Source organism: Salvelinus fontinalis, chromosome 4 (assembly GCF_029448725.1).
Source record: "Salvelinus fontinalis isolate EN_2023a chromosome 4, ASM2944872v1, whole genome shotgun sequence".
Taxonomy (NCBI): domain Eukaryota; kingdom Metazoa; phylum Chordata; class Actinopteri; order Salmoniformes; family Salmonidae; genus Salvelinus; species Salvelinus fontinalis.
In genome coordinates this window covers 20,355,442-20,426,799 of record NC_074668.1, presented here as the reverse complement: position 1 = coordinate 20,426,799, position 71,358 = coordinate 20,355,442, and the positions used below count along the sequence as shown (strand labels likewise).

The window sequence follows — 71,358 nt, the reverse complement described above, 5'->3', positions numbered from 1 at the left end:
ACATGAAGGATTCAAGTTCTATCATCGGGTGGAATAGGGAACATGCTGTGCAGAAGATAAAATACACAAAGTTTAACTAATTATTTCACTAACACACACACACACACACACATGCACACACACAAACACTTTTATTTATTGCTAAATACAGCACAATTTAAACACGTTGCTCTCCAAATATAAATATTGTACTGTAAATTGTTGAGCTCCTTCCTGTAGTTATACTTATGCAAAATGTGTATTCTATTTAATTACATTATTTTTATTTTGTATTATTTCTTATTGTTGTTGCATTGTCAGGAAGGAACCTGCAAGTAAACATTTTATTGAACTGTGTACACCCTGTGCATATGACAAATGAACTTAAACACACGCACGCACGCACACAAACACACACTAATTCCCCCTGATAGAAGCACCTTACACTCATTCAACAATAGTAAATCCATTAGGTTACCCAGTAAAGGCCAAGTACCCTTTATAACCTGTATTTAACAGCAATATTCATAAGTATGTAATGATCATGCTACAGGTTGAGGGTCCCCAATTTAGTCCCTATGTGTTTAATGGCTGCAAAAATCAATCTGATGGCAATAACCATTTAAAGTGTTTAACTCTGTGGATAGTATTGATCTAGCACTATGATTAATTCCATAAGACCTTTTCACTGTGATATTCTGAAGTTGTTGTTGGCAGCACTCAAGCTGCTGTTGTGGCAAGGAAGAGCATAATGAACTCTGAGGAAGATATAGTCCTGACCGTTTCCTTTGTTAGGGACCCTAGTCAGTTATCTGTTAATACTAAGCATGAATCAATTCCCGCCTTTCCATTTTCATGCTCTCTTCAAGTAGGTTGACGGTCTGTTTTCCCTGATCTTTGATTTTGATCAAATGAGAGAAAAATACAGCTTAATGTACCTTGCATAAAAACCGTATAACACTTCAACATGTTTTACTACCTGTCATTCTTTGCCTTGTAAAACTAAAGTGAAACACTGATTATACATAAGTCATTGAATGAACAAACTTATTCATACTCATATTGCGTACAGTGTTTCCAGCTCACATAATCGAAATTCTCGTTATAACAGTACATTTAATTAAACAGGTATTGTCATAAGCAGTGAAAGTGAGAGAGGAACAATACTCCGGCAGACCTCATACACGCACGCATGCCACATACTGTGGAACAAATAGAAACCACAATCATTCCTAGCTTGTGACATTCGTTGGTGCTTTAACCATGCTAAAATATCTGGCATCCCAGTCAGAACCTCTCTCTGTCAGAGGGAATTCACTTGAAATCAAAGAATCTTGCTGTTGGCATTCAATAGAGGGAAATGTGTTTTGAATTTGATGCATGACAGCACCAGCAAAGTATGTTTGACAAAGAACAGGATTTACTGTAAGCTATCTGTCTGTTTTTTGAGAATTCGAAGGATTCCATTTTTTTAAAGTGTGTTGGTAAAGGCCAAATAGCACCACTTGAAATGAAGATACCTCCAGTCTCAAGAGCCCTCTATTATCACCATTCCCCGCAGGCACAGATCTGGGATCAGCGTAACCTTAATCGATCCTCAACCATTAGGGAGGGGAGAATGCAAATCTGACCTTAGAGCAGTGTTTAGGGGCAATGTCAACATGTACTCTCATCCATACTCAGAGGGACCACTGTTCACCACAAGGGGGCATACAACCAATAACCACATCATCCCAAGCCATAGACCAATGGTGCTCTCGGGAGTAGTAGTTGAGTTGCTCCTTGACACTGATTTAAGGTCAGTTTTTAATTTTCCCACCTAATGGTTAAGATGATGATTGAGAGGGTAAGCTGATCCAAGATATGTGCTTATGGGCAACTTCTACCCAGAACATGTTCTTGCTGCGTTAGGAGACAGATAGCCTCCACCAGGCTTTCACCTGAGTGAGGCCTGAAAGCCTTGGCTAGGAGACAGAGAATGTTAGATATATGACTACATGTTCACTGACCCAGTGACACAGAAACCAGAGCTACAGTAAAAAGAGGGGTATGTACTATAGATAGAAGCAGCAACAGTGGCTTCCCTTGTGCTGTGATTTGACCATTGAAGATTGATTTGGAGATGGGTATGCATTGACTGAGCCAGATGTGGATCAGGCAAAGATGTGAAAGCCACCCAACATGAGTTGAGCAACGGAGAGGACATTACCATGCCTGACACATGGAAACAAGGACAAGGAGGAGAAAACGGAATCTCAAGATGTGGCCAATTACAGAGAGATGGAAAAGAACAGTCAGGAACAACAGTTGAACAGCTTGGAATTTAACATGACGTTTACATTCCTTCTAATTACTCTAATTACATTTGTAATTACAATGTAATAACTTCTATTTTTTAAACAAGTCATTATGAATGGTCTATACAGCATATTCAAAGTCACTTTTTTTATTATTCATTTACAATCAAACCAATTGTGAAATTGAAAACAATTCTGAATTCCTTGAGGTGACTGGTTTTGCAAGACACTTTACCAATAACCAGTGCTATCAGCTATATGATCTGATTTGTCTTTCTTGTGCCATTCTAGATGTAATCTGTGGAAGGACCTTTTTTGTGTGTTGTACAAAGAACTACCTGATGATTATCAATCAGGCATATTCTGGGCTACAGTCCAACTAAATGAGATATAAATGCAAATTCGATTTTTTTGGGTCAAATCAAATCAGCACAGCACCCAATACCCCTTGAAAGCATGAAGCAGACAGAACAGAGGATTTAGAACCATGTTTCTCCAGGCACAAGCATCTTTGGTAGTTAGAACTGTCTCATTTTGTCGTAATGTCATGCGTCTGCCCTGTGATTGGCAGGCTCAAGTGCTTACAGATGAAATGGGGCCCCATGCTAATGAATAGGACTCTGATTGCAGGATTCCTCTTCCTGGATTACAGCGTAGCTCCACTGATGAGCAATTACATCTACAGTAGCTCTTGTATCTGCTGCATATTCACATCATCACATCACTGTTCCTGCTACTCACCATCATACTGATCAGCAGCACTTAACAACTCTCGCTGCAGACAACAAAAGTCTGTGCCGGTTGGTGTTAGTTCCTCTACCTCCTCTTTTTTCTCTTTCTCTTCCTAAAGTAAAGTTCATTTCTGAAGTTTCGTTTTCTTCCTGCTTTTTTTGTATGCGCACCTTTTTTTTCTGTTCAGAGGAACCCTCATCCATACAATGTATCGCAATGATGTACAGAGAATAGCCTATGACAAAAACAGTCATAATGGTCACAAGGACTTACACAATCTAACATAGATAGTGATGATGACATACTGTAAACTAGAAAAAAAGACAAGCTGTAAAAGCATAGTGTTCTAGGAATGCCTCAGCTTGTTGACAACTTTAAAAGGTCTCTTCCTGTCATCTTTTTCAGAGCATTCACATCGGATATCAAGAGTAACAGTCATGCAAGTCCACCACAAAATATGGGTTGAGTGGAGCTTTTTTAAGCATCAGAGAATATTTTGTTGTTGGAACACTATAGTTGTACTTAAACCTCATATTTAAAGTATTTCTGGCATGCAGGGTTATTCATCAGCTGTTGGTGACACAAGACAGAAGAAATATCTACATGAAGGACGTTCAACCCCACTCTCTATTCTGGACCCGAACTAGCTGGATGGGGCCAGTGGTTGAAAACCATCTACAGGGGCATAGTAGTTGACACACTACTGTACATAGCAGAGCATTGCTGAGAGAAACACCTCACTTTGAGGCCAAGAGCATGCTGTTTATGAGCATTATGTTGAGTTAGTTTACAACAACAAAAATAGTACATGTGTATTTTTCTTAAATATGGGAAGGAGAAATGTGAAAATCATGGAGACTGTACACAAAGTAGTTTCTGAATGCGTGAACATGAAAACCGTAGTATAATAAGCTCAGATTCTTACTATAGCACACAGTACAACTACGCCTACACTAAGAACCATACACATATGCATTCCACATGAGGAGTAGCCTACCACTGAGGAAAACTGAGGAAATAGCTAACACAAATGATAAACTTTGACAACGCTCAAAGCCAACTGCCCACTTTGCAAAAATAAATATGAAACGTCAGCGTGAGTCAAAAATGTGTTTATTTATCAGGGTGACAACAACTGTTAAAACTGTACAGCAGTACTTCCGTTTGATTAATGATTGGCTACACTCACTACCCTATAATTCACTGTAACATATTGGAAGCATCACCCTGACTGTGGCTACTCTATTGTATTGTACTGGCAGGAGGGGGGGGGGTGTATAGACTGTGGACCAAGCATCTGGAAGATTCGTGTACAGACTGTTTCCAAACAGCCTTTCAGCTTACCGAATACACCCCTGCCCTCTCAGACATAGAATGAGAAATCAGTGTCTATATTCTTAACCCAGTTAATTGCATATGTTTAGGCCTACAAATGATTTGATTTCTATTTTGCAGAAAATTACTGAATTCAAATGCATCTACACTGAGTTTACAAAACATTAAGAACACCTTCTCTTTCCATGACAGGCTGACCCCTTAATGATGTCACTTGTTAAATCCACGCTTGTAAGCAGGAATCAGGATAGAATTATGGTCGGATTTGCCAAATGGAGGGCGGGGGAGAGCTTTGTATGCACCACACACAGAGATGCATACAAAGCTCTCCCCCACCCTCCATTTGGCAAATCGGACCATAATTCTATCCTCCTGATTCCTGCTTACAAGCTAAATCTAAAGCAGGAAGTACCAGTGACTCGCTCAACACAGAAGTGGTCAGATGGCGCGGATGCTACGCTACAGGACTGTTTTGCTATCACAGACTGGAATATGTTCCGGGATTCATCCAATGGCATTGAGGAGTATAGCACCTCAGTCATCGGCTTCATCAAAAAGTGCATTGACGACGTCGTCCCCACAGTGACCATGCGCACATATCTCAACCAGAAGCCATGGATTACAGACAACATCCGCACCGTGCTAAAGGCTAGAGCTACCGCTTTCAAGGAGCGGGACAGTAATCCGGAGGCCTATAAGAAATCCCGCTATGCCCTCAGACGAACCATCAAACAAGCAAAGCGTCAATACAGGATTAAGATTGAATCCTACTACACTGGCTCTGAAGCTCGTCGAATGTGGCAGGGCTTGAAAACTATTATGGACTACAAAGGGAAACCTAGACGCGAGCTGCCCAGTGATGCGAGTGATGCGTAAAATGCCTTTTATGCTCGCTTCGAGGCAAGCAACACTGAAGCATGCATGAGAGCACTAGCTGTTCTGGATGACTGTGTGATAACGCTCTCAGTATCCGATATGAGCAAGTCCTTTAAACAGGTCAACATTCACAAAGCTGCGGGGCCAGATGGATTACCAGGACATTTACTCAAAGCATGCACGGACCAACTGGCAAGTGTCTTCATTGACATTTTCAACCTCTCCCTGACCGAGTCTGTAATACCTACATGTTTCAAGCAGACCACCATAGAACCTGTGCCCAAGGAAGTGAAGGTAACCTGCCTAAATGATTACAGCCCTGTAGCACTAACGTCAGTAGCCATGGAGTGTTTTGAAAGGCTGGTCATGGCTCACATCAACAGCATCCTCCCGGATACCCTAGACCCACTCCAATTCGATTACCGCCCAAACAGATCCACAGATTACGCAATCTCAATCGCACTCCACACTGCCCTTTCCCACCTGGACAAAAGGAACACCTAAGTGAGAATGCTGTTCATTGACTACAGCTCAGTGTTCAACACTATAGTGCCCATGAAGCTGATCACTAAGCTAAGGACCCTGGGACTAAACACCTCCCACGGCAACTGGATCCTGGACTTCCTGACGGGCCACCTCCAGGTGGTAAGGGTAGGAAACAACATGTCTGCCACGCTGATCCTCAACACAGGGGCCCCTCAGGGGTGTGTACTTAGTCCCTCCTGTTTTCCCTGTTTACCCACGACTCCAACACCATCATTAAGTTTGCTGACGACACAACAGTGGTAGGACTGATCAACGATGAGAGAGCCTATGGTGCCAGGACAACAATCTCTCCCTCAATGTGAGCAAGACAAAGGAGCTGATCATGGACTACAGGAAAAGGCGGGCCGAACAGGCCCCCAATAACATCAATGGGGCTGTAGTGGAGCGGGTCGAGAGTTTCAAGTTCCTTGGTGTCCACATCACCAACGATCTATCATGGTCCAAACATACCAAGACAGTCGTGAAGAGGGCACGACAAAACCTTTTCCCCCTCAGGAGACTGAAAAGATTTGGCATGGGTCCCCAGATCCTCAAAAAGTAATATAGCTGCACCATCGAGAGCATCCTGACATCCTGACTGGCATCATCGCCTGATATGGCAACTGCTCGGCATCTGACCGTAAGGCGCTAAAGAGGGTAGTGCGTACGTCCCAGTACATCACTGGGGCCAAGCTTCCTGCAATCCAGGACCTATAAAATAGGCAATGTCAGAGGAAAGAAAATAAAATTGTCAGATACTCCAGTCACCCAAGTCATAGACTGTTTTCTCTGCTACCACACGGCAGCGGTACCGGAGCGCCAAGTCTATGACCAAAAGGCTCCTTAACAGCTTCTACCACCAAGCCATAAGACTGCTGAACAATAAATCAAATGGCCACCGGACTATTACATTGACTTACCCCTTCATTTGTTTTGTGCACTGCTGCAACTCGCTGTTTATTATCTATACATAGTAATTTCACCCCTACCTACATGTACAAATTGTCTCTAACCTGTAACCCCGCACACTGACTCGGTACCGGTACCCCCTATATATAGCCTCGTTATTGTTATGTTATTGTGTTACTTTTTCTAATTTTTTCTTTCCTTTATTTGGTAAATATTTTCTTAACTCTTCTTGAACTGCACTGTTGGTTAAGGACTTGTAAGTAAGCATTTCACAGTAAGGTGAGCAAGTATTCGGAGCATGTGACAAATACATTTTGGTTTGATTTGATTTGAAGGGGATGAGACAGGTTAAAGAAGGATTTTTAAGCCTTGAGACACTTGGAACATGGATTGTGTATGTATGCCATACAGAGGGTGAATGGACAAGGCAACAGATGTGTGCCTTTGAACGGGGTATGGTAATTGTAGGTGCCAGGGGCACCAGTTTGTGTCAAGAACTGCAACACTTCTGGATTTTTAACGCGCAACAGTTTCCCGTGTGTATCAAGAATTGTCCACCACCTAAAGGACATCCAGCCAACTTCGCACAACTTTGGGAAGCATTGGAGTCAGCATCCCTGTGGAATGGTTTTGACACCTTGTAGAGTCCATTCCCCGACAAATTGAGGCTATTCTGAGGGCAAAAGGGGGCTGGCGTTTGGAGGCAGGGGGGGTAACTCAATGTTAGGAAAGTGTTGCTAGTGTCTGGTATATCAATTTAAGTCTGCTTTGCTATTTCAGAAAAGGAATGTAGTTGCCTATGAATGCAATAGCTCCTTCTTACCACTGAATGGGGTGAAAGCACTGCCAAAGGCAGCTCCTATCAACATTTCATGTTGGGGATGTCAACAGGTATCTCTCCACTCTTCACACAGTGATTAGGGATTCACCATTCATGCTCCTCCAGACTACAGCTGTAAGAATTATACCATAACCTTACAATCTTAATTATCCCAACAATTTGTTTATATATTGTTAACAACTTTGGATTTCCTCATGCGGTCAGGGTCCAGGTATGTCAATATGAATGAGGTCAGTTTGAGTATCTGATGTGTTGGAGGTGGTGATGTTTCCCAGTTTGACTCAAAAAGCACCTCTCTTTCATTTTTTAATGCAGATGTTGTTCAATCTGACAGTGTTTAGACATCAAAAATAAGGACTGCACGAAGGCACAGATAGACATTACATAAACCTAGACTTGCAATGCAAAGGTATGTCTGTGTTTTTAAGCCGGAGCTCAGCCCCAACCCAACCTCCAACTCCCATCTCGGTACCATTTCTCAGGGGTTTTTCCTTTCTTTCCTTTCTCCTCACTCTCTCTCTCCATTGTCCCAGCTTCCTCCCTTCCTCCCTGCTCTCCCCAGCCCCTCGGCCCTCAGCCCATCCTCACATGGAACAGTTGTATCCGGTTACTCTGTATTGTGCTGCGGCTCAATAGGAGCCCTGTTCAGTGTGATAGTGAGTGTGTGTGGGTTCACCCCTAGCTAAACTTTCCATTGTAGCTAATCAGGTCAGACAGGACAGGGCCTTTAAAGAGGATGCTGTTGCTGTACTGAGATTGGAAGCATAACAGGCAGTAGAGACTATCTGTGTGACTTCTCAGTTTGCCCTAGCATTATTGGTCCGTCATTGATGTGCTGGCATTGATTTTTAGTATAACGTTAATCTAATTAATATACGTCTATTGTATTATATATTTGTGCCATACTTGTTCAGTTGGTGGTGTATCATTACGATGATGGGATTTTTTGTAAGCCTCCATTTTTGTCAATTGGTGAAGGAGCTGAGAAATAAGACATATGGGATTACAATATATGACGGGATTATAATGATGATATATTTTATCTATCATGGCAAGACTTCAAATTTTGTACCCCTCTAAGGTGTCACATTGCTCTCTACTAGTGGATCCTTTTGATTGGATACATCCATGATGGCTCCGCCCAATACACATATATTCTGAGCCAGTCCCTCGTCCCCTTTGGTGACACAGCCCAGCTCACCTGAGGATTCTCATATAGCCATAACAGTCACCTGTACCATCAGGGTCAGAACCCATCACACCACAAACAACTTTCACAGGACCTGCTTCAGCACACATACATATGTAAGTACCTTTTTTTTTAAGTTCTTCTTTATTTTCCAAAAGTTTGTAAATAGATTATGATTATGTATGTGGAATTTATTTCTGTTATGTGACCTGAAATTAACAGTTAACAGGCTTTTTAGTGTTTGGTAAACAAGTTTTTCTTTGTATTTTTTCAGTTCACACTGGGGAGGGGAGAGTTAAAACACAATGTACAGTAGATCTGAAGCAGTGACATCTAGATGCTAAATTAATTTGTCTTGTGCAAAGAGATGGAGACTTCAGCTTCATAGATATTAGATGATTGGATGATTTTGGATGATTTCAAACATATTCTATTGTTCGCTAAAGCAATATTGACTGAGAGTCTATTGTGCACAATTGACATGAGCAAAGGGTATTGTTAATTTACACCACCAGATCAGAATGAGTTTAGGTCTGAGCTCTGTGTGCTGTATGTTTCTATAATGGCACAACAGTGGGTGTACAGTCCAGCTGCTATATGATTACAAATGACAGAACAGTTCAAACAGTGTGTTTTAGTCCTCCTCTACTCTGGTTAGTAGTGTGGTTAAGGTTATGGTTAGTTTTTCATTCAGATTTTTAGGAGAGAAATTTAATAACTTTTGCCTTTGCAGCTTGGCCAGTTAGTGACAACTGACAACACTCTACTCTCTCCACCACTCTGCCCCAGCGCAGCAGAAACGCACCATGTCCTCCACCTTCTCCATGCGCAGCTACTCAGCCCGCCAGCCATCCTTCTCCAGCATGTCTCTGAGAGACAGCAGTAGTAGTGGTGGCAGGAGCCGCTCCAAAGCCCCTGTCTCCTCCCTGTCCTCTGCCAACACCCTGTCCCTCTCCCGCTCCCTCTCCATGGGCAACGGGCTCAATGTTCTGGGCGCCCTCTCCTCCCTGAACAGCATGGGCGTGGGCGCCAGCGACAAGGAGACCATGCAGGGCCTGAACGACCGGCTGTCCAACTACCTAGACAAGGTGCGCTCCCTGGAGCGATCCAACGCTGAGCTGGAGCTCAAGATCAAACAACTGATGCTGGAGCGGGCCCCCAAAGGTCACGATATCGAGGGTATGATGGCCCAGGCTCACGCCATTGGACAGGAGGTCAGTGCCCACCTGGCCGTAATGATGAATATGATATGTAATCAGCTAGTCAGTAATTGTGTATAGATCACAATACCTGGGTACCCTTGTTGTTTATATTTGTGTAGTCCTATTCCACAAACGTCTCCTGTATGTGCCCTGCCGTGCTCCTCAACTTTCTTCTTTCACTAGTACATCAGATACGACTGCTGTCCTGCGATGGGACACTTTCAGATGTGTATCTATGTGCTTTAGTGTATAACTTTAAAGTAAATGTGTTCCTTCCTTCCTGCTACTTCTCAGGTGAGAAAGAAGACCCTGGAGAATGCTCGCATCATGCTGGAGATTGATAATGCCAAGCTGGCCGCCGATGACTTCAGGGTCAAGTGAGTGCCAAACATAGAATTAGGAATTAGAATACTAGAATGGACATGAACCTTCTTATGATGGGATAAAGGTCAGCTATTTTGGTCAGGGAGCTGGTCAACCATGGTTTGCCAGTGCTTTCACCCCATTCCGGAACTTTTAGGGTTCATGACATAGCCCCTCTTGAAATTTAATAAGATCTCTATGGTGCCAACACAGAGCGGCTTTTCTTTTACCTGCCTGTCTGTGAGATTCACATGGGAGTGCTAGACTACGTTGCACTTTGGATAAATGACCTCTCTGTCAGGCCGAGAAATTAGAGCCTGCTCCCACGGTACTCACAGACTGAAAGGAGGCCATCAGTTAGCACTGGCCATGATAGATAGATAGGGTCAAGGAAACATCATCCATTTCAGAGGTATCTGTGGTTGGCAAGGTGAAGCACAAATCAAGAGGCGCCAGAGTTGTCTGTGTCAAGGTCCCTATGTATTCACAATGTACTGATGGTATTCAGTCAAATGTTGGAATGCAGCAGTGCTCACAGTATGTGTAGATGTATCTGCTGACCGAGGTATGGTTACGTGTGTGTGTGTCTACCTGCGTGCATGTGTCTGCATACCGGCGTGTGTACCTGTGTGTGTCCATGTCTGTGTGCTATGCCTCTGTTACCATCCATTGGTGTAGATGGGAGGCTGAGGCCACACTGTGCCAGTCTGTAGAGAGGGACTGTCTGGCTCTCAGGAGGGCCAAGTCAGACCACGACCAGATCATAGCCACCCTGAGAGGAGATCTGGACAGCCTGAAGGAGGAGCTCTACTTCCTCAAGAAGAATCACGATGAGGTGAGAGCTCCGCTGCACGGGTCAAAACCGGCCCAGCTATTACTGATGAGTAATTACACATCAACCTAATCACTTCACACATTGTCAAACTGTTTTTGGTTCAGTGGAGGGTTGTTCCAGGAAACAGAGTTGTATTCCAGATTGTCCCAGTGCACATAATCTATGAATTACATCCTCAAAACAACATGAGGGTTCATATGGTATCCTTAAGGCATCTTGTTTTACTTCCTAAAATGTTTATTATTTTAGGTAAATGGTGCTTTTTGGCACATGGGTAATTGTGTTAAAATAAAACATATATTTTCATTTGGTACGTGAATACAGTTTCATTTCCCCATGCATGTTGAATGTCACTGAAATATAATCATGTTTAGAATGACCACACCCTGTACTCCATGTAGTCTTTGAGTCTGGTGATACCATGATCATACAGACTACTGTATACACACACACACACACACACACACACACACACACACACACACACACACACACACACACACACACACACACACACACACACACACACACACACACACACACACACACACACACACACACACACACACACACACACACACACACAGATATGTCACTGAATGTGACACGTGAGCTCCACTAGCCACAGGGAGTGTGTGTGTTTAGACAGCCAGGTGTGGTGTCCAGGATGTGGCCAACTACTCAGGCTCCCTAGTAGAAATTCTCTCACACACACACACACAATATTACCTCTGAATAATTCATAATAATAAAAAAAGATTTATTGGGTTCTTATATTTGTCCTATTTCACATATGTACAAGTGTCAATGTTTCCGTCAGATACCTTTTTAAGAGCTCACCTGGCTGCCTCCCCATAGAACCAGCAACAACACACTGACCTCAACTGTCGTCTGACATCTGGATGTTAGTGTGTAGACATTGATTAGGACCTATCAGTATCAGCCATTACAGTTTTCCATTTCCAGACCCGCTGAAAGTGTTTGTCTCTCTCCATCAGGATTGGGGTCAATTCCATTCCAATTCTAACTCCAGTTTAATTCCTGAGGTGACTGAATTGAAATGGAGTTGATCCCAACTATGGTCTCCATCCCTGTAGGAGATGGGCTCCATGAAGGCCCGTATGGCCAACGAGCAGGTGAATGTGGAGGTGGATGCAGCCCAGGGCCCAGACCTTGGGGCCATAATGGCTGAGCTGAGGAGCCAGTATGAGGGCATTGCGCGTAAGAACAAGGAGGACTCAGAGACCTGGTACCTTAAGAAGGTCAGTGAGACATCTGACATGGTAATGATGAAGAACTCAGCTGAGCTCAGTAGGATGTCACTGAGTAGAAGTATTCTACAGTATATCATCTGTGTTTGTGAACGTAGTACTGTATGTGGGTACATTTACATTTACATTTAAGTCATTTAGCAGACGCTCTTATCCAGAGCGACTTACAAGTACATACATTCATACTTTTTTTGGGGGTAGATGTACTCATGACTGCTGTGTGTATGCAACACTGCTGGTGCAATGGAATGTGTGTGTGTGTGTGTGTGTGTGTGTGTGTGTGTGTGTGTGTGTGTGTGTGTGTGTGTGTGTGTGCGTGCGTGCGTGCGTGCGTGCGTGCGTGCGTGCGTGCGTGCATTTGTGCCTGCGCGTGTGTGTACGTGTGTGTGTTTTGCAGCTGGAGTCAGTGCAGTCAGAGGTAAAGGAGAGCGGTGAGGCGCTACGCTGTGCTCAGAGTGAGCTCAGCGAGAGACGCCGCTTCCTACAGGCCCTGGAGGGGGAACTGGACAGTCTGCGCAAACAGGTACTGCAGCTGTCCTTCAGCTGTCCAAACGCCCCCTTCTGTCAACACACGCCCCTTTCAGTCCAGACACACACGCTTCAGCTGTCCAGACATACCCCTTTCAACAGTCCAGACACACCCTTATCTGTCCTCTACCATTTCCTCGGCCTCTACCAATGCTTTCTCCCTGATGAGAAGCAGGGTTGGGGTCAATTCATTTTGGATTTTGAGGATACTGAATCCCTGGGCATCATTTTAAAATGAACTCTGTGGGAGGCACATGGAAAAACACTGCTCAAATAGATTGAGTCATCCTCTCTTAGTGTGTTGCTTCACATCTGCATCTGCTTTGCCATTATAAAGCAACAGTGCTGCAGTGCACACAATGAATATCCTCTGCTCTCCTGAGTGAATGGAAGTGAATGGAGATCAATTCATCAATGTGTCAGGACCCAGACAGAGCCAGACAAGTCAAGGTCATGTATGTGGCACTGTCAGTAACATGTGAGGGCAGATATATACATCCTGCAGTAGCTCCAGATCTACATAGAGAAGGCGCTGGTTTGGAAAACAGATCATGTGTGTTTGTTCAACCTGATAAAGAACCTACTGTCTCTATAAGCTGAATAATGATGAGTGAGGATGACACTCCCTGGTCTTGCTGGTCAATTGGTGAGGTTTGACAGATGGTAAATTGATGAGCCAGGTGTGGAATTCGAGAGCCATATACAGACTGTGTAGTTCTACTCAGGAGTAGCTGTGTAGCCATGAGTAGCTACTCATGGCTGCTGTGTCTGTGTATAATATTAGTGCGCCAGCTTGAAAAGTGATGAGCTAGTGGCAAACTACAACAATTTGGCAGCCATGTTTGTGCATAACATAAGCATTACAGTGATGAGTGGTGTAGTGGTAAGACACTATCACATTTCTAGCATGTCTGAGTATAAAATTACCGCCTTAGCTTAGCGACGATCCCAACATCTAGCGAAACACATTAGGTTAACTTGGCGGCCCTGGCCTGTCCTGTCTGTCCCCAATGCAGGTGGGTGTGTTGGAAGGGAACCTGAGAGAGACAGGCCATAAGTATGCTCTGGAGATGGACAGTTTGCAAGCCACGCTGTCTCAGCTGGAGGAGGAGCTGTCCCAGCTGCGTCTGGACATGCAGCGCAACAAGACAGACTATGAACAGCTGCTCCGTATCAAGCAGAACCTGGAGCTGGAGATCGCCACCTACAGGAGACTGCTGGAGGGAGAGGAAGTGTGAGTCCCTCTATTGATTTATTTAAATATTTGTATTCATTTTTTCAGCTCAGATTTACACAGACATAATTAGTATGAAGATTGACATTCCCTCACCTTCTCTCACTGACATTCCCTCAGATTTGAACATAAATACAGTGAGATACTGGGGGAGGATTATTCTTCTTGGTATGAGTTATTTGGAAACAAGCCTGAGCCTTGGTGAACGGTCGTCTAATTCAGACGGTAAATGAAACAAGAGCCTGGTGACAATGCTACCACTGTATGTGTGACTTGGCTTACTTCCTTCATATGTACACTGAACATAAACCTAAACGCAACATATAAAGTGTTGGTTCCATGTTTCATGAGCTGAAGTAAAAGATCCCAGGAATGTCCCATATGCACTAAAAGCTTATTTGTCTACAAATTTGTGCACAAATTTGTTTACAATCCTGTTAGTGAGCATTTTATCTTTGCCATGATATTCCATCCACCTGACAGGTGTTGTAAAGGTAGTCAATGTTGTTCTCCCCCTTAGACGAGAAGGAGCATGGATAGGACCAAGATGCGGATTGAGGGAAATAAGCCATCTTTTAATGACAACAGCAAAACAAGACACTACAAAACTACAAAACAACAAATGTGACTAACCTTCAACCGTCCTGTGAGGGACACAGGAACAAACACCCACAAAACCCCAGTGAAACCCTGGCTGCCTTAGTATGGCTCTCAATTAGAGACAAACGATACACACCTGTCTCTAATTGAGAATCATACCAGGCCGAACACAAAAACCAACCTAGAAATACAAAACATAGACTGCCCACCCAAAACACACGCCCTGACCAAAAACACATACAAAAACAACATAAAACAGGTCAGGACCGTTACAGAACCCCCCCCTCAAGGTGCGAACGCCGGGCGCACCAGCACAAAGTCCAGGGGAGGGTCTGGGTGGGCAGTTGACCACGGTGGTGGCTCAGGCTGAGGGCGAGGTCCCCACCCCACCATAATCAATCCCCGCTTCTTTATCCCCCTCCCAATGACCACCCTCCCACTAACACCACCTAAATGAAGGGGCAGCACCGGGATAAGGGGCGGCACCGGGATAAGGGGCGGCACCGGGATAAGGGGCGGCAGGTCCTGGCTGAGGGACTCCGGCAGGTCCTGGCTGAGGGACTCCGGCAGCTCCTGGCTGAGGGACTCCGGCAGCTCCTGGCTGAGGGACTCCGGCAGCTCCTGGCTGAGGGACTCCGGCAGCTCCTGGCTGAGGGACTCCGGCAGCTCCTGGCTGAGGGACTCCGGCAGCTCCTGGCTGAGGGACTCCGGCAGCTCCTGGCTGAGGGACTCCGGCAGCTCCTGGCTGAGGGACTCCGGCAGCTCCTGGCTGAGGGACTCCGGCAGGTCCTGGCTGAGGGACTCCGGCAGGTCCTGGCTGAGGGACTCAGGCAGGTCCTGGCTGAGGGACTCAGGCAAGTCCTGGCTGAGGGACTCAGGCAGGTCCTGGCTGAGGGACTCAGGCAGGTCCTGGCTGAGGGACTCAGGCAGGTCCTGGCTGAGGGACTCAGGCAGGTCCGGGCTGAGGGACTCCGGCAGGTCCGGGCTGAGGGACTCCGGCAGGTCCGGGCTGAGGGACTCCGGCAGGTCCGGGCTGAGGGACTCCGGCAGGTCCGGGCTGAGGGACTCCGACCGGTCCGGGCGTAGGGACTCCGACCGGTCCGGGCGTAGGGACTCCGGCAGGTCCTGGCTGGACGGCTTTGGCAGGTCATGGCAGGACGGCTCTGGCAGGTCATGGCAGGACGGCTCTGGCAGGTCATGGCAGGACGGCTCTGGCAGGTCATGGCAGGACGGCTCTGGCAGGTCATGGCAGGACGGCTCTGGCAGGTCATGGCAGGACGGCTCTGGCTGGTCATGGCAGGACGGCTCTGGCTGGTCATGGCAGGACGGCTCTGGCTGGTCATGGCAGGACGGCTCTGGCTGGTCATGGCAGGACGGCTCTGGCTGGTCATGGCAGGACGGCTCTGGCTGGTCATGGCAGGACGGCTCTGGCGCTAGGCAGACGGCAGACTCTGGCCGGCTGAGACGCACTATAGGCCTGGTGCGTGGTACCGGAACTGGAGGTACCGGGCTGAGGGCACGCACCTCAGGGCGAGTGAGGGGAACAGGAACTGGGCACACTGGACTCTCGTGGCGCACTCTAGGCCTGGTGCGTGGTACCGGAACTGGAGGTACCGGGCTGGAGACACGCACCATAGGGAGAGTGCGTGGAAGAGGAACAGGGCTCTGGAGATGCACTGGAAGCCTGGTGCGTGGTGTAGGCACTGGTGGTACTGAGCTGGGGTGGGAAGGTGGCGCCGGATATACCGGACCGTGAAGGAGGACACGTGCTCTTGAGCACCGAGCCTCCCCAACCTTACCAGGTTGAATGGTCCCCGTAGCCCTGCCAGTGCGGCGAGGTGGAATAGCCCGCACTGGGCTATGCAGGCGAACCGGGGACACCACCTGTAAGGCTGGTGCCATGTACGCCGGCCCGAGGAGACGTACTGGAGACCAGATACGTTGGGCCGGCTTCATGGCACTCGGCTCGATGCCCAACCTAGCCCTCCCAGTGCGGCAAGGTGGAATAGCCCACACTGGGCTAAGCACGCGTACTGGGGACACCGTGCGCTTTACCGCATAACACGGTGTCTGACCAGTACGACGCCCTCTTACTCCACGGCAAGCCCGGGGAGTTGGCTCAGGTATCCAACCCGGCTTCGCCACACTCCCCTTTAGCCCCCCCCCCAAGAAATTTTTAGGGTGAGCCTCTCGGGCTTCCGGCCTCTCCTATGTGCTGCCTCCTCATACCAGCGCTCCTGGGCTGTGGCTGCCTTCCTCTCCTCCCGAGAGCGGCGATTCTCTCCAACCCTTCCCCAGGGTCCCTTTCCGTCCATGATCTCCCAAGACCATTCCTCCTGTGTCCAGTGCCTTAGTTCCTTTTCTCTCTCCTCAATCCGCTTGGTCCTGTTATGGTGGGTGTTTCTGTAAAGGTAGTCAATGTTGTTCTCCCCCTTAGACGAGAAGGAGCATGGATAGGACCAAGATGCGGATTGAGGGAAATAAGCCATCTTTTAATGACAACAGCAAAACAAGACACTACAAAACTACAAAACAACAAATGTGACTAACCTTCAACCGTCCTGTGAGGGACACAGGAACAAACACCCACAAAACCCCAGTGAAACCCTGGCTGCCTTAGTATGGCTCTCAATTAGAGACAAACGATACACACCTGTCTCTAATTGAGAATCATACCAGGCCGAACACAAAAACCAACCTAGAAATACAAAACATAGACTGCCCACCCAAAACACACGCCCTGACCAAAAACACATACAAAAACAACATAAAACAGGTCAGGACCGTTACAGGTGTGGCATATTAAGAAGCTGAATCAACAGCATTACCATTACACAGGTACCCCTTGTGCTGGGGACAATAAAAGGCCACTTTAAATGTACAGTTTTGTCACACAACACAATGTCACAGATGTATCAAGTTTTGAGGGAGGGTGCAATTGGAATGCTGACTGAAGGAATGTCCAAAAGAGCTGTTGCCAGATAATTTAATGTTAAGTTCTCTACCATAAGCCAGAGATTGGTGGTCGAACATCATGTTCTCAAACATTGTTTTCGAAAATTTTGCAAAATGTCCAACCGGCTTCACAACCGCAGACCACGTGTAAGGTGCCATGTGGGGAAGCAGTTTGCTGATGTCAATGTTGTGAACAGAGTGCCCCATGTTGGCGGTGGGGTTATGGTATGGGCAGGCATAATCTATGGACAACAAACACAACTGCATTTTAGCGATGGCAATTTGAATGCACAGAGATACCATTACGAGATCCTGAGGCCCATTGTCGTGCCGTTCATCCGCCGCCATCATCTCATGTTTCAGCATGATAATGCACGGCCCCATGCCACAAGGATCTGTACACAATTCCTGGAAGCTGAAAATTCTTCCATGGCCTACAGTCATAGCCAAAAGTTATGAGAATGACACAAATATTAATTTTCACAAAGTCTGCTGCCTCAGTTTGTATGATGGCAATTTGCATATACTCCAGAATGTTATAGGGAGTGATCAGATGAATTGCAATTAATTGCAAAGTCCCTCTTTGCCATGCAAATGAACTGACTCCCCAAAAAACATTTCCACTGCATTTCAGCCCTGCCACAAAAGGACCAGCTGACATCATGTCAGTGATTCTCTCGTTAACACAGGAGTGAGTGTTGACGAGGACAAGGCTGGAGATCACTCTGTCATGCTGATTGAGTTCGAATAACAGACTGGAAGCTTCAAAAGGAGGGTGGTGCTTAGAATCATTGTTCTTCCTCTGTCAACCATGGTTACCTGCAAGGAAACACGTGCTGTCATCATTGCTTTGCACAAAAAGGGCTTCACAGGCAAGGATATTGCTGCCAGTAAGATTGCACCTAAAACAACCATTTATCTGCTCATCAAGAACTTCAAGGAGAGCGGTTCAATTGTTGTGAAGAAGGCTTCAGGGTGCCCAAGAATGTCCAGCAAGTGCCAGGACCGTCTCGTAAAGTTGATTCAGCTGCAGGATCGGGGCACCACCAGTACAGAGCTTGCTCAGGAATGGCAGCAGGCAGGTGTGAGTGCATCTGCACGCACAGTGAGGCAAAGACTTTTGGAGGATGGCCTGGTGTCAAGAAGGGCAGCAAAGAAGCCACTTCTCTCCAGGAAAAACATCAGGGACAGACTGATATTCTGCAAAAGGTACAGGGATTGGACTGCTGAGGACTGGGGTAAAGTCATTTTCTTTGATGAATCCCCTTTCCGATTGTTTGGGGCATCCGAAAAAAAGCTTGTCCGGAGAAGACAAGGTGAGCGCTACCATCAGTCCTGTGTCATGCCAACAGTAAAGCATCCTGAGTTCCTTCATGTGTGGGGTTGCTTCTCAGCCAAGGAAGTGGGCTCACTCACAATTTTGCCTAAGAACACAGCCATGAATAAAGAATGGTAACACATCCGAGAGCAACTTCTCCCAACCATCCAGGAACAGTTTGGTGACGAACAATGCCTTTTCCAGCATGATGGAGCACCTTGCCAAAAGGCAAAAGTGATAACTAAGTGTCTCGGGGAACAAAACATCGATCTTTTGGGTCCATGGCCAGGAAACTCCCCAGACCTTAATCCCATTGAGAACTTGTGGTCAATCCTAAAGAGGCGGATGGACAAACAAAAACCCACAAACTCCAAGAATTGATATGCAAGAATGGGCTGCCATCAGTCAGGATGTGGCCCAGAAGTTAATTGACAGCATGCCAGGGCGGATTGACTCTTTGCATCAACTTCATGTAATTGTCAACAAAAGCCTTTGTGTCACGTTCCTGACCTGTTTTCTTTTGTCTTGTATTTATTTAGTTGGTCAGGGCGTGAGTTGGGTGGGTTTGTCTATGTGTGATTTTCTATGTTGGGATGTTTGTGTTCGGCCGGGTATGATCCTCAATCAGAGGCAGCTGTCAATCGTTGTCCCTGATTGAGAATCATACTTAGGCAGCCTGGGTTTCACTTGTGTTTTGTGGGTGTTTGTTCTTGTGTCAGTGTTCCGCCACACAGGACTGTCACGGTAGTTATTTTGTATCGCATATTGTTGTTGTTAATTATTAAATCACTATGGAAACTAGCCACTCTGCGTATTGGTCCGATCCGTCTCGCCTCTCCTCGTCCGAGGAGGAGGATTACGACTGCCGTTACACTTTGACACTTATGAAATGCTTGTAATTATACTTCAGTCTTCCATAGTAACATCTGACAAAAATATCTAAAGACACTGAAGCAGCAAACTTTGCAGAAATTAATATTTGTGTCATTCTCAAAACTTTTGGCCATGACTGTACATATTTAACAGACATGTCACCCGTTGAGCATGTTTGAGACGCTCTGGATTGACGTGTGCGACAGCTTGTTCCAGTTCCCGCCAATATCCAGCAACTTCGCACTGCCATTGAAGAGGAGTGGGACAACATTCCACAAGCCAATGGCAGTCACGCCCCAACCTTTTATTTAAAATGTATCTGTGACCAACAGATGCATATCTGTATTCCCAGTCATGTGAAATCCATAGATTAGAGCCTAATGAATTTATTTCAATTGACTGATTTCCTTACATGAACTGTAACTCAGTAAAATCTTTGAAATTGACGCATGTTGCATTTATATTTTTGTTCAATGTAAGTAAACTGTGTTTTACTGATTTGACTTTCAGGATCAAGGAAATGCCTGTTCCTAAAAGTAAGTACATTGTCAGATAATTTCTTCTCTAACCTCTATCCCAGCCTTTAAAATCCTGGCAGCCATTTTGTGCCACACACCAGCTATTACAGTGTACTATTGCTGATAAGTGGAAACTGAAACTATGGATCTGTTCTGTGTTACAGAGGAGCCTGAGGTGAGGACCAGGAAGATCGTCAAGGTGGTCACCCAGACCATGATCAACGGCAGGGTAGTGGAAGAATCCAGTGAGGTGGAGCAGATCAAAGACAGCAAGAAATAAGCTGATCAGCTCCATTCTTTTATATCTTCCTCATCATCACATACACAGAGCCTTGGCCCTCCACATTCTAGTTGGAATCACAAATTTGTGAAAGAATGCTTTTTATCTACAAACAAGGACAGTCTGAGTCAACTAAGGAGATGTTCGACCACCAATCTCTGGACATGCAGTAACTGTAGACTAAAACGTGGAAAATGTGTGGGGTCAATGTATAATCAATATTGGGAATATATCATTTTGAGGTTTATTTGGGAAATAGTAAACAGTAGTAGGTTAATTGTGGATTAGAAGTGTGTCTATTTTTATATGAGCGGGAGAGCATGAGAGATCCCTTCAACAGTCTACTTTATATTAAGTTCTTTATGGCATATAGTAACTTTGTAGCTATGCTGTACATTCACCAAAATGTAATTATGCCTATATTGTAGCGCAGATAAAGTTTCTAAAATAATGATTGTATTGTAATGAAAGGAAACTCTCTGTTAGCAGTAGTTACAAAGTGGAATCCCCCCAAATAACAGAATCCTGTGTTACCAAATGGATTTTTTTTTGTCCATTAAAATAACATCAAATTGATCAGAAATACAGTGTAGACATTGTTAATGTTGTAAAGGACTATTGTAGCTGGAAATGGCAGATTTTTTATGGAATATCTAAATCGGTGTACAGAGGCCCATTATCAGCAACCATCACTCCTGTGTTCCAATGGCACATTGTGTATGCTAATTCAAGTTTATAATTTTAAAAGGCTAATTGAAAACCATTTTGCAATTATGTTAGGACAGCTGAAAACTGTTGTCCTGATTAAAGAAGCAATACAACTGGCCTTCTTTAGACTAGTTGAGTATCTGGAGCATCAGCATTTGTGGATTCAATTACAGGCTCAAAATGGCCAGGAACAAAGAACTTTCTTCTGAAACTCGTCAGTCTATTCTTGTTCTGAGAAATTAAGGCTATTCCATGCGAGAACTTGCCAAGAAACTGAAGCTCTCGTACAACGCAGTGTACTACTCCCTTCACAGAACAAACTGGCTCTAACCAGAATAGAAAGAGGAGTGGGAGGCCCTGGTGCACAACTGAGCAAGATGACAAGTACATTGGGGTGTCTAGTTTGAGAAACAGACGCCTCACAAGTCCTCAACTGGCAGCTTCATTAAATAGTATCCGCAAAACACCAGTCTCAACGTCAACAGTGAAGAGGCGACTCCGGGATGCTGGCCTTCTAGGCAGATTTCCTCTGTCCAGTGTCTGTGTTCTTTTGCCCATCTTAATCTTTTCTTTTTATTGGCCAGTCTGAGATATGGATTTCTCTTTGCAATTCCCATCACTCTCCTTGGTCAAATAGCCCTTATGAAGCCTGGAGGTGTGTTTTGGGTCATTGTCCTGTTGAAAAACTAATGATAGTCCCACTAAACACAAACCAGATGAGATGGCATATCGCTGCAGAATGCTGTTGTAGCCGTGGTGGTTAAGTGTGCCTTGAATTGTAAATAAATCACTGACAGTGTCACTAGCAAAGCACCCCCACACCACCACATATCCTCCTCCATGCTTCACAGTGGGAACCACACATGCGGAGATCATCCATTCACCTACTCTGCGTCTCACAAAGACACAGCGGTTGGAACCAAAAATCTCAAATTTGGACTCATCAGACCAGACAGATATCCACTGATCTAATGTCCATTGCTCGTGTTTCTTGGCCCAAGCAAGTCTCTTATTATTATTGGTGTCCTTTAGTAGGGGTTTCTTTGCAGCAATTCGACCATGAAGGCCTCCTCTGAACAGTCTCCTCTGAGTTACCTGAAGTCTGTGAAGCATTTATTTGGACTGCAATCTGAGGTGCAGTTAACTCTAATGAACTTATCCTCTGCAGCAGAGGTAACTCTGGGTCTTCTTTTCCTGTGGCGGTCCTCATGAGAGCCAGTTTGGTCATAGCGCTTGATGGTTTTGCGACTGCACTTGAAGAAACTTTCAAAGTTCTTGGAATGTTCTTGATTGACTGACCCTCATGTCTTAAAGTAATGATGGACTGTCATTTCTCTTTGCTTATTTGAGCTTTTCTTGCTATAATATGGACTTGGTATTTTACCAAATAGGGCTATCTTTTGTATACCACCCCTACCTTGTCACAACACAACTGATTGGCTCAAACGCATTAAGAAGGAAAGAAATGCCACAAATTAACTTTTAACAAGGCACACCTGTTAAATGAAATGCATTCCAGGTGACTACCTCATGAAGCTGGTTGAGAGAAAACCAAGAGTGTGCAAAGCTGTCATCAATGCAAAGGGTGGCTACTTTGAAGAATCTCAAATGTAAAATAGATTTGGATTTGTTTAATACTTTTCTGGTTACTACATGAGTCCATATGTGTTATTTCATAGTTTTGATGTCTTCACTATTATTTTACAATGTAGAAAAAGTTAAACTAAAGAAAAACCCTTGAATGAGTGGGTGTGTACAAACTTTTCACTGGTACTTTATATGCTGTCATAGTTGTGACATAAGGCTAAATGGAAAATCTATGGAAGAATAATCAGGGACTGAAAATAATAGGGAGGCAGAAACTGAGGAGAGGCCCAAATACAGTAGTCTCAGATGTCAAGTGTGTGTGTGTGTGTGTGTGTGTGTGTGTGTGTGTGTGTGTGTGTGTGTGTGTGTGTGTGTGTGTGTGTGTGTGTGTGTGTGTGTGTGTGTGTGTGTGTGTGTGTGTGTGTGTGTGTGTGAGAGAGAGAGAGAGCGAGAGAGAGAGCGAGAGCGAGAGCGAGAGAGAGAGAGCGTGTGAGATGTCTAAATAACGTTTCTCAAACTGAAACACACATTAGTTTGCGATGACAACAGTGATGCCCTTGACAACCTAGGCAGGCAGTACAATTGATGTCATGAAAAGCATTGTATTGTCCTGTTTTTCTGGATTATTGTGGTACCCATAGAGTTAAGATCAGGTGTCATGTCAGTTATAATACCATCTATGGCTTCTGGTCTGATCTTTCCATCGTCTATCTAAGTTCTTTATTACTCTTGTTAACCTGGATGATCAGTTGTAGATAAGGGACAAACTTTTATCTTCTACCACTTTATAATGAGCCTGTGTAACTCAATATCTATTAAGTGCACAATGCTCATTTTTCAAAGCACCCTTTTTTTCTACCCTTTTCACTGCCCTGACCATGAGTTCAGTCTCTAATCACTGAGGCCCTCACTAGTGTGTGAAGTTCACCAGTGACATCTGAGTGTGTGTGTGTGTGTGTGTGTGTGTGTGCACCCAACCAGCTGCAGGTATCAGACCCTGTAATGCCATAGAAACCATGGTAAGTATAATAGCATATCTAAAGAATTAATGTTGTTTTTATATGAAAAAATCTGTAATAGTGATTGGCTACTGTATGTATTTGCTAAGCAGCTGAGGTACTGAGGTCACTGAAGCACTGTATATAACATGATTCCTCCTCCGCTCACTTCACACATACGACATGTATCAATCTACCCTAAGTATGAAAAACTCTACTGATAATCCGCCACATCATATTTACAGTATGGAGGCTGATTTCATGATAGTCATTTGACGACTGTGTAGAGCACAGGTGTCAAACTCATTCCACGGAGGGCCGAGTGTCTGCGGGTTTTCGCTCCTCCCTTGTACTTGATTGATGAATTAACATCACTAATTAGTTAGGAACTCCCCACACCTGGTTGTCTAGGGCTTTATTGAAAGGAAAAACCAAAAACCTGCAGACACTAGGCCCTCCGTGGAATGAGTTTGACACCCCTGGTGTAGAGTATAGTCTATTGACAATATTAAATATTCCTTGTCATGTTCTCTATATTGTTAAATGACACAGTGGGCCGCTGACATACATTTTCACAATACAAAAACTATGACATAGTGTCAGTGGTCATATGAACCAGGAGGGTTTAATGCAGCAGAATAAAGAGAAACTATCAGGGGGAATAGCAGCACCAAAAATACACCTATGCGAGTCACATCCATGTTCAACATGAAAGTACATTTTTCCAACAGGAACTGTTAATGTGAGTTAGGGAGAGTTATTATTTTTAACGTTATACGCTAAACAAAAGATTATGAATGGTTTTGTCTCACAGTCATACTTTTGAAGAACAACTGAATGGAAGATGAGACAACATCACGGAGGGGCTGTGGTTACTCAAGGCATTCATTTATGAGGTCACACACACCAGCATGCAGGTGTAGGTCAGCCTGGCCTCAGAGTCATACGAAACATACTTTACGTATTTCTGAGCACCTCCAAGACATATGATACCTACTTGGTCTAGTTACTTTAGACAGAAACGAAAGTAGGGAGGTTGGTCGGGGAGGCGCAATCAGCAACCGTTTAGCAATCCAAAGGTTGAGTGTTTGAGTCGCGTCAGGGACAACTGGAGCATTTTAGCTAACCTTTCCCCTTATTCTAAATTTAACTAATTTCACCTGCAACGTAAATTATCCTAACCTTTGTCATTAGTTCCCCTAAATGCCAACATAAATTCTCCCTGTAATTCCCACCCACACAAAGACACAGACAAAGATTTACAAATATATAAGCAAACAGGTGCAGTTCAAACAATAAATATCTTTCTTCCAAAAAAGGAATAAGAAGGACAGTGACTGGCACCAAATCTCAGTTAATTCTGTGCTTTCATATCATGTCAACGATGTACAGTATATTACCACATCACTGTCTGACAAATCTGCAACACAATCCTGGAAACTCCCTGTGAAATTTAAAAGTAGTTTGCACAACAGCCCTATTGGGGGTGTAAATTGATACCCACTTTTGCAGTTGCATCTGTCGGTGTTGTGTGGGAATAGTGCAGGTAGTGTGTCCTCATGGAACCACCATTATGCAGAATACCTCTGGTGAATGTTTTTCAGTAGGCTTTATTCTTTTGCATGAGAGGACTGCCCCCCGGTGGCCAAGTCTGACAAGTAATATTTAAGGCTCAGTTCATGAAAACCTGCATGTTGTTTCCCTGCAGTACTGTAGCTATTTTTCCCATGGTCAAATAAAATCTAAGAATTAACACTAAAAACCTCAGCATTTATACTACTACTATTACTACCATGCAGACTCCCCTTCCCTGTTAGATGCTTCCACACTTTTCAGAATGTCACGACTTCCGCCGAAGTTGGCTCCTCTCCTCGTTCGGGCGGCGTTCGGTGGTCGACGTCACCGGTCTTCTAGCCATCGCCGCTCCACCTTTTCATTTTCCATTTGTTTTGTCTTGTTTTCCCGCACACCTGCTTTACATCCCCTCATTACTCTACGTGTATATTATCCTCTGTTCCCCCCATGTCTGTGTGTGGTGTTGTTTGTTGTAAAGTGTATGTGCACTCTAGACTGGTTTGCGACGGGTTATTTTGACCCGTATCTTGTCGTTCTGGGTACAGTGTGTTTTGCCTTATTAAAGTGCTCCGGTTGTTACCCATTTCTGCTCTCCTGCGCCTGACTTCCCTGCAGTCTGTTACGCACCTTTTACACAGAATAAGAAGTGTGTGCACAGACAGGCAGTAATTTATATATAGACACTGAAAACATTGCTAAGGTGTGTTGAAAACAGACCGTATTATCCATGAATTATGGCCCATAATACTTATAGTATCACCTCTGACTTTATTCAAATGACATGGATATCAAACATAATTTGCAGTAGGCTGCATAGAGTACTTAGGAGAATGACACACATGACCAGCCTTGGACCCACTCCCTGGACCAACTCCAATTTTAGTTTTTCAAACAGATTTGTTAATTATTTCATTTCAGTTTACTAAACAGTTTTTTTATGATTAGTTTCCATTTAAGTTTACGTTTCAGTTCACTATAACAATGTTGAACTAATGACCATTTCCTAATACATAACAGGAAGCCAACACATAAAAGCCTTACGCAATTACAGGTGTGTTATTACGCTGCATGTCAGAACTTGTGAACTTTGAACAAGAGAGCACAGATTAGTTGTGGCAGCATAAGTTAGGTTACTCCAGCTCAAAGCCACAGCCATAGGACTACTTTCACTGTTTGCAAACTGCTGTTTAGGGGGGGTTGGCCAAACATCACTTTAGATTTAAGGCTACTTGCAGACTGGGATCTTTTTTGGTAAGTGTTTATGTGAATAAAATCTAGTTTAAAGTAACAGTTAAAGTAGTGGAATATCGGAATAGTTAAACGTGTTGTTGAAACAGTTTCTGATCTCAGTACCTGATGTTGAAAACATAGCATCATCAGACCTACAACGTTCTCAACTCATTGGAACTCATATCGATCTATGTTTACAGAGAATTATAGAATACCTACAAACTTATATAGAAGAACTATAAACTTGACTTGATTCAATAGCCTTTACACAACATAAATGTCTAAGACCCTGGTGGAGTGGTGCCAGAAAAATAACACCTCCCTTAATGTCAACAAAACGAAGGAGCTGATCGTGGAATTCAGGAGACAGCAGAGGGAGCACGCTCCCATCCACCTCAACAGGACCGTAGTGGAGAGGGTGAAAAGCTTCATGTTCCTCTGCATGCACATCACTGACAACCTGAAATGGTCCATTCATACAGACAGTGTGGTGAAGAAAGCGCAACAGCGCCTTTTCAACCTCAGGAGGCTGAAGAAATTCAGCTTGGCCCCTAAGACTATCACAAACTTCTACAGATGCACCATTGAGAGCATCATGCTGGACTGTATCACCGTCTGGTACAGTAATTTCACCGTCCGCTACCGCAGAGCTCTCCAGAGGGTGGCGCTGTCAGCCGAAACGCATTAATGGGTGCACACTGCTGTGTCACTGGAAGGCCAAGAAGTGTCACTGGAAGGCCAAGAAGATCATCAAGGACCTCACGTGTCACAGGAATGCCAAGAAGATCATCAAGGACCTCAGCCATGACCTGTTCGACCCGCTACCATCTAGAAGGCGGAGACAGTACAGGTGCATTAAAACCGGGACCAAGAAAATGAAAAACAGTTTCTCCAAGCCATCAGACTGTTAAATAGTCACCATTAGCCGGCATCTGCACAGTACTCTGCCCTGGACCTTAGTCACTGTTAATACCCAGCTACTGTGACAGGTTAAAGGAAATACTAATAGCCTGTTATACATTAAAAAGTATTAGTAAGTTCATAGTATGTGAGGATCTTAAAACATCTAAGGTTAAGAAGTTCATGCATTCAGTATTAGTTGATAGATTGATAACATTTATATAATTGTGTTAAAATCCGTCAAGCATACAAAGGGTACGAATTGTGAGAGGAATGTGTAAACGTTATGTTGATTACTTTATGTTGTCGTAGGTAAAAGTGTTAATCTGTGATCTACTAAATGCTCCTAATCTATGAGCCTAAAATCGATTGCTTTGGTCTCCACTCAAATTCACGGAGAATTTGCGTTCTTTTTCTCATTGCACTAAAGATTCTCATGAGTAAACATTCCGTATCACAATTGGGATTCTTTCCCCCCCTTTTTCAGGTACGTTATTGATGATTAAAAAGAGTAATTTAAATGTAATAACTTGCTAACATGTCAAGAGTGTTTAAGGTTTGTTTTAGTAACATATTGAGGAAGTTAGTTAAGTTTGCAGAGAGTAATATGAACCGTGCTCGGTTGCAGCTAGCTTCGTACTGCTAGGTACTGCTACGTAGCTGCCATTTTATGTCGATTGTGAATGAACAGGTGCTTTGTTAATAAGAGATTTTGCGGCGTTATTTGTGTAATTGTTTTTCAAACACTTTATTGCCTGTTGATAAATTGAGTTATGGTTTACTGAGTTAAAGCTTTGTGCTTGACAGTTATATTGAAAATAGTATTTGTTTCAGTGATGTACAGTGTATACTGTTGTGACTTGAATAAGCCATGTACCCTACAAAACTATCTATTTCCTGTAGATCTGTTATTCTGTAAAATGTGTTACTTATGTAAAATGATTGCACTAAAAGTTCTCATGAGTAAACATTCCGTATCACAATTGTGATTCTTTCCCCCCCTTTTTCAGGGGTGTAACACTACCACCTGGTACTCTACCCCGCACCTTAGAGACTGCTGCGCTATGTACATAGACATTAAACAATGGTCACTTTAATATTGTTTGCATACTATTTTACCCACTTCATACGTATATACTGTACAGTGCCTTCAGAAAGTATTCATACCCCTAACATTTTGTTGTTACAGCCTGAATTCAAAATGTATTAAATATATTTTATTTCTCACCCATCTACACACAATACCCCATCATGACAAAGTTAAAACATGTTTTTAGACATTTTTACACATTTATTTAAAATTAAATAAAGAAATATACCATTTACATAAGTATTCACACCCCTGAGTCAATACATATTATAATCTTTCTGGGTAAGTCTCTAAGAGCTTTGCACATCTGGATTGTACAATATTTGCACATTATTCTTTTTTTAATTCTTCAAGCTCTGTCTAGTTGGTTGTTGATCATTGCTAGACAGCCATTTTCAAGTCTTGCCACAGACTCTCAAGATTACTTTTTACCCATCTGCCAATAGGTGCTCGTCGTTGCGAGGCATTGGAAAACCTCCCTGGTCTTCGTGGTCGAATCTGTGTTTGAAATTCACTGCTCGACTAAGGGACCTTACAGATAAATGTATGTGTGGGGTACGGAGATGAGATAGTCATAAAAAAATTATGTTAAACACTTACTGCACACAGAGTGAGTATCTTCTGATTTAACTTGTTATTATGCAAATATTTACCCCTGAACTTATTTAGACAAAGGGGTTGAACACTTATTGACTTAAGACATTTCAGCTTAAAATGTTTTCTGAATTTGTAAAAATGTCTAAAAACATAATTCCACTTTGACATTACGGGGTATTGTGTGCAGGACAGTGACACTAAATCTAAATTGAATTCATTTTAAATTCAGGCTGTAACACAACAAAATCTGAAAAAAGTTAAGGGGTGTGAATACTTTCTGAAGGCATTGTACATGACTAACATATGAATAACACAGTCAATTATTGATCTACACAGAAAAGTTGTATTTTTCTACAAGCATTAGCACTGGAACTGAGAACAACTACTTTATTGACTGAAAAAGTACTTTCTACAACTGTGATATGTGGTTGTCTCACCCAGCTATCTTAAGATGAATGCACTAATTGTAAGTCCCTCTGGATAAGAGTGTCTGTCTGCTTAGTGACTAAAATGTTAATGTAATTGAAACCTATTTATTAGGAAATAAGAGATGGAGTTTCTCTGTAACTAACTATTCTTCCTTTGTATCTTTTATCAAAGGATTCACCTAAGAGATGCATCAACCAGCCCTGGTCACGGTTGCTGTTCTGCTCTTCTCTCTCACCACTGTCTCTGGGGGGAATGTGCTGGTCTTCCCATTGGATGGAAGCCACTGGGTGAATATGAAAGTCCTCATCGAAGAGCTGTACTCCAGAGGCCATAGCATCACAGTGATTCGTCCAACCACCAACTGGTACATCAAGGAGAAATCCCCTCACTACTCGTGCATTACCATCCCAGTATCTGGTGGTGGATTTGTTGAGGAGGTCTTTAGATTGTTTGTGACCAGAAAATTGCAGATCCAAAGGGAGGGTGGAGGTTTCTGGTCTCGTATGAGTCTGGAGCTTGAGGTGGTGAAGGAGATCTATGAGATACACAAGGATTTGGTTGTAATGATAACTACGATATTCGAAGATGCCAAACTAATGCAATCACTTCGCGATGCAAATTATGACCTGGTTTTGACGGATCCTGCCATTGGTGGGGGCGTGTTTCTGGCTCACCGCATTGGTCTTCCTCTTGTCTTCAATGTCCGATGGACAGTCCAGGGCGAGGGTCACTTTGTCATAGCCCCCTCGCCTCTCTCATATGTCCCATTGCCAGGAGCACTGTTGACAGACAAAATGACTTTTCAAGAGAGAGTCATAAATGTTCTGTTTTATCTTTTTACAAGGTTTCAATTTGCATACGTCATGGACCCTAACTACATTCCGTTCGTACATCGTTACTTCGGCCCTGACGTTCACTACATGTCATTGTTTCAGGCAGCAGACATATGGCTCATGAGGAATGACTTTACCTTTGAGTTTCCGCGGCCCACCATGCCAAACGTGGTCTACATGGGCGGCTTCCAGTGCAAGCCCTCGAAGCCGCTTCCCCAGGACATGGAGGACTTTGTTCAGAAGGCCGGGGACCATGGGGTCATCATGATGTCCCTGGGGACCTTGGTGGGACAACTTCCTGAGGACATCGCTGAGGACATCGCAGCTGCTTTCGCCAAACTGCCTCAGGGGGTCGTCTGGAGACACACTGGGAAGAGACCCACCTCCGTGGGCAACAACACCTTACTAGTGGATTGGCTCCCACAGAATGACCTCCTTGGACACCCCAAGACCCGAGCCTTTGTTGCCCACGGCGGAACCAATGGAGTCCAGGAGGCCATCTACCATGGTGTCCCTATTGTCGGCCTCCCGTTGGTCTTCGACCAGCATGATAACCTCAATAGGATGAAGGCTAAGGGAGTGGCTAAGATAGTGGACATCGCCACCGTAGACAGAGACATCTTCCTGGAGGCAGTGAAGGCTGTTCTCTATGAGCCAACCTACAGGGAGAACATGCAGAGGCTATCCAGGCTGCACAGGGACCAGCCCATGAAACCACTGGACCGCGCCATGTTCTGGATTGAGTTTGTCATGAGGAACAAAGGAGCGGCACATCTGAGGACAGAGTCCTATAAGATGTCCTGGTTCACCTACCACTCTGTTGACGTCGTAGCCACGCTACTGGCCATTGTGTTGCTCATAATGCTGGTTAGCACTTTAGCTGTAAGGTTTTTATGGTGTAAGGTGTTTTGTAGGAGGAAAGTGAAACATGAATGATATCAATGTATTAATGAATATTAATATATTATCAAATTATCATTGATAAAATATTCAAAATATTATTTGATGGTATTCTTCCTAACATCAACAAGGAGGTCACAATCATTTATGTGGGTATTTTACACAATACAATTGGTTACTTTTGGCAATATATATTTGTATTCCATTTTTTAAATGTCACCCTCACATTAAGTATTGTACTCCAAATTTGATAGTACTGTATGTTGTAAATGTTGTACGACAGCAAAAAAAACTCACTTGAGTTGCCTGGTTGAGAGAAAGAGAGAAAGAGAAAGAGAGGTCTCTCTGATAGGTGACAAGAGCTGATGAAACTCCTGGATCTGATTACAAATAGTTATTACATTTGTATAACAAGGCCAAAGGGCCGTGTGTACGACGTGCATGTGTGTACGCCTGTGGTTGTGTGTCCAGAGCATAGCCTCACCTCCCAGGGGATGTGTCCATGGTACCGCTGTGGTTTAGCAGGATGCTGCATCTCAGCTTCAGCTCTTCCTTCAGCTCTCTGCGTAGCTTCTCTCCTTGAAGTTTAGGAAAGGCAAAGAGTTAATGGAGTGAGACAAAGAGCTGTAGGTAGGCTCGTAGGTAGGCTAAAGGTTGTAAAGCACTCTACAACAATTTTGTTATCTGATTTATAGCAACCCAAATCAATAGAACTTCAATAGAATGCAGAGTTGCTGCATGCAAATCACTTGATTAGAAATATAAAATAATTTAAATTCATAAATTATTCATAAATTCTTTAGCTCTATGAACCTGAGGTCGCTACCTCACTTTTTTTTAAACCTAAAATATACCACATACTGGTCTGCTGAGCAAGCTCAGTTCAAGAAAACCTGCATGTTGTTTCCCTGCAGTACTGTAGCTATTTTTCCCATGGTCAAATAAAATCTAAGAATTAACACAAAAAACCTCATAGCATTTATACTACTACTATTACTACCATGCAGACTCCCCTTCCCTGTTAGATGCTTCCACACTTTTCAGAATGTCACGACTCCCGCCGAAGTCGGTCCCTCTCCTTGTTCGGGTGGCGTTTGGTGGTCGACGTCACCGGTCTTCTAGCCATCGCCGCTCCACCTTTTCATTTTCCATTTGTTTTGTCTTGTTTTCCCGCACACCTGCTTTACATCCCCTCATTACTCTACGTGCATATTATCCTCTGTTCCCCCCATGTCTGTGTGTGGTGTTGTTTGTTGTAAAGTGTATGTGCACTCTAGACTGGTTTGCGACAGGTTATTTCGACCCGTATTTTGTGGTTCTGGGTACACTGTTTTGCCTTATTAAAGTGCTCCGGTTGTTACCCATTTCTGCTCTCCTGTGCCTGACTTCCCTGCAGCCAGTTACGCACCTTTTACACAGAATAAGAAGTGTGTGCACAGACAGGCAGTAATTTATATATAGACACTGAAAACATTGCTAAGGTGTGTTGAAAACAGACCGTATTATCCATGAATTATGGCCCATAATACTTATAGTATCACCTCTGACTGTATTCAAATGACATGGATATCAAACATAATTTGCAGTAGGCTGCATAGAGTACTTAGGAGAATGCCACACATGACCGGCCTTGGACCCACTCCCTGGACCAACTCCAATTTTAGTTTTTCAAACAGATTTGTTAATTATTTCATTTCAGTTTACTAAACAGTTTTTTCATGATTAGTTTCCATTTAAGTTAACGTTTCAGTTCACTATAACAATGTTGAACTAAATGACCATTTCCTAATACATAACAGGAAGCCAACACATAAAAGCCTTACGCAATTACAGGTGTGTTATTACGCTGCATGTCAGAACTTGTGAACTTTGAACAAGAGAGCACAGATTAGTTGTGGCAGCATAAGTTAGGTTACTCCAGCTCAAAGCCACAGCCATAGGACTACTTTCACTGTTTGCAAACTGCTGTTTAGGGGGGGTTGGCCAAACATCACTAGATTTAAGGCTACTTGCAGACTGGGATCTTTTTTGGTAAGTGTTTATATGAATAAAATCTAGTTTAAAGTAACAGTTAAAGTAGTGGAATATCGGAATAGTTAAACGTGTTGTTGAAACAGTTTCTGATCTCAGTACCTGGTGTTGAAAACATGGCATCAACAGACCTACAACGTTCTCAGATTAACCCATTGGAACTCATATCGATCTATGTTTACAGAGAATTATAGAATAACAAAAAAATTATATAAAAGAACTATAAACTTGACTTGATTCAATAGCCTTTACACAACATAAATGTCAAACATCTCAAGAAGCATCCTCCACAAACATTTGTAATTATACAAATTCATATAAAACTCAGCATCACCATTCAAATTATATTAACTTCTTTGATTGAATATTTTCAGTGAGGTCTAACAAAGCTTTTAGTAAGGTATGTAACCAAAATAATGTTTTTTAAAGAGACGTTGTCAGAGTAGCTTCCATCCTATACATATTTCGTGTTGCATCTGGGCTTTGCCAGTGGAAACAATTGTGTCACGTAACAAGCCAGCTTTATCCAGACATAGAGAGAACTTGCACAACTTTAGAAGTAATGTGCCTGAAGGCTTGACAATAACTGGGAGAATTGTGACAGCATTGGAAGACCTCATAGCATTACACAGTGCCTCTACATTTTCAATATACATTGACTACTTATTTACAGTAAGTGTAAAGGTTTTTATTGTGTACATTTTTTTCTCAAAAATTGTCTTTCGTTAACTAACACTCGCACTGACTCTTTCCCCCTTACTAGCTCAGACTTTGCTGATAGCTACTTTATCGAGGGAAAATGTACTTACTAAGACTGTGATATGTGAAGAAAGAACTCTCCGGGAAAAAGAAAGGTGAAGGTGTATGTTTCATGATTCACTACTCATGGTGTGATTGTGGTAACGTACAGTAGAGGAACTCAAGTCCATTTGTTCTCCCAATGTGGAATACATCACCATCAAATGCTGACTGCATTACCTTCTAAGATAATTTCTTCGGTCATCGTCACGGCCGTGTATATTTCCCCCAAGCCGACACTGTGACGGCTCACAAGGAACTCTGGACTTTGTGCAAACTGGAAACCGCATATCTTGCGGCCGCATTTACTGTAACGACAAGACAGCCTACAGGGAAGAGGTTTTAAGACCCTGGTGGAGTGGTGCCAGAAAAATAACACCTCCCTCAATGTCAACAAAACGAAGGAGCTGATCGTGGAATTCAGGAGACAGCAGAGGGAGCACGCTCCCATCCACCTCAACAGGACCGTAGTGGAGAGGGTGAAAAGCTTCATGTTCCTCGGCATGCACATCACTGACAACCTGAAATGGTCCATTCATACAGACAGTGTTGTGAAGAAGGCGCAACAGCGCCTTTTCAACCTCAGGAGGCAGAAGAAATTCAGCTTGGCCCCTAAGACTATCACAAACTTCTACAGATGCATCATTGAGAGCATCCTGCTGGACTGTATCACCGCCTGGTACAGTAATTTCACCGTCCGCTACCGCAGAGCTCTCCAGAGGGTGGTGCGGTCAGCCGAAACGCATTACTGGGGGCACACTGCTGTGTCACAGGAATGCCAAGAAGATCATCAAGGACCTCAGCCATGACCTGTTCGACCCGCTACCATCTAGAAGGCGGAGACAGTACAGGTGCATTAAAACCGGGACCAAGAAAATGAAAAACAGTTTGTATCTCTAAGCCATCAGACTGTTAAATAGTCACCATTAGCCGGCATCCGCCCAGTACTCTGCCCTGGACCTTAGTAACTGTTAATAGCCAGCAACCACCTGGTACTCTACCCCCCCCCCCCACCTTAGAGACTGCTGCGCTATGTACATAGATATTAAACAATGGTCACTTTAATAATGTTTGCATACTATTTTACCCACTTCATATGTACGTATATACTGTACAGTGCCTTCAGAAAGTATTCATACCCTTAACATTTTGTTGTTACAGCCTGAATTGAAAATGTATTAATATATTTTTATTTTATTTCTCACCCATCTACACACAATACCACATCATGACAAAGTTAAAACATGTTTTTAGACATTTTTACACATTTATTTAAAATGAAATAAAGAAATATACTATTTACATAAGTATTCACACCCCTGAGTCAATACATGTTAGAATCACCTTTGGCAACGATTACAGCTGTGAGTCTTTCTGGGTAAGTCTCTAAGAGCTTTGCACAGCTGGATTGTACAATATTTGCACATTATTCTTATTTCAATTCTTCAAGCTCTGTCAAGATGGTTGTTGATCATTGCTAGACAGCCATTTTCAAGTCTTGCCACAGACTTTCAATATTTTTTTTTACCCATCTGCCAATAGGTGCCCTTCTTTGCGAGGCATTGGAAAACCTCCCTGGTCTTCGTGGTTGAATCTGTGTTTGAAATTCACTGCTCGACTAAGGGACCTTACAGATAATTGTATTTGTGGGGTACAGAGATGAGATAGTCATAAAAAAATATATATTAATCACTTATTGCACTCAGAGTGAGTCTATGCAACTTATGATGTAACGTGTTATGCAAATCTTTACCCCTGAACTTATTCAGACAAAGGGGTTGAACACTTATTGACTTAAGACATTTCAGCTTAAAATGTGTCAGGACTTCTAAAAGTAGTGGGTGGAGAAGTCAGGCGCAGGGAGCAGGATAGTTTGATACGTGGATATATTTATTCCCAAACAACAGAGTGTCGGTCAACGCCACACACACGGGCGCTAAAAGACCCAGTCCAAAACAAACAGGACGAAACGGTTCGGGAAATAAAATCCACCAAAATAAACACACACCAAATAACAGAAAAACTAGCCCGCACAAAAGCCGGCGGGCCTACCGGGTTTAAATAAGCCCAAAACCAAAACCCAAACAAGAAACAGGTGCACTAATCAGACCACACTAAATGAAACAGAAAAGGGGATCGGTAGCAGCTAGTAGGCCGGCGACGACGACCGCCGCCCGAACAGGAAGAGGCACCATTTTCGGAGGGATTCTTGACAAAATGTTTTCTGAATTTGTAAAAATGTCTAAAAACATAATTCCACTTTGACATTACGGGGTATTGTGTGCAGGACAGTGACACAAAATCTCAATTGAATTAATTTTCAATTCAGGCTGTAACACAACAAAATCTGAAAAAGGTCAAGGGGTGTGAATACTTTCTGAAGGCACTGTACATGAAAAACATATGAATAACACAGTCAATTATTGATCTACACAGAAAAGTTGTATTTTTCTACAAGCATTAGCACTAGAACTGAGAACAACTACTTTATTGACTGAAAAAGTACCTTCTACAACTGTGATATGTGGTTGTCTCACCCAGCTATCTTAAGATGAATGCACTAATTGTAAGTCCCTCTGGATAAGAGTGTCTGTCTGCTTAGTGACTAAAATGTTAATGTAATTGAAACCTATTTATTAGGAAATAAGAGATGGAGTTTCTCTGTAACTAACTATTCTTCCTTTGTATCTTTTATCAAAGGATTCACCTAAGAGATGCATCAACCAGCCCTGGTCACGGTTGCTGTTCTGCTCTTCTCTCTCACCACTGTCTCTGGGGGGAATGTGCTGGTCTTCCCATTGGATGGAAGCCACTGGGTGAATATGAAAGTCCTCATCGAAGAGCTGTACACCAGAGGCCATAGCATCACAGTGATTCGTCCAACCACCAACTGGTACATCAAGGAGAAATCCCCTCACTACTCGTGCATTACCATCCCAGTATCTGGTGGTGGATTTGTTGAGGAGGTCTTTAGTTTGTTTGTGACCAGACAATTGCAGATCCAAAGGGAGGGTGGAGGTTTCTGGTCTCGTATGAGTCTGGAGATTGAGGTGGTGAAGGAGTTATATGAGTTACACAAGGATTTGGTTGTAATGATGACTACGATATTCGAAGATGCCGAACTAATGCAATCACTTCGCGATGCAAATTATGACCTGGTTTTGACGGATCCTGCCATTGGTGGGGGCGTGTTTCTGGCTCACCGCATTGGTCTTCCTCTTGTCTTCAATGTCCGATGGACAGTCCAGGGCGATGGTCACTTTGCCATAGCCCCCTCGCCTGTCTCATATGTCCCATTGCCAGGAGCACTGTTGACAGACAAAATGACTTTTCAAGAGAGAGTCATAAATGTTCTGTTTTATCTTTTTACAAGGTTTCAAATTGCATACGTCATGGACCCTAACTACATTCCGTTCGTCCATCGTTACTTCGGCCCTGACGTTCACTACATGTCATTGTTCCAGGCAGCAGACATATGGCTCATGAGGAATGACTTTACCTTTGAGTTTCCGCGGCCCACCATGCCAAACGTGGTCTACATGGGCGGCTTCCAGTGCAAGCCCTCGAAGCCGCTTCCCCAGGACATGGAGGACTTTGTCCAGAAGTCCGGGGACCATGGGGTCATCATGATGTCCCTGGGGACCTTGGTGGGACAACTTCCTGAGGACATCGCTGAGGACATCGCAGCTGCTTTCGCCAAACTGCCTCAGAGGGTCGTCTGGAGGCACACTGGGAAGAGACCCACCTCCGTGGGCAACAACACTTTACTAGTGGATTGGCTCCCCCAGAATGACCTCCTTGGACACCCCAAGACCCGAGCCTTTGTTGCCCACGGCGGAACCAATGGAGTCCAGGAGGCCATCTACCATGGTGTCCCTATTGTCGGCCTCCCGTTGGTCTTCGACCAGCATGATAACCTCAATAGGATGAGGGCTAAGGGAGTGGCTAAGATAGTGGACATCGCCACCGTAGACAGAGACATCTTCCTGGAGGCAGTGAAGGCTGTTCTCTATGAGCCGACCTACAGGGAGAATATGCAGAGGCTATCCAGGCTGCACAGAGACCAGCTCATGAAACCACTGGACCGCGCCATGTTCTGGATTGAGTTTGTCATGAGGAACAAAGGAGCAGCACATCTGAGGACAGAGTCCTATAAGATGTCCTGGTTCACCTACCACTCTGTTGACGTCGTAGCCACGCTACTGGCCATTGTGTTGCTCATAATGCTGGTTAGCACTTTAGCTGTAAGGTTTTTGTGGCGTAAGGTGTTTTGTAGGAGGAAAGTGAAACATGAATGATATCAATGTATTAATGAATATTAATATATTATCAAATTATCATTAATAAAATATTCAAAACATTATTTGATGGTATTCTTCCTAACATCAATAAGAAGGTCACAATCATTTATGTGGGTATTTGAAACAATACAGTTGGTTACTTTTGACAATATATCTTTGCATTCCATTTTTTAAATGTCACCCTCACATTAAGTATTGTGCTCCAAATGTGATATTACTGTATATTGTAAATGTTGTACTACAGAGGTAAGTAAGGCATAGGTAAACAAAGAGTTAAGGGACTGAGGCAAAGAGCTGTAGGTCGGCTAAAGCTTGTAAAGCATTCTACGCCAATTTTGTTATTTATAGCAACCCAAATCAATAGAACTTCAATAGAATGCAGAGTTGCTACTTGATTAAAAATATAAAATAATTTAAATTCATACATTATTAATAAACTATTTAGTTCTATGAACCTGAGGTCGCTACCTCCCTTTTTTTTTAACCTAAAATGCTCAGTAGACCACATACTGGTCCACATGGTAGGCTATGTGGCCTGCTGAGCATTGGGTCCATGCAGTGTTGCTGTCACGCCCTGACCTTAGAATAAATACTATGTTTTCTGTATTATTTTGGTCAGGTCAAGGTGTGATGAGGGTGGGTATGATTGTTTTGTATTGTCTAGGGTTTTTGTATGTCTAGGTGTGTGTGTGTAGTCTAGGCATATGTAGGTCTATGGTGGCCTGAATTGGTTCCCAATCAGAGGCAGCTGTTTATCGTTGTCTCTGATTGGGGATCCTATTTAGGTTGCCATTTTCCAGTTTGGTTTGTGGGTTATTGTCTATGTGAAGTTGCATGTCTGCACTCGTTGTATATAGCGTTCATGTTTGTTTTGTTATTTTGTTTAGTTTGATTAGTGTTATTTCTTTATTAAAAGATGTATGTATTCACATCACGCTGCACCTTGGTCTCCTCACTACGACGAACGTGACAGTTGCCAACTTAGCGACTTTCGCGCTATATTTAGCGAGTATTCAGACCCCTCTAGCGACACATTTTCAAAAAAGCGCCGAGCGACAAATCTAGCGACTTTTTCTGGTGTTATTGGAGACTTTTGGAGACTCTGACGTGAAAGCACGTATCGTTCTTACTATTCTCAAGGAGCAGCGGGTGCTGCTGTGGGCCCCACCCCTGTCCCAAAGCACTCACAGACGGCCCAGTCCTCACACAGCAGTCCTTCCCAGGTGCAGTCAGAGCAGGAGATGTTCACCCCTCCGCGTCCAGACTGCAAATGAATCACACATGCGGGAAGCTGCCGCTGGCTGATCCAGCCCTGGCTTACATAAAAATAAAAAAAATACCTGAACTAGGGCCAGACTAGTTACCATAATTTTCTCACTTTGCCATTGACAGTTTTTTCTATTGTCCCTTTTTGGTCCATTTAGATTGTTAATGTATACATATATATCTCTATTTTATTTTTAAATATTACGGTTAAAAATGTTCATGTTTTACTGTGACTTGTTGTAGGCTCCTCAGTGGACCATAAGATTAAAAACCGAACCAAATTAAGAAAACTAAACTAAAAAAAAAAAAAAATTTTTTTTTTAAACTAAGTAACTCCGCCAAAGTGTCTCTTTTGGGTCACTTTTGCCGGTCCCAAGTCCGGATAAAGGAGGAGGATTGGAATTGTGACATTAAAAAGTTGTGACATTAAAAAGTTCATTTGTAGTTCTAAACATATTTAGGGTGTTTTTTACTCACTTTGTCTCTCCCACAACGTTATTCCTCTCTCCTACAGCTTCCATCACAATTACATGCACATGGTAAATTATGCAAATTGGGTGATGACGTCATTTAGCGACTTCTAGTGACTTTTAGGACAGCCAATAGCTACTTTTCTTACTGAGGAGGTGGCAACACTGGGTCCATGTCACCACTCACTCACCACTGACCAGTAGCTGAAATGAAGCTCTACCGCTTTAAATAGTCATCCCTCTCCAGACTGCTCTAGCTTAGAGAGCTGCGCAAAATCTGGTTTATTTAGTATGAAGATATGTTGATACTGCTTCTCCCAATACACATCCATTTTCACGCCTATAGGCGATGTCATGGGCAATTATCTTTTTACCTCAATGTGACTCACAATCGTGTCCCTCCGAACTGCGCATGTGCATGCTGCCAAATCAAAGGCACTATGACAGATCTACAAGTTGCAAGATGAATCAGGAAAGTAGCAGATATGCCAGTCGGTAGTGCCAGGAGGACACAATAGAAGATGTCATACATGTAGCTGTCAACATGCAATGGGACCAGGGATGAGAATAAGGTGTGCCTCCATGACACTACAATTGTTGTAATCTACCCAATTCATATTGGTTTATCAATATTATTACATTGTAGGCCTAATATCAAAGTTAGTCTGCAATCAGGGTTAGGCCTAGTAGAATGTATTTACATTTTGTATTAACCTTTATTTAAACATGGAGTCACATTGAGATAAAAAAAATATTTTACAAGAGAGCCCTGTATAGGTTTACAAACAAAAACCAGTGCATAAATAAAGCACAACAGCCTTACATAAACATTACAAATAACTACACACTATAATAAAACACATAATACACATTAAACATATTTAAGAAAAGCAATTACACTCTGTAACATAAAGTCTCCAATCAATAATTTAAGGCACCAGAATATCTAATTGCAATGAATTCTGTGTATTGTTCCACACATAAGGGGGGGGAGTAAAAGCACATTTCCCCAATTCTGTGGCGAACAAAAGCATCTCCAGAGTTAAATTAAGATATTAAGATTTAGTTCAGTAACATGAACAATTCTCACGGGGCATGTGTACGCTAGCAAGCGGTAAATTGCCGCATGCCACTTAGGCCGCCCATTGTGACTAGCTTGAGGGCGTACTGGCAGCATATGGCAGCCCTTTCGATTGTGCGTCAAGAATTCAGCATTGCAAGTTTGTATGAAGGTCTGGTTATTAAATGGGTAAATAGTTCAATAGTTGTGTAGCGACCCGCACAGACAGCTGTGTGTTATGTGTTAGGCTAGTAGGTGGTTGTGTTGTACTGACCAGTACCCAGTGTTCGCGGGGTCCGACATGTCAATCAACCTGCTATCTGCCAATCACGGGAATGCCTGGAATGTTCTGATGCCGGGCATCTTGGCGGTTGGCGGAGTGGCGTGGAGGGGGGTTGGGCATGGAACATGGAGCAGATATGATGCAGATGGAGCATTGGAAGTTAAGACCAGGTTTAGCCTTTGTTCTCTCTCTTACGTCTGGGCTTCACAAGAGAAGGTCACGATTGGCTTGTGGGTTATGTGTCATTTATTTGGCGTGGGCTACGGCCAAACAGTAGCCTGTGTAAAGTTGGTTTAATAAACCGTCAATTCGCAAACTCAATCCTTTTGTCTGGACGATTGTTCATTTATGATCTAGTCAGGTCATTACAGTAATATGCTCTAAAACGCTCTGGTGACAAAACAAACTTTGCTGCCCTGTTTCCAATTGTCCACATGGCTGGGAGAACCTATGTAAGTAAATACATTTCGAAAATAAAAAAACATGTATTATTAGCTAGCTAGCTAGCTACAGTACAGGCTAACTCAAATTAGCTGCTAAATGAGCTAGCTAGCTATCTAACCAACTTTACATACTGAATAGATAGCTAGCTAAGTTAATTAAATATCACCAGGTACTTAATTAGATAGCTGTTTTGATGTATTTATCACTGTAAAAACTCCAAATGCATTTGTAGGTAGCTAGCTAACAACCATGGAGGCGGGTGAAAGGATAGCAGCCCCAACTGTCAAAGTGAGAGAGTAAGCTATTCTGGATAGGGCAGGTAATTGTATAGTTCCAGTCCCTCGAAGTGAGGATGGAGATGATAAAAAACATAATATTCAGTGCGGTGTAATTTGAGTATAATGAAGTCTGTTTCTTGAGAGGTTTTCTGTCCTCAGATAAAGAGAGCTATGAAAGCCTGTCTACAGATGAATAAGGTCCCACTGAAGAGCAGTGGGTCTCAGTCCTGGTCCAGGGGACTCAAAGGGGTGCACATACCGAGATGAGATCCTCAGACCCCTTGTGAGACCATATGCTGACACATGCACATTTGTGGCCTGCTGGAGGTCATTTTGCAGGGCTCTGGCAGTGCTCCTCCTTGCACAAAGGCGGAGGTAGCGGTCCTGCTGCTGGGTTGTTGCCCTCCTACGGCCTCCTCCATGTCTCCTGATGTACTGGCCTGTCTCCTGGTAGCGCCTCCATGCTCTGGACACTACGCTGACAGACACAGCAAACCTTCTTGCCACAGCTCGCATTGATGTGCCATCCTGGATGAGCTGCACTACCTGAGCCACTTGTGTGGGTTGTAGACTCCGTCTCATGCTACCACTAGAGTGAAAGCACCGCCAGCATTCAAAAGTGACCAAAACATCAGCCAGGAAGCATAGGAACTGAGAAGTGGTCTGTGGTCACCACCTGCAGAACCACTCCTTTATTGGGGGTGTCTTACTAATTGCCTATAATTTCCACCTTTTGTCTATTCCATTTGCACAACAGCATGTGAAATTTATTGTCAATCAGTGTTGCTTCCTAAGTGGACAGTTTGATTTCACAGAAGTGTGATTGACTTGGAGTTACAATGTGTTGTTTAAGTGTTCCCTTTATTTTTTTGAGCAGTGTATTATTTCTTACATTGTTACCCCAGGAAATCCTAAGTCTTATTACATACAGCCGGGAAGAACTATTGGATATAAGAGCAACGTCAATTTACCAACATTATGACCAGGAATACGACTTCCCGAAGCAGATCCTCTCTTCGGACCACCACCCAGGACAATGTATTTAATCCCAGCAGCTGACCGAAAAAAACGGCGACGCAGAAGGGGCAGACGGAGCGGTCTTCTGGTCAGGCTTCGTAAATGGGCACATCGCTCACCACTCCCGGGTATACTACTCGCCAATGTCCAGTCTCTTGACAACAAGGTAGACAACATTTGAGCAAGGGTTGCCTTCCAGAGAGACATCAGAGACTGTAACATTCTTTGTTTCACAGAAACATGGTTCTCTTGGGATATGTTGTCGGAATCGGTCCAGCAAACAGGCTTCTCCATGCATCGCCCTCTGGGAAGAGTAAGGGCGGGGGTGTATGCTTTATGACTAACAACTCATGGTGTGATCATAACAACACACAGGAACTCAAGTCCTTCTGCTCACCCAACCTAGAATTCCTTACAATCAAATGCCAGCCATTCTACCTACCAAGAGAATTCTCGTCAGTTATAGTCACAGCTGTGTACATCCCCTCCTCAAGCAAACACCAAGACGGCCCTCAAGGAACTTCACTCGACTCTATGTAAACTGGAAACTATATATCCGGAGGCTGCATTTATTGTAGCTGGGGATTTAAAAAAAGCAAATTTAAGATCAATGTTTGATCAGCATATTGATTGCACGACACATAGGGCTAATACTCACCGACCACTACTACTCTAACTTCCACGATGCATACAAAGCCCTCCCCCGCTCTCCCTTCGGCAAATCCGACCACGACGCCATCTTTCTCATCCCGACTTATAGGCAGAAACTCAAACAGGATGTACCAGTGACGAGAACCATTCAACACTGGTCTAATCAATCGGAAGTCACACTCCAAGATTGTTTTGATCACGTGGACTGGAATATGTTCTAGTCAGCCTCAGGGAACGACATTGATCTATATGCTGACTCGGTGAGTGCGTTTATAAATAAGTGCATTGGAGATGTTGTACCCACTGTGACTATTAAAACCTACCCTAAACAGAAACCATGGACGGATGGCGGCATTCGCAAAAAACTGAATGCGCGATCCACTGCATTTCACCATGGGAAAGAGGTCTGGTGATATGTCTGAATATAAACAGTGTAGTTATTCCCTCCGCAAGGCAATCAAACAAGCGAAAGTCGCAATTCAACGGCTCGGTATGTGATAGGGTCTACAGGAATCATGGACTACAAAAATAAAAACAGCCACATCACGGATACCGACGTCACGCTTCCAGACAAACTAAACACCTTCTCTGCCCGCTTTGAGGATAATACAGTGTCACCGTCTCGGCTCGCTAACAAAGACTGCGGCCCCCCCGCTCCTTCTCAGTGGCTGACGTGAGTAAAACATTTAAACATGTTAACCCTCGCAAGGCTGCTGGCCCAGATGACATCCCTAGCCACATCCTCAGAGCATGTGCAGACCAGCTGTGTGACTAGTGATCCATTTAATAAAGTGGCCAATGATTTCAAGTCTGATGTAGGCAGCAGCCTCTCTGTGTTAGTGATGGCTGTTTAACAGTCTGATGGCCTTGAGATAGAAGCTGTGTTCGTGTTAACCCTCGCAAGGCTGCTGGCCCAGACTACATCCCTAGCCACATCCTCAGAGCATGTGCAGACCAGCTGTGTGACTAGTGATCCATTTAATAAAGTGGCCAATGATTTCAAGTCTGATGTAGGCAGCAGCCTCTCTGTGTTAGTGATGGCTGTTTAACAGTCTGATGGCCTTGAGATAGAAGCTGTGTTCGACTTACCACTCAAACGTGCTCAATGACAGAAGTGAAAAATTCAAACTAAGTTGTTAATTTGATAGATTTCTAATAGTACAACCTCGATTCAAAGCAGTTATTTTATGTAGCTGAACATGTCATTATTACAAACTCGTGAAAGTGACAAACTGACACGTTTTCATTTTCATCAAAATCTATTTTAAATAGAAGGAGTTGCAACCCAGTCTCTCATTCATTATGTACTTTATGTACAAATTAGCACAATGTTTTTATGTACTAATGGCACAAACTCATGGCGCATCGAACTCCATCAATGCCACGCCCCTTCTGAATCCTATAACTGAATGTTCTCGGAGTTTGTGCTATTAGTACAAATAAACATAACTTTCTATCTACTGTAAGAAATTGTAATAGATACTGGAAACTAGTAATAACAACATTTCAACATAAGCCATCTTTTATACAAAATACACATACTCCTCATTTCTCTTGGACATATGCTGGACTTATTAAGACACCAACTACAGACACACACAATTCCCCTCCCCCATGATAACCACAGACACACACAACTCAAGGTTGGAGCTCAAAACAAAGAACTATCTCAGGAACCAATGGAACGTTGACACCAGGCCTGTTCAGGACTACCCAAGACCCAGATCGACCAATCGGAAGGCCAGACTTCCAGATCAACCTACTTTGCTTGTTGTCTATATAAAACTGTACAACTGCTTAAACTACCTCTTTCCGGACGATTCCATACGAATCAGACAGAAAGAGCCTTGCTGCAAGATTTTACTAAGATGTCTTTACATGTGATTAAACGGCCTTATTATAAAATTATCCACCTCGTCCTATGTCTCATCTTGTTCTCCTGTCTCCAGTAAACGTTTTATCAACACTACTGCTACCAAAACTTCATGACCTTTGATCACGTGATTTTTAAAAGGCAGTGACCAACGATGTACATCAATTTGACAAAAGTGATTCGTTCGAACGCGCCCATTGAATGCTGAGTCTGCTTCGCTAGCATTCCCGGAAGTCTCGCGATGTTGGGTCTCTGGGTTTAGAAACTCTGTGACGCTGCCACTCCTCACTGGTTTCCACTAGTTACTACAGCCACAAAGTAAAATTTGGCTATTATCGTAAAGATGTGTGAAAATTTAAATGTGCTTCTTGGTCGTAATTTAAGGTTAGGGTTTTGCATACGGTTAGCAGTGTGGTTAAGGTTAGGGTTAGCTTTAAAAACTAATTTTACGAAAATAAACGGTAGAAATAGGCGGGGTTTATGACTTTATGGCTGTGCGATCTACTTACGAACCTCCTTACTAGTACTTCCGCACTGTAGGCAAACTGCAATCTTTTTCAAGACGATTCTAGATTGAAAAGTAGATTCATGTAAAGTGATTTTACCGAGACAGTTTTCGAGGCGTGATTTTCCTATTGACAATAGACGATAGGTGAATGTTTTCTCTAGCGCTGAAATGTAGTAATGCTGTTGTCTTTACATTCGGGACACTGGTAAAATATGGCCACTGTTTTAGAGCCGCATCTAGATTCCCGCGATGAAGAGAAAGAACGCCGAGTAGACATAATATGCTTTTGCTTGATCGTTTCACTAAAACAATGAATGACGCCTAGCTGTGTTTCTGTTTGATCCAAATGGAGTGACATCCTTTTTCCAGAATATTTATCAAACATCAGTTTGTCTTCTCACGATTAGGCTCCGCACAGCAGCATAATAATAGGCCTAAGAATATTAATCCTACTATATTATCAATTGAGATTGTTTTACGTTTTGAAATGTTTCAGTTTTCATATTGATCTCTTATAATATCAGCATTATTGATTGTTCAAAGATTTATTTGATAATTAGAACGAATATATTATGTCATGATTTTCTATTTGGGTATGGTACACTTCACATTACACTGATAGTCATTGCTCAGAAACATAAATTAATGTTGCATTCTCTTATCATCATGTTTGACCCTGATAATGTAGTTTGAGCCTTATAAGCCTTTATAATGACATATGTCTCAATCTAGGACATTTTCAACTGCCTCAAGCTGGCTGTTATTAAATCAGGATAATTCTGATAATACTACCTCATAAAGGGATCATATTCTTGTAAAAAGTCTTAAAATTCATTTCAACCACATGATATTCCATATACCTGTTATCAAATGCATTGCCACTGTTTTCTCCCTCCCACCAGGCCTGCAGGCAGCTGCAGGAAGCCACAATGTCCATGGCCCAGCAGCAGAACCAGGTGATCCTCCAGTTCCGCTTCGGAACCTTCGGAGACTCTATGCTGCAGAAGATGAACCTCCTTCGCCGCCAGACCCGCTTCTGTGATGTCACCGTGCGCATCAATGACCTGGAGGTACACATCTATCAACCACCTGTGTTTTTGGACTTATTATAAGCATTCTCTGCTGCTTATATTATAAGCATTTTCTGTTTACCAAGTTTTTATATATTTTGTATCTTCTTTTTATCATTATTTTATTAGGCACATCACCATGAGGTGCAGTCTCTGTATGAATTGTGCTATACATTTTATAATTTTTTAAAATAAATACTATTATTAGGTCCCCGGTCATAAGGTGGTGTTGGCTGCCGGTTCTCCCTTCCTCCGGGACCAGTTCTTCCTTCAGGACTCGTCCACAAGGGAGGTCCAGATCTCCATGACCCAGGAGGCAGAGGTGGGCCAGCGGCTGCTGCTGTCCTGCTACACAGGCACCCTGGAGCTGCCTGAGCTGGAGCTGGTCAACTACCTAACTGTGGCCAGCTTCCTCCAGATGGGCCACGTGGTGGAGCAGTGCACCCAGGCTCTCAAGAAGTTCATCCAGCCACGACACTGCCAAGTGAAACAACAGCCTCAGGAGGAGGAAGGAGATGGAGAGACTCTCAGAGCCTCTCCCATCCAGAAAATACAGGAGCTGCCCCATGCCCAGGTAATAAATCGTGAGGAGGAGGATGATGAAGATGATGATGTGATAATTCAGCCGATGACCCCAACCCAGAGGCGAGACAGGGGTGAGGGCGAGGAGAGCCCCATCACCATCGTAAAGGTGGAGGCCGTTTGTGAGCGGGTGTCGGAGATGTCTGACCGCTCCTCTGCTTCCATTGCAGGGTGCTTCCACACCAGCCCCCCATCGTCATTACACTCCCCTGAGCCCCAGCACTCCCTAATCAACTCCACCGTTGACACCCGGGCTGGTGAGATGACCATACCACATATGCCAGGATACCCGCTCAGCCCCCCCCCACTACCCACCTCAGCCACAGGGAGACCTAATCTGGGGGGGCACCTACGAAACTCAGACAAATCTCTTCAGTGGTACCACCAGTGCCCAAAGTGTGCCCGTGTGTTCCGCCAGCTAGAGAACTACGCCAACCACCTCAAGATGCACAAGCTGTTCATGTGCCTGCTGTGTGGAAAGACGTTCACCCAGAAGGGTAACCTGCACCGGCACATGCGGGTCCACGCTGGCATCAAGCCCTTTCAATGCAACATATGTGGCAAGACCTTCACTCAGAAATGCTCTCTCCTGGACCACCAGAACTTACACAGTGGAGACAAGCCCCATCGCTGTAACTACTGCGACATGGTGTTCGCACACAAGCCAGTGCTCCGCAAACATCTCAAACAAATCCACGGCAAGAACAGCTTTGACAACGCCAATGAGCGGAGTCTACTACATGACGGGGTTCTTGATTTTGAGTACGGGCGTCTGCAGGACTGTAGCATGGACAATAGCATGGACAATAAGCCTGTTGTTATGGATGACTCTCTTTAGTGCTGTATCAAGTTTAATTTCTGCTGAGTCATAAATTAATAGCTGCGTAGTAGTGTTAGCTGAATTGTAAACCGTATCGTACGGTACTTGAAGGTACAACACTGAATATTAGAATAAAAGTTACTGTAGACGTGTATACAGTATGTGTTCATATTTTATAACAATGTTAATTTAGTGAATGAGTTAACATGATATTTAAAAAGCTGCCCTGATTGTGTGGTGTCATTTTTGTAATACATGTAAATGCATATTTTATTTATGAATAGACAACAGAATGTGAATCTGTTAGATTTTTTATCAGATTAAAATTGCAAGCTTTAAAAATGTGGAATGCTGACATTTCTGTTAAATCACAACAAGTGTTCTTAAGTGAAATGAGTGCCAAAAATATTACTGACATAATTTGTCCTCAGGAGGATTGTTTTGGCTAAGGTAGCCCACAGTAGGACCAAAGTGATGATAGTGTGTCTTTAAAACATAATATGTTATTATTGTCGATTAAGCCTGTTTTTGAAATGGGTAGACAATAAATGCTTGTATCTTGAATGAGGATGTGACGTGGGTGAGAATGATGAGGATGTTGTGTTTCTACCATATCAGAGGAGCAGACACCCAACAGGAAAACAATGAGTCCCACATTACTTTAAGTGACACTAAAAGCTGATCTAGTTGCAATGTTATTAGATTGGTAGGTACAGGTTAATTACAGTGTGTGTACACGTTGGTACGTAGTACGGGCAGTTTGGGCCCAACTGTCAATTAGAATTTATTTGCAAATCTAATTGATAGCCTACAAAGTCCAAACAGCTATAGTTAGCTGTGCACCAATGTAAGTACTATGCAGTAAGTACTATGCAACAATGTGTATCTACACTGTAATTACACTGTACCTGTCAATGTAACCACCATGTAAATACTAGTATTTTTTTTCAGCACAATGGAACCAATCAAGTTACTGCATTCAGCCTGTAACCCCAAAAGCATTACTATGCTTCCTACAGCAGATGGAGCCATTGTATACCATGTAATCTCACAACATGATGCGCTGTCTTTTGTATTCTCTGAGAACACTACATGTAGTTACCCATTGTTGTGGTTGTATTACTGATGTTACAGTACTGTAATTCAAGATTGTAAGAGGATTTACATTGATGACCATTCCTCATGCCACAGCATCAGGGTTATTATAATGTAGTAAATAAATGTTTACACTAATCTTTTTATCTGCTCCATTTAGATATCAATATACTATTGTACTTCATACCATGCCTTATGAATAAATGTATTCACTGTCACACTGATCTCTGTTTTATTTACATAGATATCAAATTAAGGGGCCACATCAGTTGATTGACTACTTGACTGGTTACAAGTAACCTACAGACAGTTCTATATGCACATTGAGTGCAGTCTAGCCTGCGCAGATTACAAGATCATTATACTGTATCATATTGATGGCATTTCTGAGAAGGTAAACACATCACCAGGGATTAAAAATATCTACAAATCTGAGCAGGCCTGCACAGAGTATGTCTGTAAATCTGGAATACGCCCTCTGTGTGTGTGCAGGTGCGGTGGTGCATGGACGCATGGTCTGTGGGGCAGCTGGCATGTCTTCCTGTGTCTAGCCCAATCACTCAGGCAGACAGGATCTGCTTGGCTGAAACTCTGCACCTCTGCTGCGCAGCCAGTCACAATCCTGACTCTTGGCTCACTCACAATTACTGTAGTCAGCTCACATGGCTAACTGGGTGTGCTCGTTGTTGTCTCCTCCCGCTCCGGGGCTCAACGTCACCGTATCCACCGGTTCTGGCAAACCATCTTTACGCACACCTGGCAACCATCATTACACATACCTGCACAGTCACACCTGGACTTCATCACAACCTTTATTACTTACCATTTATCTAGCACTGTTTTGTCAGTCATCAGGTAGTATTGTTTGTGTGAGATGCTTCTCTTGTTTTGTATCATTCCATGTTCGCTATCATTAAACTCACTAACTGCACCTGCTTCCTGACTTCCTGTGTCTATGTTACAATTGTTCTGTGGAATATCTCACTTAGACGTTGTCACTGTCTGTTCTGTTCGTACAGATATAGCCTTTTTTGTTTATGTGGCCCCTATTAAACCAGCTCTATGTGTGTGTGTGTGTGTGTGTGTGTGTGTGTGTGTGTGTGTGTGTGTGTGTGTGTGTGTGTGTGTGTGTGTGTGTGTGTGTGTGTGTGTGTGTGTGTGTGTGTGTGTGTGTGTGTGTGTGTGTGTGTGTGTGTGTGTATAAATCCATTAAGCAGCAGCTACAAGAGCAACATAGCTTTAATCTTCGAATTGCTTAATTATGTAAACTGAAACAGCTAATTTTATTCGTTAATTTGGCAAAAATGCTCTGTATTGACATTCATGAGTTCCTCAAATGTTTTGCTAATTGTGGGCAGGAGCCCTTAGCCTAAAGGTGATAATTGTCAATTTAATGCACTCTATGACAAAAACACAATGCCAAAGAAGTGTGAGTTTTGTTGATGTTCTGTTTTGGAGTCTGCAGACACAATGCCCAGAGAACTGTCTATGGCCACTTGCCCTAATTTGCTGTTATTATTCAACTGAATCCACAAAACAACAGTGATACGGAACGTTATCAACCAGCCAAGTCCGCCACGACTGATGGTGAAAGATCTTTTCCAAGAAGCCATGTGCACCTCAGATAGAATATTAGACATGTATTACCACTCTGGGACTTCAGACTCCAAACTGTGGTCATTGTTTTTACAAATGGGAAGTTTGGGTAGAAATATGGAGCCCTTTGTTAAACAATTCTTGTCTAGAAATAGCTTCAAATGTTTTGTTTTAGTGCAGAATATCAAATATTAGTCACCCAGTGAAGCCCTCAGAGCTCCTTTTGTTCTCCGCTGGACATTTTAAGACGTTTTAAGTGGCTGCTTGTCTCACAGAATATGTCTGTCTTAAGGGGCTGGATGTCAAGAACATTCATTAAATTATACTGAGAAGAAATACAATGTTTTTAGAACTGGTCCTGTCCCTGTCTGACTCCGGTCAGTGTGTTTTCTGTCAGATAACAGAAACATAATGATGTAAATCATAGGTACTGAGGACATTATATTGTCAAGTGAAGTGCATAATACCTATCCACGGTAGTATCCACTTCAGTAGATATGTCCTGGAGCAGGGGCAGATTGGCCATCTGGCAATTTTGGCAAATGACAGATGAGCTGGACCATTTTTTAGTTGGGTGGGCTGGTCGAAATTGACACACATCTTTTCTTTTTTTTATTATAAAATAAATGAAAAAGGTGACATGGCTGGTGGCCCATGAGCCTGTTAAGATTTGTTTTACACTTTCATTACAGTAAAGTGTATTATCTTCATGATTCCTGTAATGAAAGTGTGTGCCCTACCCCTATGCCTGTTTAGCTGGGGCCGGCTGTAAGTGTAGTTATTTCTCAACTCTCAATAGCAACTATTTTACAAGCAACATATTTGATATGGCTTTGAGATATGGAGCGGCGCGAAGTGCTCACCGGCCATTGTGAGGGCTACTACCAGCAGTACGGCCGGGACGATACCAGTATTGCGATATTTGTCCATGGCGAAGCAGATAAAACTCTTTGGTCTTTTAAAAACCTGCTGTATGTAAAATATTCTGTGATGTAGCTTGGAAAATAAATAAATGTGACTCTGGATGACAACATAAGGATGTTTGTTTCCAACATTAGGGCTGTTTCCCTAAAGAAGTTGAATCCATTTCGTGTTTTGTTTCCTTTCCCTGATACTAACGAGTATCGCGATACTGGTATCGTAACGGCCCTAACCAGCAGTGGGTATTATTTAGAGTTAGCGATCTAGTTAATGTGTTTTGAGTTTCCACATCCTCAGGTGTTGAACTCCAATTAGCCTATGATATTAGTTAGTGCACATAAAGATGTAAATGTTATGTGTCAGCACTGTTGTGTCAGGGTGTAGGGTGTATGTTTGGGGATGGGGTGTGTGTGTGGAGCGTGAGTTAGCGGATAGTGTAGTGATGTGGGCTGGTGTGAATAAAATGCTAGAGCCTAATTTTTGTCCCAGTCCTCCCCTGCCCTGGAGTGCTACTGGATGTGCAGGCGTTTGCTCCAACGCTACTGTAACCAACCTTCCTAATCAAGGTCCCGAGGAGCAGCTGTGATGTGTCCACATCAACAAAAGGACAGCCACCAGAAGGTAAAACAAGATTACATGTCCTCGTTCCTGTCTCTGTGGCAAAACAATATAATGATTTAATAATATACAGAGCTACCGTTCTTCATCCAAACTATAAATTAATCATAGGCTACATGAGTAATTGCTGATATGTGATATTGATTTCTGACAAAAGTGTGTGTATGTGTGTGCGCGTGTGTGTGTGTCAACTTTGTCCAAATTGCTGCTGCTTTCCTCTGGTGTTAAGACCAAGATGACTGTTTTAAACATATCAAGCTGCCTGGTGTGAGAGGGATCATATTAATACATCTATGAAATCAGTGTAGACATTTACTTTGAGTGATTGAACAGTACTGAAATCCAGTGAAGTGGAATGAAGTCTAACTGATTGCCCTGGGGAGAAGCTGAAGTAGCACTGTCAGTCATGTTGACTTTCAAAATCCTGCGGTAAGTTGTATGCTCTTCACTTTAAAACTAGAATCCTTAATTGGTGAAACTGCCATATCCGTTTAGGATATTACGACAACAAGGAAGTTACTGCAAACAACAAACACTGCAATTTTTTTAACCATGCAATTATCTAGATCCCTCATCTCCTCGGTTTCATCACCAAAACAAAAACAATAAGAAAGGCGCTGGGGAAAACTGTGGCGCTGTTTCCCCAAATGTAGTTTCCATCTTCAAAAGGATGTTGAATTTGTGCAATTGTCCTTAATTAGCTCACAGTTACTGTATTTAAACTTCACATTGTCATTGCTTTACACACAGTAGCCTACCAGCCTTGGGACATATTCTTCTATACACACACAGTCCCTCACTGTCTCTTTCTCACTGTATTTCTTTTAATTCATTCCATCTCTCTTTGTCTTTCGCCTGTTCACACACATACATTCTACTAATTAAAAACCATTCATGGGGAAATTAGATATTTTTACTAATCTCTTATCTGTCCTCAGGCAAAGCCGAGGGTGCAGAGGCTGGGAGCGCTGCTAAAATCCCACTTCCATTTTTTTTGTGTGTGTGTGCGTGTGTGTGTGTGTGGACATGTTAACTATTCTTGTGGGGACTTCTGGAAGTAATAGTAAATAAACCAAAAGTTTACCAACTGTGGACATTTTGTTAGTCCCCACGAGGTCAAAGGCTTTTTCTAGGGGGTTTAGACTTAAGGTTAGAATTAGTGTTAGGTTTAGAATTACGTTAAGGGTCAGGGCTAAGAACTAGGGTTAGTTTTAGGGTTAGGAGCTAAGGTTTAGGGTCTGGGTTAAGGTTAGGTTAGGTTTTGGGGTTAAGTTTAGGGTTAGGGTTAGGGTAAGGGTAAGGGTACGGGTTAGGGTTAGGGGTTAGGGAAAATAGGATTTTGAATGGGACTGAATTGTGTGTCCCCACAAGGTTATCTGTACAAGACTGTGTGTGCGCGTGTGTGTCTGTGTACAGTACGTACGTTCACATACTATATATGACCAAAAGTATATGGACACCTGCTCGTCGAACATCTCATTCCAAAATCATGGGCATTAATATGGAGTTGGTCCCACCTTTGCTATAAACAGCCTCCACTCTTCTGGGAAGACTTCCACTAGATGTTTGAACATTGCTACAGGGACTTGCTTCCATTCAGTCACACACATGTAATTCTCATGAAGAGAAGACGCCAAGACAGGGGATGCAGGTCGGGGTGCCTTGTGAGAATTTGTCGGCGAGTGGGTAAGCCGCCTCTACCATCCATGCTATTGGCCAACGTGCAATCATTGGAGAATAAACTGGATGAGCTCCGTTCAAGACTACCCTACCAATGGGACATTGAAAACTGTAATATCTTATGTTTCACCGAGTCGTGGCTGAACAACGACATGGATAATATACAGTTGGCTGGTTTTTCCATGCATTGGCAAGATAGAACAGCATCCTCCAGTAAGACAAGGGGTGGAGGTCTGTGTCTATTTGTCAATAACAGCTTGTGCGCAAAATCAAATATTAAGGAAGTCTTGAGGTTTTGCTCGCCTGAGGTAGAGTATCTTATGATAAGCTGTAGACCACGCATTTACCAAGAGTTTTTATCTATATTTTTCGTAGCTGTCTATTTACCACCACAAACCGATGCTAGCACTAAGACCGCACTCAACGAGCTGTATAAAGCCATAGCAAACAAGAAAATGCTCATCCAGAGGCGGAGCACCTAGTGGCCGGGGACTTTAATGCAGGGAAACTTAAATCTGTTTTACTTAATTTTTACCAGCATGTTACATGTGCAACCAGATGAGAAAAAAAAACTCTAGACCACCTTTATTCCACACACAGATACGGGTACAAAGCTCTCCCTCGCCCTCCATTTGGAAAATCTGACCACAATTCTATCCTGATTCCTGCTTACAAGCAAAAACTAAAGCAGGAAGTACCAGTGACTCGCTCAATACAGAAGTGGTCAGATGACGCAGATGCTAAGCTACAAGACTGTTTTGCTACCACAGACTGGAATACGTTCTGGGACTCATCCGATGGCGTTGAGGAGTATAACACATCAGTCACCTGCTTCATCAATAAGTGCATCGATGATGTTGTCCCCACAGTGACCGTACCTACAAACCCCAACCAGAAGCCATAGAATACAGGCAACATCCTCACTGAGATAAAGGGTAGAGCTGCAGACGAACCATCAAACAGGCGAAGCGGAAATACAGGACTAAGGTTGAATCCTACTACATCGCCTCCGATGCTCATCGGATGTGACAGGGCTTGCCATCAGATGTGACAGGGCTTGCAAACTATTATGGACTACAAAGGGAAGCCCAGCCGCGAGTTTCCCAGTGACACAAGCCTACCAGACGAGCTAAATTACTTCTATGCGCGCTTGGAGGCAAGCTACACTGAAGCATGCATGTGAGCACCAGCTGTTCCAGATGACTGTGTGATCATGCTCACCGTAGCCGATGTGAGTAAGACCTTGAAACAGGTCAACAGTCACAAGGCCTCAGGCCCAGACGGATTACCAGGGCATGTATTCCGAGCATGCACTGACCAACTGGCAAGTGTCTTCACTGACATTTTCAACCTGTCCCTAGCCGAGTCTCTCATGGCTTCATGTTTCAAGCAGACCACCATAGTCCCTGTACCTAAGAACACAAAGGTAACCTGCTAAAATGACTACCGACCCGTAGCACTCACATCTCTAGCCATGAAATGCTTTGAATGGCTGGTCATGGCTCACATCAACACCATAATCGCAGAAATCCTAGACCCACTCCAATTTGCATTCCACCCCATCAGATCCACAGACGACGCAATCTCTATTGCACTCAACACTGCCCTTTCCCATCAGGACAAAAGGAACACCTACGTGAGAATGTTGTTCATTGACTACAGCTCAGCGTTCAACACCATAGTGTCCTCAGCACAAGGACCCCTTAGGGGTGCGTGCTTTGTACCCTCCAGTACTCCCTGTTCGCCCATGAATGATTGGCCAAGCACGACTCCAACACCATCATTAAGTTCTCCCTCAATGTGACCAAGACAAAGGAGATGATCGTGGACTACAGGAAAAGTTGGGCCGAGCACACCCCCATACTCATCGACAGGGCTGTAGTGGAGCAGGTTGAGAGCTTCAAGTTCCTTGGTATCCACATTACAAATAAAATATCATGGTTCCAAATACACCAAGACAGCCGTGACCTCTACACCAGGCGGTGTCAGAGGAAGGCCCTAAAAATAGCCGAAGACTCCAGCCACCCTAGTCATAGACTGTTCTCTCTGCTACCGCACGGCAAGCGGTACCGGAGCACCAAGTCTAAGTCCAAAAGGCTTCTTAACAGCTTCTACCCCCAAGCCATAAGACTGCTGAACAATTTGCATTGCCCTTTTTTACGCTGCTGTTTATTATCTATGATCTATGTGTAGTTACTTTACCCCTAGCTACATGTACATATTACCTCAATTACCTCGACTAACCTGTGCCCCCGCACTTGACTCGGTACCTGTACCCCTATATATAGCTTCGTTATTGTTATTTTATTGTTGCTATTACATTTTTTACTTTTGTTTATTTCTTGAATATTTTTCTTAACTCTTATTTCTCTTAAAACTGCATTGTTGGTTAAGGGCTTGTAAGTAAGCATTTCACAATAAGATCTACACCGGCGCATGTGACAAATAAAATTTGATTTGAATTGATTTAAAGAGCATTTGTGAGGTTGGGCACTGATGTTGGGCAATTAGGCCTGGCTCACAGTCGGCGTTCCAATTCATCCCAAAGGTTTTTGATAGGGTTAAGGTCAGGGCTCTGTGCAGGCCAGTCAAGTTCTTCCACACCGATCTCGACAAACCATTTCTTTATGGATCTCGCTTTGTGCATGGGGGCATTGTCATGCTGAAACAGGAAAGGGCCATCCCCAAACTGTTGCCACAAAGTTGAAAGCACAGAATCGTCTAGAATGTCATTGTATGCTGTAGAGTTAAGATTTCCCTTCACTGGAACTAAGGGGCCTAACACTGGAACTAAGGGGCCTAATGAAAAACAGCCCCAAAAACAGCCCCATTCCTCCTCCACCACCAAACTTTACAGTTGGCGCTATGCATTCAGGCAGGTGGCGTTCTCCTGGCATCTGCCTAACCCAGATTCGCCCGTCAGACTGCTAGATGGTGTAGTGTGAGTCTTCACTCCAGAGAACATGTTTCCACTGCTCCAAAGTCTAATGGCAGCGAGCTTTACACCACTCCAGCCGACGCTTGGCATTGCGCATTGTGATCTTAGGCTTGTATGTGGCTGCTCGGCCATGGAAATCTATTTCATGAAGCTTCTGACAAACAGTTACTGTGCTGACGTTGCTTCCAGAGGCAGTTTGCAACTCTGTAGTGAGTGTTGCAACTCACGATTTTTACATGCTACGCTCTTCAGCACTCGGTGGTCCCGTTCTGTGAGCATGTGTGGCCTACTACTTTGCAGCTGAGCTGTTGTTGCTCCAAGACATTTCAACTTCACAATAACAGCACTTACGTTTTACTGGGGTAGCTCTATCAGGGAAGAAATTTGACGAACTGACTTGTTGGAAAGGTGGCATCCTATGACGGTGCCACGTTGAAAGTCAATGAGCTCTTCAGTAAGGTCATTCTACGGCCAATGTTTGTCTATGGAGACTGCATGACTGTGTGCTTGATTTTATACACCTGTCAGCAACGGGTGTGGCTGAAATAGCCAAATCCACTGATTTGAAGGAGTGTCCACAAACTTTTGTATATATAGTGTATGTTTGCGTCCTACCTCTGTTTGATGTGCCCAGCAGCGCAGTAGAACATGCCATAGAAGTGATTGTTTTGTGATAATGTTACTGATAATTACTGATAATATGTCAGTGTACAAACGTATCCCATCACTCTTTGGCTATACAGTATGTATTTTTAAGACTTACATAAATAAACAAGATAATAGAATACAATTATAAATGCTTTATTTGCGCTTTAGTGAGTTTGTTGGACTGACTAAGCCCATCGTTCTTAACTCTGATGGATGTGTAGTCACACTTACGTGCTCTTAAGTGTCACTAGATATACAGTGTTTTGACTCAGACAGACTGACAACAGATAGGCAGGTCTGGCATCTGTATCAGGTCTGAATCTAGCTACAGGAAAGTATTACAATACAGTGTACTGGTAGCCTATAAAGAGACCTGGATGTGTGTCTGATGGTGTAAGCCTATTTTACAATGTAGAATACAACAACATGCACTATACCTGGGCAAGGTAAAGTACAGTACACAGAAGTGTACAGTTTATAGAAGCGTGGGTCATAGAGAGTAATGTACACTTCAGCACCTATAACTGACTGGCTTAACTGTGTTGATCATGGCCATTATCAAGGAACAACAGGATGTGTCAGGACTGGTTGGTTGTCATGGAGAGGAAAAGTAAAATGCCACCGCCTCTCTCTGGTCTCAGCACTTAGATAGTACATCTGACCTATGACCTTTAGGTGATGATGCATCCCCACTGGCTCATGCTGGTATGGATAACGTTCATTAGATAAAATTGCTGGTTTTTATCAGTTTTTTGCTGTTGTTTTGATGTGAGGGGTGAATGTCATCCCACCTGATTTATTGAGTCATGAAATAATGACCGACAGACTCAGTTCACTTTATTGGCCTTATTCAGGAATTTGTCTTGCATCATCAGCTCTTTAGTTCATAGACAATCAACATATGCAAACAACAACGAGATCAACTGACAACAACAAGATCACAGAGGCAGATGACAACACAATCAAGATAGGCTCATTCTCCACTGTCCATCAGGTTGTCTGTAGTCCGTCCCTTGAGGATGATGCCAAACCAGACAGTGGACTCGTCCTGCAGAAATGAAAGAAATTGTCTCTGGCACCAGTCAGGCCTTTAGTAATCGAGCAAGTGCCAGTGTCTAACTCAATTTGTCCAGAAGGAGTGTGGCGGCAAAGAGACTGTCTTTACGAGTAGGAGTTTGTTATAATAGGGAAATGGATACACTACAGTGATGCACAACACGTGTGTGATTTTGAGTGAAGGTATGGCTCTATGTTCTGTACTCGGATATACATCTTCTTACAGAAATACTGGCTATATCATATTTCCAGTTCCACTGTATAAGCAATTACTTCTACTTCTGGTACTCTTTACTCTCTCAATATAGCTGTATACCCATCACACACACACTGCAGCTTGACCTTTCTGTGAAGCTGGTCATACCTGAAGAAACGAAGGGAAATTAGTCACAGCCCCACCCTCAACCACCACCTTCTCCCAGAGAACAGTGTTTACTATTTACTGGTTTACTATTTCCTGTGGTAATATTGGGGTGAGACATGTGGGTTGATGTTTACCTACTCTGCATGGTGAAGGCCACGGAACAACTCAGCGCTTGTTCAGCGGGTCCAGGCCGATTTTGGCCCCATAATGGCGGCAGATGTGTATGAAGTGACCCTTGACCCAGTGGTAAACACGATCAATGACTGACACCCCCTCCATATGGTGAAGAATAACAAACCACCACTCAATGCCTGCTCTGTTCCTCTCCACAAACTCGCACACACTGCAGACTGGGCTGGGCGTCTCTCGGATTGCATCCTACCTGTCAGATTGATCCTACCAGCTGATGTGTCTGCACCACGTGTTCTCGCTACTGGTGTCCACCAGGGCTCGGTTCTTGGCCCTCTCCTCTTTTCTCTATACACCTAGTCACTTGGCTTCGTCATATCCTCACATGGACTCTCCTATCATTGCTATGCAGATGACATTCAACTACTTTTATCCTTCACCCCTTCTGGTACCTAGGTGGCGACACATGTCTCTGCGTGCCTGGCAGACAGCTCAGCTTGGATGAAGGCCCACCATTTCAAGCTCAACCTCAACAAAAAGGAGCTGCTCTTCCTCTCAGGGAAGGCATGCCTACTCCAAGACCTCTCCATCACAGTTGACAACTCTACGGTGTCCCCATCCCAGAGTGCAAAGAACCTCGGCTTGACCCTGGACAACATCCTGTCGTTCTCTGAAAGCAGTACTCTGGTTTGCTGGTTCACGCTCTACAACATCCATAGAGTATGATCCTTCCTCACCCAGGAAGCGTCACAGGTTCTAATCTGGGCACTTGTCATCTCCCACGTAGACTACTTCAACTCTCTGCTGGCTGGGCTCCCCACTTGTGCCATCAAACCCCTGTAACTCATCCAGAACGCTGCAGCCCGTCTGGTGTTCAACCTTCCCAAGTTCTCCCATGTCAACCCACTCCTTCACGCTCTCCACTGGCTCCCAGTCGAAGCTCGCAACTACTTCAAGACCCTGGTGCTTGCCTATGGATACGCAAGGGGAACTGCTCCTCCCTAATTTCAGGTTTAAACCCTACACTTCAACCCTCTGGACTCTTGGCCGTCCCACCCCAGCAGAAATCCGTCTGAAAACCTTCGTCTTCACCAAGTATCTTGTTTATATCCCACAATGAGTTATGTTATGCATGATCAAAAAGGATGGTTCCATGGCTTCCCTTTCCTTAACCTGTGTGTGCTTGTGTCAGTGTTGTGTGTGTCAGTGTGTGTGTGTGTGTGTGTGTGTGTGTGTGTGTGTGTGTGTGTGTGTGTGTGTGTGTGTCAGTGTGTGTGTGTGTGTGTGTGTGTGTGTGTGTGTGTGTGTGTGTGTGTGTGTGTGTGTGTGTGTGTGTGTGTGTGTGTGTGTGTGTGTGTCCATGCATGTGTGTACATGAATGCATAACTTTGTCTCTCTGTGTGCGTATTTGTGTGTGAGGGGACACATGCACACATGTGTACAGTATGTGATGGGGGAGCCTTCAGAGTCTTCTGTGTATATGTAGGTGGGTGTGCACAGGCTGTGTGGAGAGAGCTCTACCCAGCTATACTCACTGGCTGAGCCTGCAGAGAGGGAGGAGCTCTTCCTCTCAGGCTGTTGCTGCTGCAGGCATAGCAAAGGAAACAGAGAGAAAGAGAGAAAGAGACAGCGAGAGAGAGAGAGAGAGAGAGTAAGGGGAGGAGAGGGCAGTACCATTGCTGCATCAGTGCCACAGCAGAGTGGAGCAGTAAAGGACTATCGTTTCCTCCTTATTCTTTTACTCTAAACACTCACTGGTTCAAAAGAGGTTTGGAATCAGAGACTGGAGCTCCTTGCACCGCTGGATGCTCTACTATCCTCCTCCTATCCTCCTACTCTCTGTGGATGCTGTGGTATTCTGGATTTCTATTTCTTTGCGTCTCTACTGCTAAGCACTTCTGCTGCTGCTGCTACTTCTAGACATTTATGGCACTGTTTTGGTTGGAATGTGTTTCTGGCTTCTTATGACTGTTTTTGTCCGTTAAATCTCTCTCTCTACACTGGTTATAATTTCACCGAGGACTTATAGATCTAGACTTTTAGATGACCTCCGGGACTCCTTGAACTCCACCTGCGGGTACTGTACAGGGCATGCACAGAAGTTGACCTCCAGAGATTGTGTTTGTATGCACCTCTGCAGCTCAGTGGGAAGGAGAGAGGACTAAAGGTGGAACCGAAACTATTGGGTAGACAGACTACTGCAGCCATGTGTACTGTACACACCAGAGCCTGCATGTGCTAGGTTAGCCCACCAGAAGGCTGGCTGGTACTGGTGCACGACTCAATTACGTACACACACACCCAGAGACACACACTCATACACAGCAACATTCTCTGCTGTTCTCAGTGCGCAACAGAGGACAACGTTTGCTACTGTAAGACTGCATTGCGCTCTGAGGCCAGAAAAGTCAAAAAAGAGACAAGAAGGAGAGGAGCAGCAGAGAAGAGGAGGGGAAGAAACAACCATTGAGTAGCAGCTTACCTCCAGGGGGGAACTAAAGTGCAAGGGAGAGGAGCACGGATTGATGAACTGACCGTTTGGTTAAAGAGAGAGAAACTGACCATCTGGTAAAAGAGAGAGAAACTGACCATCTGGTAAAAGAGAGAGAAACTGACCGTCTGGTTAAAGAGAGAGAAACTGACCGTCTGGTTAAAGAGAGAGAAACTGACCGTCTAGTTAAAGAGAGAGAAACTGACCATCTGGTTAAAGAGAGAGAAACTGACCGTCTAGTTAAAGAGAGAGAAACTGACCGTCTGGTTAAAGAGAGAGAAACTGACCGTCTGGTTAAAGAAAGTGATAAAGACCATAATAAGAGATGAGAGCAGAAGTGAACTGACCGGTCTGTTTCCCGCAGCTCCAACATGAACTCTTCCTCCTCTGATGTGAACCAAAGCAGCTCTCCTTTCTGCCTGCTGGGCCTGGGATACTCCTACAACCTCAACACCTGCGTGCTGGAGGTGTCCGTCATTCTCTTCCTCACCATCCTCATCATCAGCGGCAACCTGGTGGTGATCTTTGTGTTCCACTGTGCTCCACTGCTTCACCACCACACCACCAGCCACTTCATCCAGACCATGGCCTACGCAGACCTCCTGGTGGGGGTGAGTTGCCTGGTGCCCTCCCTGTCCCTGCTCCACTACCTCAAGGGGCTGGATGAGGAGCTCACCTGTAAGGTGTTTGTCTACCTGGTGTCTGTGCTGAAGAGTGTGTCCATGGCGTCTCTGGCATGTATTAGTGTTGACCGCTACATCGCTATCACACGGCCGTTCTCCTATGCTACGCTGGTCACACCGTGTCGCCTGCGCGTCTGTATCGGCCTCATCTGGCTCTACTCCGCCCTCATCTTCCTGCCCTCCCTCTTCGGGTGGGGAAAGCCTGGCTACCACGGAGATATATTTAGTTGGTGTGCAACCTCGTGGCAGACCGATCCGGGCTTCAGCTCATTCATCGTGGCTCTGCTGTATGCTCCAGCCACCCTCACTGTGTGTTTCACCTATGGGAGTATCTTCCGCATCTGCCGTCAGCACACCCGCAAGATCACCCAACGCCTCACACGCTTCGGCCCCCAGGGGAACGAGAGGGGCGAGCGTGGTGAAGGGTGCCTGGATAAGCGCTACGCCATGGTGCTGTTCCGAATTACCAGCGTGTTCTACGTGCTCTGGATGCCCTACATCGTCTACTTCCTGCTGGAGAGCGCCGGCCTCTATTGCCACCTGGTGGCCTCCTTCCTCACCACATGGCTAGCCATCAGCAACAGCTTCTGCAACTGCCTCATCTATAGTCTCTCCAACAGCATGTTCCGGAAGGTCCTGGGCCGCCTGTTCACGTCACTTTTCTCCCCCTGTCTGGAACTGGACTGCTGCACCGAGGGGAAGAAGGGTCCTGCTCCACCCAGCCAGCGCCCAGCCCAGGCCTGCTAGGTGTGACAGTCTCCTACAGACACTGTCTGGTTGGTTAGCTACAGTAAGCTAAGGCCTCGGCTTTAGCTCCTGGTGAGTGCAGTGTATTACTACATTGCATGTCACAGGGTGTCTCTCTACAATGGTAGTGCATAGACCCCTGAGGCCAGGCCAGAGAGGTGCCCATGTCTATGCCCTTCATTTCAGAGGGGTGGTTTACAGACGGTAGCGGGTGGGGTTTTCTCCAGTCTTTTTCTGCAGTGTTCTCCCAAGCGTGGACTGTCTGTTTCTGGCTGTGTGGATCACCACTGTGCGTGGAGGAGAAGGTGTAAGGTAGTTTAGATGAACATCAGAATGGATCTGAGGAAAAAAGTAGCAACTCCAGTCGTATAGCTTTGGTGCCATGTTTGGCGCCTGTGAACCTTTAGCCTACCAAATATCTTCCAAATGCAAAAAAAATGACAATATCAGCACAACACGACTTGTATTGTGTAAACCACTGCAGTGAAAAACGTTATTTCAACATTGATGCAAAACTGTTACATTGTGTTCCTTTAGGGTAGACAATAGTGAATCAAAACAAGTATTTCGAAACAAAAGTACTAAAAAGACTGTATTTCTTCACTTAGAAACTGCAACAGACAGTTTCAGTTTTGTAGCAATTATTGAAAACTTCAACTATTTGAGGGTCAAATTATCTGTTAATGATGCTGTGCACTACATTACAGTATTACATACAGAAAGGATACCAGTTACCCGTAACAGTCAGTTTCCGAGAAAATCATTTAGTTTGTTCAGAAGCGTATTTTGTGTATTTTATCCAAAGGATTCTTCTAGGCGGGAATGTTGATGTATAAAATTGCCAATTTTGGCAAGATGGCCGACTCTATGCCCACCGGCATTCTGGTTTATCATGGACCTATGTCTTCATTCTGCATTCTCAACAAGGAGACAAGTAGATTTATTTGTGAATTGTATTTTCTGTCCATGTTCCCTCCTCAGGTTGAACGTCAGTTGTTTGTTCACCCTTAATTGCTGATGCCTTTAGACTGGTCTTGTGACTGCAAATGCATGACATGCTCCACATTATAACATGACAGCAATAACATAGTCAAGATTTTCTTATAGATTGGAATTGCATCATGTTAGGCATGCTACCGATCCAGATGCACAACAAAATACAAAGAGAGACACACTCATTACTGTGTGCATGCTGACTACTTACAGTCGAGCTATTCTCTCCCTCTGTGCTCTCTGGCTCCTGATATCTGTACAGATGAACTGAGTGGAGGAGTAGCACATTAATCAGAGGTCTAGACTGTCCTTCTAGAAGGCAGTGGGGTCATGGAGACAATGTGTTTCTAAGGGTTTCATGTAAAGTAGGTTTAGGTGGAACTCCAGTGGGTCTCGAAGGCTTTTATGGAAAGTAGACTTGTGAACTTCATATAGGTTTCTATGTGAACTAAGTTAGATCTGATATGTAGGATAGGAGAGCAGACTTCTGGACAGTGTAAACAATAAAAGGTGCAACGGTGATTGTTTTGTATGTGCGGGACTCTTCTTATATGACGAACCCATTGGTACCCAGGTGTAGACAATCACTCCCTCACACACACAGTAGAGCAAGCTAGGGTCAAACTACCGTGGCAATTAAGCAAAGAGCATTTTAAGATGGGTCTGCAGTGCAGCACTCTATATTCTTATCCCCAGGAAAGATTGCATTCCATTCTAGGAATTTCAAGAACCACAAGGACAGCATGCAGGCATCTTTTTACTATAGTGTGTATGCAAAGCTTGTATACAACATCTGTTATGTTTCAAAAATGAACTGTTCTGTATGTTTTTGGATATCTGTTGCAAGAATAGTGTGTCATTGTGGAGTTATGACAGTTGATATCCCAGGTTAATATAGGATAATCCTAGATTTAAAAAAATAAATAATGGGTGAGATAATCAACACTCCTTTTCTTGTTACAAATGGGCTTAATGTTTTGTTTCTTCTCAGCTGCATCAGATTCAGTAACAACTGTCTGTGGATGTGCTGGGTGTCCGAGAGATTATGCTTAATAGGCTCTAGTTACTTACCCATGAATGTGCACTGTTTAAAATATATCTCCACTCAATGTTATTGCTAGCACTTGCCACCAAAATAAAGTGTATCATCTGGGTTAACTTGGTCATCCCAGATGAGGAAACATGCACTATTTCAAGCATACTGTAGTACATGTAATGTTTGCCTAAGTACAATGTAATTATTAGGTGTTACACTTCATTATAACTAGCTAAATCCTGTGTATCTTGAGTGGTACTTACTTGTAATTAATGTGTACTTGTACAGTACACTACCCATCCTGACAACCTGGCCTTCATTTGAAAGCTTCTGGAAGTTTCACTTCATATCTGTACCTTATTGTGAAATGAAGTGAAACTTCCAGAAACGTTGAAATGAGGGCAGGTTTGGGATGGTTTGAGTTGTAATGTATTTAGAACCACGAGCACCATCTCAACTCTCCTATGAATTCTGATAAGGAATGAATTATCATTCATTCCGAGGAATACAGGGAGATAATGGCCAAACTTCATGAAATATAAAATGTTTCCTTGGGTTGTGTTTTTAATTAACGTGTAACTGAACAACTAGTTTATTATACATACTAAACAGGAAAGAGACTTTTGCTTTCCTGCCACCATTAGAAACTCCACAAGTGATGTTTTATTGCACATTTTAACTAAGATATAAGGTGGGACAATGCTGGTTTTCCAATGTAAAAAGCAAGCTCTTCAACAAATGTTCTGTACCTCGCGTGTTGGTGACTGTACCTGACGTGATGATACGTACTGTATGTATTTTATGACAATTACTGATGACCATTTTGATTCTGATTGTATCCTGCAACCAATAACTAACTGTGACTCCACCTGCTGGAGCACTTTTTGGCTCATTTCTTTTAGGTTGTGTGTGTTTTTGCTTTAGCATTGTGGGCAATGAGATAAATGTTTCCTCAAATTGACATGGCACGGACTCTACCCTCTGTTTTTCAGGCTCATCTGTCCACACAAACATACAAACAAATACACGCACGCACACACACACACACACACACACACACACACGTAGTGTTTCTCTCCCTCACACAAAGTGTGTTGATGTAGAGGTGCTGTGATGCAGCAATGGCAGTGAGGTAACCATGTCGGAGTGTATGTCAAGCCAGAAATAGAGGGAATACGAGCATTGATGTTTATCGTGACCAGGCTGGCTGGATCGCTGGATGCTGCCAACCTGATCCAGGCCTGAGTCACCGCCCATGGACGGGATGGTGGCTGTGGTCGGTGGGAACCTCCGATATGGAAAATGTGAAGTCCTTCGGCTTCCCTCCTGGAAGTTCTTTGTTTATTACCCTTTCTTCCTTGCTTTCTTTCTTGTTGGTTTTACCCTTTTCAGTCTGATGACCTTGAGATAGAAGCTGTTTTTCAGTCTCTCGGTCCCCGCTTTGATGCACCTGTACTGACCTCGCCTTCTGGATGATAGCGGGGTGAACAGGCAGTAACTGTTCCACAGTTACAATAACCCTACCACTACAAACCACAGTTACAATAGCCCTACCATTACATGCCACAGTTACAATAGCCCTACCGCTACAAACCACAGTTACAATAGCCCTACCACTACATACCACAGTTACAATAGCCCTACCGCTACAAACCACAGTTACAATAGCCCTACCGCTACAAACCACAGTTAGAATAACCCTACCACTACATAACCCTACCACTACAAACCACAGTTACAATAGCCCTACCGCTACAAACCAGTTACAATAACCCTACCACTACATACCATAGTTACAATAGCCCTACCACTACATACCACAGTTACAATAGCCCTACCACTACATACCACAGTTACAATAGCCCTACCACTACATACCAGTTACAATAGCCCTACCACTACATAACCCTACCACTCCATACCACAGTTACAATAGCCCTACCGCTACAAACCACAGTTACAATAACCCTACCACTACATAACCCTACCACTACAAACCACAGTTACAATAGCCCTACCGCTACAAACCAGTTACAATAACCCTACCACTACATACCATAGTTACAATAGCCCTACCACTACATACCACAGTTACAATAGCCCTACCACTACATACCACAGTTATAATAGCCCTACCACTACATACCACAGTTACAATAGCCCTATCACTACATACCACAGTTACAATAGCCCTACCACTACATACCATAGTTACAATAACCCTACCACAGTCACAATAGCCCTACCACTACATACCACAGTTACAATAACCCTACCACCGCAGGCTAACCCCTAAACACAGTGCCTTATTAATGTACTGTAGAAAGATTTGTCTAAATCACATTACTTTTTGTACAGTTCTCAAGACACTTGATATGGCAAACAAGCAAGTAAAGTTCATGGTAGGTGTTTGATTATTGTGTGAAGATTTCTGTTTGAGATTAAATGGAAATGAATGGGCCAGTAGAATGACATTACTGTACTGTAACCTAGCTCTCAGCCCGGTCTGGCAACTCTCATCCACTTCCTCAGCACTTTCAGGAAACCCTACCAACCAACACCGTTTTATCTCGCAAACAGTCACATAATAAAAATAAAAAAACATGTAAAGAAGGAATCCCTCCTTAAGCTGTACAGTAAATGTATAAAGTGAAGTCAGAGTAGGATGAGAGATGAGCTGAGAGGTGTTGAGCCTGAGACAACACTCTGGATCCTCTCTCCCCCTCTCCTCTCTGATTTCCTCAATCAACCCAGAGCTGGTGAACATGATAGAGCCAGCCCCAATCTATTATTCATAGAGGTTTTTCTGGTCCACATAAACATAGCATGAATAATTGAGCTACAGGTAATTAATCATTGAAAAGAGCAGGATTGTAATCTATGTGGCACATGGTTGGATGCCTGGGTCTGAGCGCCGGCCGACAGGCCCTGTAATATACTGTAATCCTTGCAACAGCTCATCTCCCTTCCACATCACATCTCATGATAGATTCATGATGTGGGAGCCTATGGATATGTGAAATGGCACCATTCCAGACTTCATCATTTAATGCAGACTGTACCAGAACGTATGGCAATGCAATTCTTCTGAAGCCTTGGTCCTGTAACTCAATGGAGCACAGTGAGATGAGGACATGGATCTCTCACAGTAAACATGTAGACATGCTGTAAAAGGGAACTCACTCTCAGTGAACAGTAGCTTAAATACGCTCACTGGCCAGTTTATTAGCTACACCCATCTAGTACCGAGTTGGACCCCCCTTTAGCTCCAGAACAGACTGAATTCTCCGGGGCGTGGATTCTAGAAGTTGAAAAGGAAGTTGAAAATTCCACAGGGATGTTGGTCCATGCCATCACGCAGTTGCTGCAGATTTGACGGCGGTACGCCAAATCCTAACTCTGCCATCAGCATGACGCAACAGGAAGCGGGATGCGTCAAACCAGGCAATGTTTTTTCACTCCTCAATTGTGCAATGTTGGTGATCGCGTGCTCACTGGAGCAGCTTCTTCTTGTTATTAGCTGATAGGAGTGGAACCTGGTGTGGTCTTCTGCTGCAATAGCCTATCCGTTACAACGATCGATGGGTTGTGTGTTCTGAGATGCCGTTCTGCACACCACACTACTGTGCTGTTATTTCTCTGTTTTTGGCCCGCCCGTTAGCTTGCCATTCTCCTTCTACCTCATTCATCAATGAGCTGTTTTCACCCACAGGACTGCCGCTGACTGGATTTTCTTTTGTCACACCATTCTTGGGAAACCCTAGACACTGTTATGCGTGAAAAGCTGGCCGTTTCTGAAATACTGGATCCAGCGTGCCTGCCACTGACGATCATACCACTATCAAAGCTGTTTAGGTCACTCGTTTTGCCCATTCTAACTTTCAATCAAACAGTAACTGAATGCCTCGATGCCTGTCTGCCTGTTTTATATACTGTAGCAAGCCATAGTCACATGACTCTCTGTCTGTAGAAGTGAACAGGTGGTGTACCTAATCATAATAAACTGGTTGGTAAGTTTATAGTAGTAGTGGTATCGAATCCCAATGTGGAATGGTAACAGCTACACAGTTACCATTCCATTTACAGAAGTATTCAGACCCTTTACTCAGTGCTTTGTTGAAGCACCTTTGGCAGCAATTACAGCCTTGAGTCTTCTTGGATATGATTCTACAAGCTTGGCACACCTGTATTTGGGGAGTTTCTCAGGCTCTGTCAGGTTGGATGGGGAGCGTTGCTGCACAGCTATTTTCAGGTCTCTCCAGAGATGTTCGATCGGGTTCAAGTATGGACTCTGGCTGGGCCATTCAAGGACATTCAGAGACTTGTCATGAAGCCACTCCTGCATTGTCTTGAATGTGTGCTTAGGGTCGTTGTCCTGTTGGAAGGTGAACTTTCGCCTCAGTCAGGTCCTGATCGCTCTGGAGCAAGTTTTCATCAAGGATCTCTCTGTACTTTGCTCCGTTCATCTTTGCCTAGATCCTGACTAGTCTCCCTGCCACTGACAAACATCCCCACAGTATGATACTGCCACCACCATTCCTTACCGTAGGGATGGTGCCGGGTTTCCTCCAGAAGTGACGCTTGGCATTCAGGGCAAAGAGTTCAGTCTTGGTTTCATCAGACCAGAGAATCTTGTTTCTCATGGTCTGAGAGTCTTTAGGTGCCTTTTGGCAAACTCCAAGCGGGCTGTCATGTGCCTTTTACTGCGGAGTGGCTTCCGTCTGGCCACTCTACCATAAAGGCCTGATTGGTGGAGTGCTGCAGAGATGGTTGTCCTTCTGGAAGTTTCTCCCTCCCATCTCCACAGAGGACCTTTAGAGCTCTGGCAGAGTGACCATCGGGTTTTTGGTCACCTCCCTGACCAAGGCCCTTCTCCCCCGAGTTTGGCCGGGTGGATAGCTCTAGGAAGAGTCTTGGTGGTTCCAAACTTCTTCCATTTAAGAATGATGGAGGCCACTGTGTTCTTGGGGACCTTCAATGCTGCAGACATTTTTTGGTATCCTTCCCCAGATCTGTGCCTCGACATAATCCTGTCTCGGGGGGCTCTACGGACAATTCCTTCGAACTCATGGCTTGGTTTTTGCTCTGACATGCACTGTCAACTGTGGGACCTTATAGACAGGTTGTGTGCCTTCCAAATCATGTCCAATCAATTGAATTTACATTTACCACAGGTGTACTCCAATCAAGTTGTAGAAACATCTCAAGGATGATAAATGGAAACAGGATGTACCTGAGCTCAATTTCAAGTCTCATCGCAAAGGGTCTGAATACTTAAGGTATTTCAAAAAACTTGCTTTCACTTTGTCATTATGGGGTATTGTGTGTAGATTGCTGAGGATTATTATATTTGAATCCATTTTAGAATAAGGCTGTAACATAACAAAATCTGGAAAAAGTCAAG

The 71,358-nt window shown here is 43.8% G+C and overlaps 5 protein-coding genes across 9 annotated transcripts; all 5 read left to right on the top strand.

The window, feature by feature from the left end:
* The first annotated feature begins 4,732 nt into the window (after nt 1-4,732).
* LOC129853297 (keratin, type I cytoskeletal 18-like) lies at nt 4,733-21,111 on the top strand. 2 transcript variants are annotated; one of them, XM_055919184.1, is made up of 9 exons: nt 4,733-8,799; nt 9,478-9,897; nt 10,180-10,262; nt 10,927-11,083; nt 12,181-12,345; nt 12,752-12,877; nt 13,899-14,116; nt 20,373-20,398; nt 20,545-21,111. In XM_055919184.1, the coding sequence occupies exons 2-9, from the start codon at nt 9,490-9,492 to the stop codon at nt 20,658-20,660; spliced, it is 1,299 nt and encodes a 432-aa protein (XP_055775159.1). In that variant the 5' UTR covers nt 4,733-8,799; nt 9,478-9,489; the 3' UTR covers nt 20,661-21,111. The 2 variants fall into 2 exon arrangements, with proteins under 2 accessions (XP_055775159.1, XP_055775158.1); XM_055919183.1 differs by having other exon boundaries at nt 9,473-9,897.
* A 5,561-nt stretch (nt 21,112-26,672) lies between these two features.
* On the top strand, nt 26,673-32,871 carry LOC129853296 (UDP-glucuronosyltransferase 2A2-like). 2 transcript variants are annotated; one of them, XM_055919181.1, is made up of 2 exons: nt 26,673-26,779; nt 29,946-32,871. In XM_055919181.1, exon 2 carries the CDS (start codon nt 29,960-29,962, stop codon nt 31,541-31,543), a length of 1,584 nt encoding a protein of 527 aa, XP_055775156.1. In that variant the 5' UTR covers nt 26,673-26,779; nt 29,946-29,959; the 3' UTR covers nt 31,544-32,871. The 2 variants fall into 2 exon arrangements, with proteins under 2 accessions (XP_055775156.1, XP_055775157.1); XM_055919182.1 differs by lacking the exon at nt 26,673-26,779 and adding an exon at nt 28,040-28,145.
* Nucleotides 32,872-32,972: 101 nt separating this feature from the next.
* LOC129853295 (UDP-glucuronosyltransferase 2A2-like) lies at nt 32,973-38,699 on the top strand. 2 transcript variants are annotated; one of them, XM_055919179.1, is made up of 2 exons: nt 32,973-33,538; nt 37,037-38,699. In XM_055919179.1, the coding sequence occupies exon 2, from the start codon at nt 37,051-37,053 to the stop codon at nt 38,632-38,634; it is 1,584 nt and encodes a 527-aa protein (XP_055775154.1). In that variant the 5' UTR covers nt 32,973-33,538; nt 37,037-37,050; the 3' UTR covers nt 38,635-38,699. The 2 variants fall into 2 exon arrangements, with proteins under 2 accessions (XP_055775154.1, XP_055775155.1); XM_055919180.1 differs by lacking the exon at nt 32,973-33,538 and adding an exon at nt 33,582-34,210.
* A 7,762-nt stretch (nt 38,700-46,461) lies between these two features.
* Nucleotides 46,462-50,990, top strand: LOC129853294 (zinc finger and BTB domain-containing protein 26-like). 2 transcript variants are annotated; one of them, XM_055919176.1, is made up of 3 exons: nt 46,462-46,631; nt 47,390-47,557; nt 47,766-50,990. In XM_055919176.1, exons 2-3 carry the CDS (start codon nt 47,417-47,419, stop codon nt 48,975-48,977), a joined length of 1,353 nt encoding a protein of 450 aa, XP_055775151.1. In that variant the 5' UTR covers nt 46,462-46,631; nt 47,390-47,416; the 3' UTR covers nt 48,978-50,990. The 2 variants fall into 2 exon arrangements, with proteins under 2 accessions (XP_055775151.1, XP_055775153.1); XM_055919178.1 differs by having other exon boundaries at nt 46,462-47,557; nt 47,781-50,990.
* A 10,659-nt stretch (nt 50,991-61,649) lies between these two features.
* LOC129853293 (probable G-protein coupled receptor 21) lies at nt 61,650-66,920 on the top strand. The gene has a single exon (XM_055919175.1). It carries the CDS (start codon nt 62,867-62,869, stop codon nt 63,923-63,925), a length of 1,059 nt encoding a protein of 352 aa, XP_055775150.1. The 5' UTR covers nt 61,650-62,866; the 3' UTR covers nt 63,926-66,920.
* Nucleotides 66,921-71,358: the final 4,438 nt, after the last annotated feature.

Bases quoted from the DNA above. Each gene is read 5' to 3' on its own strand.
- LOC129853294 (XM_055919176.1), top strand. From the start codon at position 47,417: ATGTCCATGGCCCAGCAGCAGAACCAGGTGATCCTCCAGTTCCGCTTC. The intron at 47,558-47,765 runs GTACACATCTAT...TACTATTATTAG, and splicing joins TGCGCATCAATGACCTGGAG to GTCCCCGGTCATAAGGTGGT.
- LOC129853297 (XM_055919184.1), top strand. From the start codon at position 9,490: ATGTCCTCCACCTTCTCCATGCGCAGCTACTCAGCCCGCCAGCCATCC. The intron at 12,346-12,751 runs GTCAGTGAGACA...TGTGTTTTGCAG, and splicing joins AGACCTGGTACCTTAAGAAG to CTGGAGTCAGTGCAGTCAGA. The intron at 14,117-20,372 runs GTGAGTCCCTCT...TTTGACTTTCAG, and splicing joins CTGCTGGAGGGAGAGGAAGT to GATCAAGGAAATGCCTGTTC.
- LOC129853296 (XM_055919181.1), top strand. From the start codon at position 29,960: ATGCATCAACCAGCCCTGGTCACGGTTGCTGTTCTGCTCTTCTCTCTC.
- LOC129853295 (XM_055919179.1), top strand. From the start codon at position 37,051: ATGCATCAACCAGCCCTGGTCACGGTTGCTGTTCTGCTCTTCTCTCTC.
- LOC129853293 (XM_055919175.1), top strand. From the start codon at position 62,867: ATGAACTCTTCCTCCTCTGATGTGAACCAAAGCAGCTCTCCTTTCTGC.